A 72,089-nucleotide genomic window follows, 5' to 3' on the forward strand; every position below is an offset into this window, starting at 1 on the left:
TTGTATTGAATTGCTCGTTAGAATATCCGGGCATGGTCAGCCAACTGTAAGGCACCATTAGATATTATGTTGCGTGATATGATTAACGTTAGCAGGATAGGGCAACTGAAAGGTTACTGACGTGGAAAAGAACAATATTGCATCTGTGAATATTGTGCCTTATAGGAATCACATGTGCAGTGGATATGTGTCTGTAGTCTGCTTAGCATGGAGTCCAATATTAATAAACTGAAGATCAAACAAAACAAGATACGCCAATGATATTGTGCCTCATAGGAATCACATATGCAGTGCATATGTGTCTGTAGTCTGCTTAGCATGGAGTCCAATATTAATATACTGAAGATCAAACAAAACAAGATACGCCAATTGTTGTGTCTAGACAAGACAGCCTAGACACAATGAGAGGGAGCCGAAAGGCACGCGCTAAGTTAAAGCAGGAGGGCGTGAGATCTGAAACAGGATACGTAATGAAGGCTATAAAGAAAAGTACGTAGCTTCTGGAATACTTAACTTTAATCCATCCTTTTGGTACATCTGGAGATTGTGGCGATACAAATGAGACTCTTTAGATACATGCAATGTTACTAATGGCGCCTTGCTAGGTCGTAGCCATTGACTTAGCTGAAGGCTATTCTAACTATTGGCTCGGCAAAGGAGCGAGGCTTCGTCAGTGTAATCGCTAGCTACGTCGTCCGTACAACTGGGGCGAGTGCTAGTCCGTATCTCGAGACCTGCCTTGTGGTGGCGCTCGGTCTGCGATCACACAGTGTCGACATGCGGGTCCGACATGTACTAATGGACCGCGGCCGATTTAAAGCTACCACCTAGCAAGTGTGGTGTCTGGCGGTGACACCACACCAATGATAGCGAATTTTAATCATACAAACTGAACACTTCCAGGAGCCTGGCTATGTATTTATTCTAGTGTTCTGTTAGTCCACTCCTCCTCCACTTCTGTGTCCACTTTCTCTGCACCTATCTCCGTCCATCTCAGATTCCTCCCCCCCCCCTTTTTCTACGCACCTCCTCCTTTCCCCTCTTGCTGTCCACATTATTCACCCCCTCACTCATTCCGTTTCCTCCCGCTTCTCTTTTCACCCATCTCCCACGCCCTCAATCTCATCCTCTCCGTTTGTCTGCCCTTCTCGTCCTCTAACTATGTCCTGGTACTCCTTATCCCTCACTGTTTCTCCATCTCCTCATCCCCCATGCTTCTCTCCCCGTGAGCACTCCTCAAAATCGTAGGTGATTCCTAGGCCCACAATATTTTTTCCAGATAATACATAAGTAACATGTGTACCAAGTTTGGTTGACATTGGATTTAGGATCAGTTTTTACTTGCTGCTTGCGTCACATACATTTTAAATATATGTAACATATTTGATACAAATTGGTACCCGTATTTGACTTGTACCCCTAGTGAATTTCACCCCGCAGTTTCGTTTTCACGAAGTTCAATGTTTTGACGTCTTATCTTTTGAACAATGAGTCGTACTATGATATAATGTTCCAGATTCATTCAACGGTATTTTTGCGTACTGTCCGCAAAGTGTGTTGGGAGTGGAGTTGGTTCTGGAGTAGCAATAAATTAAAACTTCACGCATACTGAAGCAGCTTTTCACGGATGACGTCACATTTCCATAACTATGTGCCGTACATTGGTATATTTTGCAAGTGCAGTCGCTGGTATATGTGAATACTGTATGTGATATGCGTCACGAATAGAGTTTCTACCAAAAAAAGCCATAAATTGAAATGTAATTCCTGATGCGGCTGTTTTACTGCACTACACGAAAATGTAGTAAGGGATAAACATCGAAATTACGTATAGAGTTTGTTCCAAGTGATTAAGTGCTCTCACTCTTAAATATTGAATGAATAAGTTCCAGATATTTGTCAGTCGTGGGCTACGCTACTTTTTCACCTGCACCCCCACCTCTTTGATTGGTAGGTGGTTCTTACACACCACAGCGCTTCTTTCCACACAGTGCGAAGTTTGAATCAAATCGATCCAGTGGTTTAATAGCGGATGTGGAATATGGGCAACGATACAGTTATCCGTTTTTATAAAAATATGTGGATTAATTCGGCACACGAGGACAGGTTATTTCATTCTGTAACAAGGAAATGTACTGTATGTGGTCACTGGATGCGCTGCTCGTATAATTACACTGAGAACTTAAAATTGCATGTGATTAAATTACTTAGCTTCACAGCAACTAATGAATCACTTCTGGACAGAAATTTTCATTAAATTACATTACTGTATGAGGTCGTTGTGCCACCCACACACACACACACACACGCACACACATATGCATGCCCATAAGTGTGTGTACGTGTTCGTGTGTGTGTCGGTTTCCTTGCACCGAAAAGTGTCTACTCTAAGAAGCAAATGTCTAAACTTGACAACCAGCTCAGAACACTCGGAGTCACCTGGCGCCGAGTCATCAGATCGCCATGGAATACAGCAAGTGCTCACTCATTAACTACGATTTCATAATTTCCTCCTTTGCTCCGCACTCGGCATCAACAGTTTAGAGGAAACCCCACTTCGTCAAAGCGTAAACGCATCTTCGATCAAATTTGGCACGGTAGTTTAAATTATCAGCTTTTTTCGTTGGGTCTTGAAGTAGCTGAGTGTTGTTGAGTGTACGTAGGTTCGTTCCTGCGTTGGTGCCACCCGGATGTCACGTCGAAGGAACTGATACCTTCTGAATCAGCCTAGTGTGGTTCATGTCATTTCATAGGGGTTATTGGTGGATCTTGTAGCGCATCGTACGTGGAAGAGCAGGTTTACCTTAACTGCTTTCCTCCTTAGATATTTCGGAGCAATGTAAGATAGGACAGTTAATACGGAATGGAAGCAATAGGGTTATGGAAACATGTGATAACTGGTGAGCGAAGGAAACGGGAATAAAACCGATAGGAAAGCTATTCACATTGGGTAGAGGGCAGTTTTAGTTTCTCTTTATTTGACCCGGTACAGTTTACAAAGAATGGGAAGACCACCATTTGTATTTAGAAGGGAATACAGTGACTGATTATTTTTAGAGCAATTTAACTATCTGGCACAATCGCATTTGTTCCTAACGAAGTAACCGGTTTCGGCCGACATCGTCCTCCAGTGATACTAAAATATAGACTGTGCTTCCGTTCCACGACTGCGGAAACTATGTTGTCAGTGGTGGGACGTAACCACGCACGGTATTTTATGACCTGAGGATTGCAAATGTCAGCCGAAACAGGTTATTTTGTCAGATATAAATGTGATTGTGCAGATGATTTTATTATTCTAATTCTAAAAATAAGTCTAATGTGTATTTTAGACTGCATCCTGGTTCATATGAGCCGTCAATAAACTGACTGAATTCATCACGTGTGAAAGAAACGTCGGAAGCAGAATGAAGTTTACGCAGAAAATTTTAATAGTAATGTGTTCCCAACTTGCATGAGCACCATGCGACCCAATCGATTAAAGCAGCATGCTGACTTGCCTAGACGTTCGTCCGGTCACCTCCTAAATTTCACCGCAAGAGTTAGAAAGCAGAAATTGCATATTTCAATCACGTTTCGACCAAGGCCTGTTTTGTCACCACACCAAAAACCCTGAAAAAGTTGTATGTAGCCCAGCCACAGGTCAGCTCAGAGAGAACTGTGTGAGTTCTGCCATTGATCGACACGTGCACACATCTCTGGTCATTTTATTGCTTATAAGAACGGTAAGAAAGGAGTCCCAACAAAAGCAACTTTTCAGCAGTATTCAGATTCTGCTAGATGGGCTTCTACACACTTCCAGCTCAACGTTTCTTCCGTCGTTTACAGCATTACTTTCCACCTGCCGTCTTTCCGCTAACTTTCACACAGACCTGTTTGACCACCTGTTCGACATATGATGGCTGTCTAAACTGATAGACACGAAGCACATTGTGAATTTTCGATGTGCTAGCCATACCTCTCATAGTTATTTCCATACTCAGATGTCGTACATGAAGCTCACTCGAACATATTAAATTTCACACTCAGACGAGCTGAGGACCATGTTTAGAACATTAAATTTGCGTTAGGCTTTCTGTCTTCTCTCCTGCTCTGCATTATCTTAAATGTCTTTTTCGAACAGTTTTGTCTCAGAAATCTTGCCAGTTTTCAGTTTCGCGTGAGTATGGTGTGTATAGAAAACACGTTTGGATGGATTACTTGGAAGAGGTGTATGGTGTACAAGCTGATAACATCGGATTGAATTTGGAAGATGAAGGGTAAGAAAATGAAGAAAAACGAAGTCCTAACATATTGAAATGTGTATTGGAGAAAGTGAATCAGGAGCTCCGGGAAAAGAAACCGTTTGACTGTAGCAAAATTCCATCTGAGACGCCGAAAATCTTAGGTGTAAATTCGGTAGCCAGATTGACTGTGGTAGTAAACAGAATTTATGACATCGGAATCTAGTATTAAGATTTACTTAAGACTATTCTACTACATTTACCTAAAAAGTAGTGTACAAAGGAATACAAAGAATATAAGACAATTAGTTTTATCTGTTTAGTAACAAAGGCTATAACGAGAGTCATCCTACAGAGAATCGAAAGGAAAATTGAGGAAAATAATGGGGACAACCAGGTTTGGTTCAACAAGGGTAAATGAACAAGAGGTGCTGTAGGTTGTATGAGGATGATAAGAGAAAGAATGACAGAAATGGACAAGGTGATGTATATTTGCTTTGTCGACTGGAAGAAGACTTTCGGTATTGACAGCTGGAGTACACTGCTGATATTTTTAAAAGATGTGGAAGGTGGAACGGTGGAAGGTTAATATAGGAGACGAGTACAGAGCAAAAGGTGATAGTGTAGGCAATCTGGCGTCGGAATATATGTGCACTGAAAGAGCTGTAAGGCAAAGATGCTCATTGTCACCGAAGATAATCAACATATGCGGAGAAAAACTGTTAGGTAGGGCGATAGACGATACAAGAGGCATTGTAATTAGAAGAGAAAGGAGAATGACTATAAAATAAGCGAATGGGCCAGCGGTGCTGGCGGAATGAAAAGAGAAGCTACAGAAAATGTTGAAGACTATTGCAGGAAGGAGCAACGATGAAGATAAATACTGGAAAGAGGAAGTGTTGAGAACAGGCATGAAGGAAGCTCCAGTAAACGTATTCCCAGAGAGAAAAAAGAGAGAACAAGTAAGAGTCTTTCTACACGTGAAAGTTTTTTTTATCATGGAACTGAAGTTATACGGACGAAATGAGGAGGAATGTATCTATAGGAAAGAGAGCGTTTGTAAAAGTGAAGCAGTTAGTAACATCTAGAGGAATTCCAATGTAGTTGAGGAAAGGATTTGCTCAATTTTGTGTCTGGATTGTAGTGCATACAGCAGTGAATCATGGATGGTTAAAAAGAAAGAAAAATATTAGAAAGTTTCGAAATGTAGCTATGGAGAAGAATTCTGAAACCGACTTTAGAATGAGGAAGTTTTGAAGAATATAGGAGATGAAAGAAAATTTATCTCTGGAATCTGAAAAAAAAACGCTTAGGAGTTGCGTGCAACAAAGAATTACACAGGGAAAAGTGGAAGGAATTAGAGGAAGAGGTAGGAAGAGAACAGGAATGACAGATGACATTTGAAGATGACGGACGTAGAAACAGATGATGCTCAGAACAGTGCAGATTTGAAATCTGAAACATCACAGGCACTCTAAAGAAATCGAATAAGAAGCAGCACACGAGCTTGCTGCACAAGAAGCTGATCCAGACTCTAATCGAATTCGCGCGGCAGAGTAACGACCTTGAGCTGGTACACGGATCAGCCTGACGGTGTGTTTTAGGTGGTTTCCACGCTCGTTTAGGCGAATGATATGCTGGTCCCCAAATTCCGAATCACATGATGTAACACGAGCTGTTCACATACGACAACATACAGAACAAAGTTTACGCGATTCACAGACAAATGACGCTCATTGCTTTCCAGCCTTATGTTACCGTGACATTCCATGTTGGATGGTTGATGTCCATGTTTTATAAGGTGTTTAGCGAAGGTAGAATGGCTATTTTCATGTTTCCAACTTCTTATTTGTTCTTCATATCTAGCTTTGAAGTTCCTACTTGTCATCCCCAGATACACTGATTTACATTCTTGGGACTATAGCTGGTGTATACCTGATCCTTGGTATTTATCTGGTTTGTCTGTTGTTTGTAAATGTTACTGGAGTATGTTTCTTGTTCGGTAAGCTCTTTGTAATCCCTGTTTCCTTAGTATATTTGCTGTCTTGTGTGTTGCTTTTGTGGTTGTATGTAAGAGTGTACCATGTTTTTTATTTATGTCATGGGTGTTATTGTTTTGTCTTTCCATGTGTGATGTAGTGTACGTGGGTTTCTGTGCTCTCTGCATGTCTTGATTCTCTTTAGTTGTGTTTTAATACTTTGATTGCGTTACTGTATTATATGGGTGCTGTAATCATTATTTGTGGATATGAGTTTTACTGTTTGTAATTCTTTTTTCATAGTTTTCTTTGCTGAGTATGATGTTATTTAGTCTGTATAACATGTGTCGTAGGGCAGCTAATTTTTTATTTAGCCGATCGTTGGATGAAGCAGGTATAATGACGTCTGTGGCTGTTGGCTTTCTGAAGATGTCAAATGTGTGTTTATTATTCTCTCACTTTATTGTTATATCCAAATACATCTAAAGCAATAGTCTTTTGCTACTACGCCTTGGTTGGCGATTGGTGATTCGGATGGTGTTGTTTGGCTGGTTGAACTTTGAAACTGATTCTTCAAAACTGTTGTATAAGCACATAATATTAATTTTAGTTTTTATTATTTTATGCAATTTGTCTGCTGCTTGAGTTTATGCGGAACGCCACTTACCTCTCTCTTTGCGAACCTCTTCAGAGCAGAGGGGTACTTCCACCAAACGTCTTCAGTTATCTGTCGTATATATTCCTTGCTCTGTCTTCCCCTCTATAGATCCCTCTAGTGTCAAGAAAAGTATTTCCTGATGTCTCAACACACGTTCTATCACTGTGTCTCTTCTTATGGCCTCTGTTTTCTACATATTCCTGTCCGGACACCTTCTGCAGAGAAACTCCTCACCTCAGAATGAAATTTTCACTTTGCAGCGGAGTGTGCGCTGATATTAAACTTGCTGGCAGATTAAAACAGTGTGCCGGACCGAGATTCGAACTGGAGACCTTTGCGTTTCACGAGAAGTGCTCTACCATCTTTTTTTAATTATCAGATTCACTTGGTATTTTCATAAAAATGAGACAACCACAGTCTGCAAAAAGAAAATCAACAAATTAGTTCAAGCACAAACAATTATTAAATGCTAAAGGGGAAGACTAACCCATTATCCCACCCTTCTTGTCATTTTTGATATACATGTGGAAGAGAAGAAGTGACAAAACAAAGCTACAAGGGAGGGGACTCAAGCTCAGGGGAGAAACAGGGATCACAGGAGAGCTTAACCAACCACCGAAGGGTTAAACACAAGAAAAAGCATATTCGCAGAAAGCGTTCGGAATCGTGGCAACTGCTGTTGTCAGATAATGGTGAAAAACGCGGCGATCTGGGTCATTCCCACCTTCAACGACATAGTGAACTTAGTAACCCAAGAGCCAGACAATCGTGTTTGTTTTCGTCTGAGGGAAAGGAAGAAAGGATATGTCCGGATGTAGGAGAATGTCGTCTGGGAAAGCAGTTTGAGGCCCTCGAGTAAGGGAAAGCTAATTGATGGCGGATCCAGAACCAATGATTCCGTCCGCAAGCAACAAGCCTGTGAAGTAAGGTGGCAGTCTGATGACATTCCTCACACTGATCAGTCGGACGAAGGCCAATACCAAAAAGACGATCACCAGTATGTGTCAGACTGTGAATGACCTTATACCACGTTGAAGCCATCTCCATCGGAAATACAGGAAGACTAAGGTGAGACCAGACCGTTTCCCAACACGTTGATGGGGAAGCAAGTTCAACAAAAGGAAGGGGAAGTAGTGAACCCCAACGAGGTGACAGCATGGCCGTATTAATATGCGTCATAGAAAGTATGTCAGCACCTAGGATACCGATAATTAGGAAGTATTCACGAATGTTCCTCAATTTAGTATTAATCCGTCCAACACCAACAGGAAGGGTCAGACAGACCAGCCGGAGGCGCGAAAGTAAACGAGAGGTAACTAAATGCAAAGCCCCCCGCGTACAGGTTAAAACATTGCGGAAGGCAAATAAGATGGATGTCTTCATCTTGATATCGGAAAGAGCGAATCCTCCAAGCTTTTGAGGCCTGGCCACTACTTCGTACCGGACACGAAAAATACGGCGGCGCCACAGGAATCGACCAGAGACCTGTTTCAGTCTGCGGGCCATCATCGCGGGAAGCGGGAAGACCTGCGCAACTTAATATACTTTACTGAAGACATAGGTTTCTAAACCCTGTACCTTGTGAAGGAGGCTAAGCGAACGGCGTTCACGTTCAAGGATCGCCCCATGAACACGACTCGCAACCTCACGTCAATTCAGTGTCGCCATTTTGATGGGATTGCGATCCACTAAGATCCCTAACGTCTTGGCGATTGACGACTGTCGCCTAAGGAATGACGATATTATCGAAGCCTCTCAACGGTAGGAACGTGCATTTACGATCATTAATGCGAGCACCAGCAAGACGACAAAATGAATCCAGGGTATCCTTAAGCCTCGGTATGTCCTCGACATGAACTAAAACCATGACCCCATCGGCGTATGCACGGACCGAAAAAAGTTCCCCCAATATAGTCCAGCAACGTAATTGCATGGTGAGACGGCGAAGTAAGGGTTCTAAGAACAAGACAAAACGAAATATAGACAAGGGGCTTCCCTCGGGTAAAGCCCGTCTGATCGATATCAGGGTGGGTGGGGGGGTGGGGGGGGTATGGCGACCGTTCACAATCACAGAGTCCCTGATACCGGTAAAGAGGCGAGTTAAGACCTGTCGAGGATCATTATTAAAGCCGACAGTGGTGATCACTCTCGTTAGAAAATCATGGCTGACATGATCAAGCGCTTTTTGGAAATCAAGAAAAAGCAAAGCTTCTGGGATATTAGCGGCATGGGCCACCGAAATTACATCGCGACATTCGAGAACAGAAGTCAGTATCGTGCGTCCAGGCACACAGCTTTGGTGGTTGGCAATAATGGTATCGAGCAGGTTAGAGAGACGGATATTAATTGCTCGACCTACGATTTTATAATCGAAGTTAAGGAGAGTAATAGGACGGAGGGAATCAAAACCTGTGGTTTTCGGAGGAGGACCAGTTTACCTTCCAGAAATGGAGCAGGAAGTGAGATTCCCGGTATACTTCATTTACCATTGACGTTAAGGTGTCACCAATGAGTGGCCAAAATTAAACATAACACTCCTTAGGAATACTGCGTAATCCCGGCGAATTGCCGGACTGAGATCCTGTAACAACATCATATATATCGTCCTCGTGAAACGGACACATAATGGTGTCATTTAATTGAGGAGCGACGACGCGATGCTGCTAGGATGTAAAGTCGTCGAGAGAGTTTTCAGCCGCGACATGGGTCTCGTACAGATCAGTAAAATAGGTGTAAATAAAGTCGGAAATGTCACGGTGAGAGGTGAACATGCGGATGTCAGCGGTCGTGAGGGAGGCAAGGCACACACGTCTCCGGCGCGCCAGTAAACCTACTAGATGGTATAGTGGTGTCAATTCGTCTTGTAAAAGGGAACGTGGTTGAGTCCTCATCCGCAGTCCCTCCATTTGAATGCGTTTGAGCCGCAGCAATCTGGCTTTGATGCGCTGTATATCAGTAACCCGTAGTGGAGCATGCGTAGCACTATCGTATAGTTGACGTAAGACTGAGTAGTAAAACTCTTGCGTTCGTCAATCGTCTGCCACCTTCGCAGCTCCAAAACGCATCAGAGCCCTATGGATTTATGGTTTAACATGCAGTGTCCACCATGCCACAATAGACGAGTATCGGTCCATAGTATGAGAACAACGAACCATATGTCCTCCAGGACTACACCAAGAGAGTTATCCTGCAAATAGGCTATACTGAGCAGCCAGGGAGGACGAAACAATTTAACCGGTTGCCGCTCGTAATTAAACGTGACGGCTACAGCTCAGCGATCAGTAACACAGGCTGGTATCACATCAACATCCAGAAGTTGCCCACACAAGGAGTCGAAAAGGTAAAAGCGATCGAGGCGACTGCTACATTTGGGAGTAAACCCATCTGAGCTACCCAAGCATGACACACGACCCGTCTTCGCAGTATCTCGTCTCCTACGTTCCAAACTTCGGTCATACTTGGGTAGATCAGATGGTAGAGCACTTGCCCGCGCAAGGCAAAGGTCCCGAGTTAGAGTCTCGGTCCGGCACACAGGTTTAATCCGCCAGAAAGTTTCAACTCCTTATTACTTATCTCAACAGTCCAGGTAATTCTCAGCGCCATTCTGTAACAGCACATGACAAACGCTTCGATAATCATCTTATCCGGTTTCCCCACAATCCTTGATTACTTCCATACAATGCTGTATTCCAGACACATACTCAAAGAAATGTCTTCATTAGTTGTTAAGGCCAATGTGCGATACTACTGGGCTTCTTTTGACCAGGAAGGCCTTCATTCTTCTAATTCATGACCCCATTTTTATTTTGAGCTTATCGGTGTTCTCCTTTGTGCTGCTCCTATTTGCTTTCTAATCTCTCTGGTTTACTCTGTAACTGTGCTCTTTAGACTACAGATTCCATTCAACAGGTCTTGCAATTCTATCTAACTTTCAATGAGGGTAGCAATGTCATCAGTAAATCCTCTCATTGATATCTTCCACTTTGAATTCAAATCCAACTCATGAATTTCTCTTGTACACCCCTGATTGTTTCTAAGACGTACAGGTTGAATTGTAGGGTCCTGTCTAATTAGAGCACTCCGATCTTGGTTTTCATTTCCTTCGTTCCCTCTTGCTTAGTGTACATATATTATATTATCCGTATTTTCCTACAGGCTACACATTTCCTGTGAATTTTGAACATGTGGTACCATTTTACATTGCCGAACACTTAGTCTATTGTCTTTTGTCTTAATTTTCCATAAATCTTGCTTCAATTATCAATCACTATGACAGGACTGCTTGCTCGTGTCCATCTGCATCAAAGCCAAATACAGAAGCAGATCCAGATCATTCTCTCTCATTCTTCTGTGTATTATTCTTATCGCCAATGTGGATGCATGAGCTGTTAAGCTGATTGTGCGACAGTCGTGCATCATACTAGACTAGCATTTGTTTCACATACGTATGTACTTCAGTCGTGCGTAATAGGTGGAACATTGTGGACCTCTTGGCTACTTGCTTCCGTTGTGCCATAACAAGAGCCAGGTTTGTTGGGTCGTTCAACTTTAAACCGGTCCAAACTTAAGCTCCAGAGCTTCGTAGATTGTGACTGATTCCAGTGACGGATAACCAATCTCGTGATGAAAGCACCTCAAAGCTTTTCGCCCATTTAATGGCATTCATTATTTTTATTCTTTGTGGTCAGTCTTTGCTACATACGATCATCACCTACACTACCTGTGGATAAACACAGGTGTTCGAAAGCAACTGTCATATATTCCAAACTGACGCAGTACTGTCCAAATCAGCTAGGAAATTTCCCGTAGTCACAAGGGCGGCATGTGATTTTCTCGGATCATGACATCCTTCTCTGTTAAGCACACTCTCTTTCAAATACATCTGCCTCTGTCCGGATTGCGTTACATTCGTTGGTCACACGCTCCTGCTACGTTCGCACTTTGTAGATGGACTGGGCATACACCGATGACCTTAAATACCTCCTCAGCCAGAAATCCGGTACATCCGTCTCCGGTGAATGATGGGGACATGGTACTGGACCTACTAGGTGAGGATATCGCCTAAGAAACGATGCGGTATGGTGCCCCGCTGTACACAGTTCTGCAATACGACTGGTAATCGGCACTACAAAAAAATGTTCAAATGTGTGTGAAATCCTATGGAACTTAACTGCTAAAGTCATCAGTCCCTAAGCTTACACACTACTTAACCTAAATTATCTTACGGGCAAACACACACACCCATGCCCGAGGGAGGACTCGAACCTCCGCCGGGACCAGCCGCACAGTCCATGACTGCAGCGACCAAGACCGCTCGGCTAATCCCGCTCGGCAATGGTAGTACATAGCGCTTGTTAACCTGGTTGGATACGTGTCTCGCTCAGTGAGTCTGTCACCTGCGCATTAACTGATGCTGAAGCAATCATGAGCCCACAAAGCCACGTTTACAGCAGGAATGGCATCAGCCCTCACGACCGTACCGCCGTAATTTACTGTGCCATCACATGAGAATGCCGCCTTACTTGTAAATATAACGGAGACTGTGAACTGGGGATATTCAACGATCTATATTTCAATATGTTCTTGTTTCCGAACACGTAATTATTTTCTTCTTTCAGTTCTGAATAATACTAAATCCTGCAAGAATATCTGAAACATTTTAAAATAGCGTGCATCAGTTAACGCCTACATAGTGAGAAAAATCCCTATGGTTTATGATTACAGATTGAGTCAGCTTCCGAACTATCTGTTAAGTCGGTCAAGATCTTTGTCTGCAGAAGACTCTTTTACAGATTTTCTTTCTGCTGAAACTTCCAAATGAGTGAGCATAAAATTTGTTCCACAGATCTACAACAGACGGACGTTGTCAGTAGCGCCGTATTATCATGTGAATCTGCCCGGCGAATTCTCCTGAAAACTGGATTGACCTGCGCTTATTTTCCCATCGCTTGGTACCGTCAGTTGCTCCAGCTACCTAGTTGCTCGAGCAACCTACAATAAACTGGTAATCGAAGGGATGCAACTTCTTTGAGTGACCTCTGCAGAATGTCCCAGCTTCTCATCCGACCTTGATACGTTTTCTCTGGCAAGGGATTTCAGTTGATTTCCTATATCCTGAATACTTGTCTCAAAACTAACACTTCCACGTTTGTGCAATGGCTGAAAGTAGCATCCGAATTACGATCTGTTGTGATTTTCGGAAATCTGAACTCAGCAATGTGGTCTTCTCTTATCGTCTTGCATTTCTGTGCCAGTATGGCCAACGAAGTGACTGATAGATAATTCCGATTATTTAAGCAGAATCGCAATCAACTTACTCATCTTCAGTGGAGTACAACTTGCAGTAGTCACAGTATGAGCTCGTTGAGTTCTACCAAACTGCCAATGTGAGCAACGTATACTGTTTGTGCTAGTTCATGCGAAACTGTTTCCACAAAACCACAGTGCAGATACAGTAATCGAGAATGCACGTTGCTAAATTAGAACTCCATCTCATGTGTGTGCACGTTTCTGCAAACAGCATTAAAGATACATCCCAAGCAAATAAGTCAGTTAAATGTCTCATCCGGAACTTTCCCACCTAACGCCATCGTAGATAAGTTTTTCGCTTTACGTTCTATCCAAATAGATCACCTTACGTCCAATGTCTTTTTTTTTTTCTTTTTAAGGATCAGAATTGACCGAATTATGTCCAGTAATTATGGAATTGTTTTCAACGTAAATGTAAAACTGCAATAGCAAAACGAGCATCCAAATTAAATAAACAGTTTTCTCTGGATGTACGAACCAACTTGCCTTATTACCGTAAGTGATTGGGTTCATTCCACAATAACGTGGAAGAGAAGGCAAATACGTTGTCAGATGCATGTGAGAAGAATGCTAAGAATAAGTAAATAAAAAAACCACAGTTGTTGTATCATCATCACTATTCCCTGACAGTGTCAGTAGTTTGTTTTCCACTACTTACAACCATACGTAGTGGGAGGTAGAAGTGAAATAGTCCGTAGTAAGAACGTTCATACTGGCTGTGATTGTCGGCTTAGCATTATCATTAACGTGAAGTATTTCGGAACGTGTTATAGTGGTTTACAGGTTCAGGAAAATATGTCACATATGTTTTTCTAGGCGTTGGAATTCAAGACTTCAACATGTGTGGCCGAACTACATCGTCGTCGGCTCTATGTGATGATCCTCCACCCTTTCATAGCATTTTATCACTAACACCCAAAACTCCAGATGTGAAACAGTTAGATCAACACCAAACGTTGTGTGTCGATAGAGTGTCAACCTGCTGTGGTATTAATGAGAGAAAAGGAAAATAAATAAACTATGTTCGCTGCACCCCCTACGATTTCCCTGGTTCCTGGAGTGTAGTAATGGGATATGGTGGCCAGCAAAAATAACATTGCTACCAACTCCGAAACGTCCTTTTACATGTCAAGGATATGTTATCCCTTATAACAATATCACGCGTAAACTGTTTTTACAAAAATCGTCATCAGTGGGCTTCGAACTCGGGAAGTTTAAGACGAGGAGCTAACGCCTTAACCACTCACCTACCACAGCTCTCTGTGGCGTTTTATCACAGATACGCTTCTCCTAGACTCCATTGTGCTGGTGTTACTTTTAATTATCGTTTATGAATGTTCTATTCGACGACAGCACCCAGCACGAACTAAATCGGTGTTTTGGTTGATACTCTATTGACACACAACATTTGGTGCCGATCTGAGTGACTGACATCTGGAGGTTTGGGTGTAAGTACGAGCAATAACGACACAGATTAGATTTTCTAACTTTTATTTGCGTGTTGCCGAGTTTACAATCTTCAGTATTCTAATTTGGATGTAGTGATATATCAATAACAACAAAGGGGTAACTGAAATATAATTATGTAAACGTGCTTAAGTGTGATGTACATATAAATTACAAGATCTATGACTACACAAAAAGAGCTGAAAGACCACAGAATTTCCTCATTCTGCGAGGGGAGCAAATTGAGAACTGGTGTAACACAGATAAAGACATACAGTAAATGCAACTATAACTTATTTTTCGAGTCTCAAATGGTTGATCACGATGGATTCATAATTGAATTATTCAGTGAAACAAACTCATTAGGGTTACTGCTGCTAGGGTACGTCTAGTACCTCAGGGAAACATCATGAACTCAGGAAAATTGGATGGATATCAATGATAACCTTGGCAGTTTTACCCTACGAGGCAATAACTTTATTCTTTACTTTTCAACTCTAAATAAAATAGTGAAACTTTTTAGTAGGCTGAAGGAAGGAATTAAGATGACGCAAACTTGATCACTCTATATTCAAGCTATCGATTAAGGATCCAAAAAGTTGCCAACTGATTAAAGGGATTTCTATAACCGCGCTCAGACTTTATCCTACTTTGTGTACTAGATAAGTAGAACGAAAATTTGCGTTTGACGTCTCGTCGGCGTTCGGATCGGACAAAGGTGTACCAATAAACGGATCATAACCTTTTCAGGTGAACCATTTCGGCACCTGCTTCAAGTGGACTGACAAAATGAATAAAATTCAGGTGAAAACGTTGAATGAGGATCTCAGCAGCTCGATATGTATGAAACTCCAGCGCGTTAACCACTTGGCCAACACGGCCTTCTCTTCTTTCTCGCCCATAACTCAAAGAATACTTTGTATCTTATTAAGACATCAGATGTGGGCTGCTAGGCATTAGATACATTTGATGCACCGGTTTCCTTTCCCTCTTGGGGTCGTTAATCTAACGACATTCTTGTTAGTCCTCTCATATTAGCCCTCATGTCGACTTTAATCAACTGGGGAGCAGAGGAAGTAAATTATGGAGTTATATGAAGAAGGCGTAGATTAAAACTGAAGAAACTGCAAAAAGGTGGGAATTTAAGGAGATGGGACCTGGATAAACTGAAAGAACCAGAGGTTGTACAGAGTTTCAGGGAGAGCATAAGGGAACAATTGACAGGAATGGGGGAAAGAAATACAGTAGAAGAAGAATGGGTAGCTTTGAGGTATGAAGTAGTGAAGGTAGCAGAGGATCAAGTAGGTAAAAAGACGAGGGCTAGTAGAAATCCTTGCATAACAGAAGATATATTGAATTTAATTCATGAAAGGAGAAAATATAAAAATGCAGTAAATGAAGCAGGCAAAAAGGAATACAGACTTCTCAAAAATGAGATCGACAGGAAGTGCAAAATGGCTAAGCAGACATGGCTAGAGGACAAATGTAAGGATGTAGAGGCTTATCTCATGAGGGGTAAGATAGATACTGCCTACAGGAAGATTAAAGAGACCTTTGGAGATAAGAGAACCACTTGCATGAACATCAAGAGCTCAGATGGAAACCCAGTTCTAAGCAAAGAAGGGAAACCAGAAAGGTGGAAGGAGTATATAGAAGGTCTATACAAGGGCGATGTACTTGAGGACAATATTATGGAAATGGAAGAGGATGTAGATGAAGATGAAATTGGAGATACGATACTGCGTGAAGAGTTTGACAGATCACTGAAAGACCTGAGTCGAAACAAGGCCCCCGGAGTAGAGAACATTCCATTGGAACTACTGACGGCCGTGGGAGAGCCAGTCCTGACAAAACTCTACCATCTGTTGAGCAAGATGTATGAAACAGGCGAAATACCCTCAGACTTCAAGAAGAATACAATAATTCCAATCCCAAAGAAAGCAGGTGTTGACAGATGTGAAAATTACCGAACTATCAGTTTAATAAGTCACAGCTGCAAAATAATAACGCGAATTCTTTACAGAAGAATGGAAAAACTAGTAGAAGCCGACCTCGGGGAAGTTCAGTTTGGATTCCGTAGAAATGTTGGAACACGTGAGGCAATACTCGCCCTACGACTCATCTTAGAAGCTAGATTAAGGAAGGACAAGCCTATGTTTCTAGCATTTGTAGACTTAGAGAAAGCTTTTGACAATGTTGACTGGAATACTCTGTTTCAAATTCTGAAGGTGGCAGGGGTAAAATACAGGGAGCGAAAGGCTATTTACAATTTGTACAGAAACCAGATGGCAGTTATAAGAATCGAGGGGCATGACAGGGAAGCAGTTGTTGGGAAGGGAGTCAGACAGTTTTGTAGCCTCTCCCCGATGTTATTCAATCTGTATATTGAGCAAGCAGTAAAGGAAACAAAAGAAAGATTTGGAGTAGGTATTAAAATCCATGGAGAAGAAATAAAAACTTTGAGGTTCGCCGATGACATTGTAATTCTGTCAGAGACAGCAAAGGACTTGGAAGAGCAGTTGAATGGAATGGATAGCGTCTTGAAAGGAGGATATAAGATGAACATCAACAAAAGCAAAACGAGGATAATGGAATGTAGTCGAATTAAGTCGGGTGATGCTGAGGGAATTAGATTAGGAAATGAGACACTTAAAGTAGTAAAGGAGTTTTGCTATTTGGGGAGCAAAATAACTGATGATGGTCGAAGTAGAGAGGATATAAAATGTAGACTGGCAATGGCAAGGAAAGCGTTTCTGAAGAAGAGAAATTTGTTAACATCGAGTATGGAGTGTAGCCATGTATGGAAGTGAAACATGGACGATAACTAGTTCGGACAAGAAGAATGCTGAAGATTAGATGGGTAAATCACATAACTAATGAGGAAGTATTGAATAGGATTGGGGAGAAGAGGAGAGCTGCATCAAACCAGTCTCAGGACTGAAGACCACAACAACGACATGAAGAAGGCATAGGTAGGACAGCCAACACACACACACACACACACACACACACACACACACACACACACAGAGCCTTTACTTTGTTGCATTTTTATGAATTTTATTATTACTACATTATTTCGCTTGGGTTTACTGAGCCATACTGCAAACTGCGTGGTACAAATGTCAACTCATATATGCAGAGAAAGATAGTATAAATAATGTATACAATGGTTTTAAATTAATTTGCTGTTTCACATATGTTCAGTACTTAGAGCTAAGGAATCTTCACATATCAAACGTAGTCAGAAAACACGAAATAGTATGCAAGAGAGAATGAAATGCATACAGACAGAGATTAACAAGAGTATTCACTTATAAATAACAAACCATATTTCGAACAACCACACTATTATTTCGTGGAAAGCAAATAATAGCTTTCTTGATTGACACCTCAGGTTGGCTGCCTTCTTATAAAATCAATTTCATTCAGTATTTCTGCGATCCAGCTGTTCTCCATCCTTATCAGAACCCCTGTTGCTGAGTCCTGTTGGAAACTGATGCCAAGGTTGCAGGTCTTCGTAATATACAGACCTCTGAGGAGACTTTCGATTCTGATTACTCCGAGAAAACCTAAAATTTCCAACAGGAGCTTTATTTATTCTCCACGGTTATGAGCTTGGGTTTTGCGAACGAAAATTTTGTAATGGTTGTCAATTAAATGTTCTGGAACCCAATAAGACTGAAATAACAAATTCTTAAAAATTCTTGTGAATCATAAAAGTATTAGGGCAAGTAGACTCATATATGCTACATCATTCATCAAACTCGTTTTACATCCTCATAATGACATATTTTCACGGATTATCTTTAGATATTTTATTTGTAATCTGACAACTGAAATTCGCTCACTTTCTCGACTGTAGAAACCCGCTCCTGCCCACGCAGCCATTGTATAACAGCTGTGTAAATGTCTTCATCGTCGGAAAATTTGTGACTGGTGTGAATCAGTTCCTCGATACCTTCACATTGCCGTCTACGGTAGACGTACAAGTCGATGGCCTCCACTGGCCATCAGCATGACCCTCACCTGTCCGGCTTTGGTCAAACTGTTGGCAGAATTTCACTGTTGCTGAACGCGATATTGAATGTACTCCATACAGCGTCAGAATTCACGGCTAACCTGTGTGTCAGACGTTATGCCCACAATGATCGTACTGTCCCGCGTAATTCAAACTTGGAGTACGTGTCCAGGTGCCGCGAGATTTCACTCTCACTTGTTATCTGTATCACTGGAGAACTATGTCTGCAAGATACCCAGAGCATGTACTGTCTTCTGACAACGCGTCACACTTGTTGCACAAGCATGGGCTGACATGTGACACTTACTTTTTCAAGTCCCCAGGTATATGGTCCTTTATACTGTTTCTTCTATTTGCTATCTCTCGCTCTCTCTCTCTCTCTCCATCCGAACATGCTATGAAGGCCCAACGGTACCGACCGGCCACCGTGCCATCCTAAGACCACAGGCGTCATCCTGGATGTGGATATGGAGGGGCATGTGGTCAGCACATCGCTCTCCCGGCCGTGTGTCAGTATACAAGACCGGAGCCGCTACTTCTCAAACAAGTAGCTCTACAAGTAGCCAACAGTGCACGGCAGACCGTATGGTCGCCCATCCAAGTGCTAGCCAAACCCGACAGCGCTTGACTTCGGTGACCTGACGCGAACCGGTGTCTTCATTGCGGCAAGGTCGTTGACTCTATTTGTTATGGAACTGAAAAAATAGTTCCTTCTTGCTCTTTCTCTGAAACGATAACGTATTTTGCGTTTAGTGCTCTACACAAATGTGATATGAAGAACATCATTACACCAGAGGTTACAACTCTCCAGTATGCAGATGATTATGCCTTTTCTACACTTAAAGGCCAAATCTCTATGCCTGACTTCAGACCGGTATCCTTAAAACCAGGCAACGCAATTATAATCAACTTTTACAAGTTTTATTCAACATCTCAGGTAGATGTACTATATGAAACATCCTTAATGTTCCGTTGGCATAGGCTTGGGTGTTCTGGTGCGTTACCTCATTGGAAATGCGTAATCTTTGTCATCATATTCCGCCTTCTCTTCTTCGCTCTCTTCTACGTCTAGTATTCTCTGCTGTTAATGTGCCGAATGGAGACATAGCGCCACACCTATAAACGGCATTGCTGTGTTGTTTTTAGGAAATAAATGATCTCTTTCTCTATAGCGCAGGGTATATTAACATTTTGAAGCATTTTCTATAGTCAATCCAGTCCAAAAGTACACAAATTACCTCTATTTCTTAAAACCATGCTAACGGTGCAATAAACATGTTTCTTCAGTCAACCTACTGGGAGCTTGCAGAAACGAAAGTACGTGATGAACAGAAAGCACGTGGTGCCACAATCGAGGACAGCGAATTTACTTACTTTTCTGAGCTAGAAGAAAGTAAAATTAGTATGTAGCATAAACGCATCAGAAGGGGTGGGGAAGATATTTGAGGATCCCTATGATATAACAAAACATGAGCACTTGTTGGAATGGGAATCATCAATATCACAAGGTTTTGCACTAAAGAGTTTTGATGAATTTCCAAGTACTTGTAGGTAAAGAGATGGTTACTTGCGTCTCCTTCTTTCTTGTGTGTCCTGACACTCGCAGAAACGGACATCGCTGATATCTACCAAATGTAAGTAGTTAGGATGAACTTATGGTTCATACGAATAAGTACCAAGATAGTTTTCAGCTTCCTGCTAGGCTGAAAGTCTCGAAGACAGAAGACGCTTCTAATTACTGGCTGGATCGCAGTGTCGCCCACAGCTGGAAATCTGAGGATGGTAGAACGACGTTCGTCGCACATCCAGAACCATTGGATTTCTTCGCCAGCTTTGCGACTAAGTCTCCTAAACCAGCCATACATGATCTGGGGCCCCATTGGAATGAAATTCTCATGCCTTTTCGTTTATTTCTCAATGCTTATCGTAAAATTTCAAATACCTGAATATTCATCTTACTGTTACACTCTAGTCTGTATAAAATGCAACACGCTTTTTGATTGCTAGACTACAGCAGGTTCTGGAGCCTCACATAAATACCTAATGTCAGAGCCTCTCGAATCGCTGCCGCTTCTGCAGTAAAATATGAACAAGGTGGCGGCAGACCAAGTTCTTAGGAAGACTTCAGCTCCGGGAGAAGTAATACGCATCTTTCTTGCTTAAGTCTCTTGAAATTAAAAGCAACCAATATAAAGGTGAACAAAGTCCGTCAGTAAAGTTTAAAGTAGGCAATGAAACGGGAACTCATTGTGCCAAAGCAATTTTTCATCGTACTGTAAATAGTGACTACCGAGATTTCACATCTGATACCGGAATGGATTTCTAAGTTGGTCTATGGATGTATCTGTTTGAACCTATCTGTAGATACTGTGCACTGAGCCTAATGCTTTCACTAGCAGAGGGCAAACACTCCTCATTTCCAATGCAGACCTTGTGTGTGGAAGACACCCTCATTTGTCGCAGGAGCGTGATTAATCTGTATTGGGCTGCTGCCCTACTTGGATATTAAAATATCTTTCGAAGTACTGACATCGACATGCAGCAGGGCTTCAACAACTTCTCCTAGTAAGACATTCTTGTAAGTTGATCGCATTTTTCCAATCCCCACAAGCCTGCACCCGAATTCTACTAAGTTAAACTGATGAAGTGCGCCTTTCGCAACGGTGTGGTACAACGATCATTCTAATCGATGATGCAGCGGACGAAGAGAGAGTTACAGTGGTCACACAGTCAAGTTCCCGCTGAAGGTCTCATTGCGTTAATGCTGCTTCTTTTCGTGGTTACAGAGTGGGCTGATGACAACTGTAGAAAATTTCTTAGTCAAACTGTTAGGTCGTTGGCAGTCATACAGTCATTGAAGGTGTAAATGGCTCTGCCTGACACTAGGCATAGAGATTTGGTCTTTAAGTGTAGAAGAAAAGCGATAAATCATTTGCGTACTGGAGAGATTTAACCTCTGGTGTTCTTCATATCCCGTGTGTATATTAAAATAGAGTAGTGCGCTGATCTGAGCGTTTAGGGAGTCCTCTTGAGTTTGTATGAGTAATTTTTTTTTATTCTTACACAGTTGGTACTGCACTTTGGAAAGATCTGAACACAAAACAAAATAAGTCTTTCAAGAGCTCTTTTAGTAAACGCCGACAAGTCGACAACGGGATAGGTATGTAGGAAGTTGAACTTCCAGGCACCGATTTAGATTAGGAAACTGTAACCATTATTTGAACTGTGCAGGGGGTAGCAGACTCTAATTCAGAAGTCGATAAAGTTCGTAGAAAAATCGTGAAGGGACGATTTGTCACGAGAGAGAGCACGAGACAGTGAGCATAATGATCTCTTTCATCTGAGACGGGGGTCTTAGGAAATTATCATATGCGATGACTGCTGCCCGGGGGGGGGGGGGGGGGGGGGGGGGTGAATTTATCCGGTTAAGAGGTTTTCACAATTTTTAAAACATGTTAGTTCGAGCATTTACATCCCAGTTTCACGGGTAATCTTCCACAGTTGAGAAGATGTTACCCTTCTTACGTTCTAGACGACGTTCGGCAGTCACTGGTGAGTATACCGTATTCCACCGTACCACGGAGTCCTTAACGTGTAACAAAGTTAAATGTCGCTTTTGATACTAGAAGTCTTTCGCGTTTAATCCTCTAAACAATGTCTAGTAAGATACTTACACTGAGCCGTTCTCTGGTAAACTTACTTCAGCAACTCTATTATTACTTTTTGAAAAGTGCCAGTTTTTGTTATTTATGTTCCAATCGCTTTTAGGAAAGAATTGCACGTCTCTTGTTGTCGCTTCCATCGTCCAAATAACAGGAAAAGTTACCTTATCCTGATTTTTGATGAAATATCGACCGAGTACAAATATTCACTTTTGATGGCAGGAATTACGTGAGCCACTATCGTGGCGAGAGACTCCAGGACAGGAGAGCCGTCGTTGAGGACTGTGTGGTGGCTGTCTTCCATTACATCAGGTGAGCTCTGTCCTGGGTCTCTTGTACACGAATTTCCCTATATAGAGGTGAGAGCGCTGGAATTCCCGCAGAGCACCAGTGGTTGCTCAAGTTGGGGCAACACTACTTTCCACTCGTACTTCACGTATCTCACTTCTCGGGTATCAAAAACCGGCTAACGGGGTGGATAGTACAGAACGTATTTTAATTCGTGCTACCGATATCTGCAGTCCTGCGGTCGGGGAACTAATGTGTATATCCGAGAAAGTAACTCCTGTCGCAGCAGGACAGCGGCACCCCCTTTAGAGTCGAATCTACCTGACCTAATAACAAAGTACCTTCTACGGGTGATATGCCTGTCTAGTTTGGATTGCGTCTCGGAAATCGAAGCAGCACACACATTTTTTAGATGGATTTCTTGTAGCAGGCTGTCTCCATTGTCTACGGCTAACCGAATATGATGCCACTGAAGGACCATGAAAATTATGATTGGAAATAATGCTTAGAGTTAAAATTCTTACGTCTCTCGTGTCTAACTCTTCTCGGATAAGGAAATATACCTCACTTGTTAATATGAAACTCCAGATATTATCTCGGAGTTAACTGCAGCTGCCATTCGTCGTGGACGTCCTGAACACCGACACTGTGTTACGGCTTGGTAATGTGGAATTCCAGTTCGTCTGGGATAAATGAAGCAGGAGGATGCTGAGTGAGCCTCCATTGTATCTCATAACTCTGCACGTGATGTAACGTAAAACTAATTCGAAAACATATGCATACCCGCACTGTTAGATATTGCACTTCACCACAGTCCCACTGAACGTGAAGCATTGATCGAAGTATACAATTTATTTTTGTCAGCGTTTGGAATAAATACGTCTATTAACGCAGATTTTACAGTTTCAAGAGATTATTCCAACAAACTGAGGCAAGGGTCAAATCCTTGTCAGAGGCAGTCCACAAAAAAAACCTCAACTTTCTGATCGCTATATAGTCCACGTTTGAGGCATCGTCTTGGTTCTCTTTATGTATAGGCACTGGTTTACGCGTATAGTGATTTTGTTTTGGCTTCTCAGGTGCTACGCGGCATATTGTGCTGTTCGTGTCTTCCCTGCAGGAAGAAAACGAAGAAAACGCAGAAAACGAAGGAAGCGACACCTTATGTGGAGCGCTACACAAATAGAAAAGAGTGGAAGAAAGACCTTGATGCTGGAATAATGGATCTGAACATGGTGAGCAACTCCAAGACGTATCAAAAACGACACAGTGATGTTCAAGCATTGCTGAAATTAGTAACAATGCTAACTCTAGTAGCAAAATCTGTTCTTTTAACTTCCCAGTTTTTTTCAATATTCCAACTATTTGTTATAGTTTTGTGGTTTATATTAAATCTTAAACTAGACCTTACAAACATACACTCAGTTTCGGTGTCTACGTCTGATTCTGGAGAACTGTTGTTAGACTTTATCATCTTTACGCCCTCAACGTTAATATAAAATCAATGAGATGGCTGTCATTATCACATTGACTTTCCAGGTGCAGTTTTTTATCTTACGCACTTCAAAGATTATGATTGTTGTATCACGTTATGTTCATCTGAACACTCAAGGAGACGCTCTCCTTTATCGTTGGTGGTTCACTGTCCAAATCTCTTTGCTCTCAGCCATCCACGATCACTTCCCATGAAGAGTGTCGGATCTCACCTTAAGTTAATTTTACGTATAAATCAAATAGTGGGTGTATTATTAATAACTGCAAATGATATAATGTCTTTTCCCTTTCATTATTAATTTCTACAGCAGTATTATCATAAACATACGTCTTAAACGGATTTTGTTTTGAATATATTTGGCTTCAACTGCCCATGAACTTTGCTCCATACAGGCTTTACACATACACGGATCAGACAGAACATACGACGACCTACCTAATAGCCGGTGTGTCTACCTTTGGCACGGATAACAGCGCTGTCACGTCGTGGCAAGGAAGCAGTGACACCTTGATAGGTCGCTGGAGTTCATCTGCACCCACGAGTCACCCAGTTCCCGTAAATTCGGGGAAGGGGAGCGATGAGCTCTGAAGCCACGTTCGGTCACATCCCACGTGTGTTCGGTAGGGTACAGATCTGGCGGTATGAGTTGTTTGTCAAACCACTCTATCGCACTCCTGGTCTTGTGACATGGTGCATTATCTTGTTGAAAATCCCACAGCTGTCAGGAAATGTAATCGTCATAATGGGATGTACTTGGTCTGCAAACAGTTCATTATGAAGAAGGTATTGGGATTCATCGGACCATGAAACGCTCTGCCACTGTGCCGACTCCGGAGATAGATCGCGCGCCTTCCCTATTCTACAAACGAACAACATTGTCACTGGCACAAGCGTGTGTCAGACTAGCAGTCATTCCTTGCCATGTGACGCCACTATTACTTGGACGTGTTTATATGTATAGTAGGTCTGTGGTCATAATGTTCTGTCTGATCAGTGTATGTGACTTCTGCTGTGGTAAGATCTATATAAAACCGTCACCTACGCAATACCATAACTCCATGATATTTTTAGGTCATCAGACTCTCTGCTTTTTCATATTGCTTCCTTCGGTAATATTCTCATGACTGTGAACGTATTATACTCATCATAGGTTATTGTCCGCTTATTTTATTGTATTCTTTACATACATCCACACTTTTCCACTCCAGGTGCCTTTTAAAGATTGAACTACACAATTTTCTTTAGGCAACAATGGAGTCATACTAACTCATCACAATTTCTGGTCACTCTGCGCCACGTAAATCTATTATAACCTTTTCATTCTATGTCTACCCGTTTATCTATTTTCATTGCTCTCTTAAAACTAACTGTTAAAGAACAACATATTTTACCTGTGCGAATTATGATTTGCTTATTTTAGTGCGATATTAGTTTAGTTTTGAGAACCAGTTGCCGTTTCTTATATATTTATTTGCTGAGTTCACGGGGGCGCCCGGATATTTATTTCTCCCAATTTACTATTAGAAAGGAAGAAATACACACGTTTTCTGTCTCCTCTCTTCCATCTGCTAACTCACACACTCTCCCTCTCCAACTGACCACTACGTCACCATCTCCCTCATGCACACTTCCCAAACGCCCCTTCCCTCTGTCTGTCTACTTCTACCACTTCTCTCTGCCCATCTCCTCTTTCCACCTATCTTTGGCCATCTACTAGCCCGGTCTAGCTCCGTTCACTTCCTCCTCCCACACTATGTTCATGTACTCCTCCCCCTTTCTCTCTGTTCATCTTTTTCTCACAATATCTCCTGTCCAGTGCGCCTGTCTCTCTTCTCTCACTTCCATCTCTTCTTCCCCTCACTCTCTCCGTCTCCTCTGCCATATCTCGATGTCCATGTCTTTCTTTCCCTCTCTGACTGTCTCTCTCCTCGTCGCTCCTCTCTCTTATACCCCCTGGGACACATTCTGACACACACAGAAAAACAGCAGTGTAACTCACAACACGCAAATAACCGTACTCAGTGTCTTGCAAATTTCTCTCATTGACAACTCCAGAAAATGAAGAAAGGAAATTAGTTTGCTGTTCCTACATTTTCACTGTTCGCACAGCATCAAGTTTTAATTTATTACTTCTGTACTACTGTGTACGAGACACCTCTTTGCAGGCTGTATTCACAATACCACAGAGTCTACCATCGTTGTACCACATATAACTGAGGAGGCATGATATCAAAGACTAAGAATCGTGAAAGAGGGAGGGGGTACGAGGAAGTGGAAGTAGAGGGGGGAGCAGGAGATCGACATAAGGGAAAGGAGTGCATAGATAGAGGGGGAGAACAGAGGAAGGATGAGCAGATGGAAGGAGAGAATGGTTGACATGGTTCTGAGCACTGTGGGACATCACATCTGAAGTCATCAGTCCCCTAAATGTAGAACAACTTAAACCTAACTAACTTAAGGACATCACACACATGCATGCCCGAGGCAGGATTCGAACCCTGCGACCGCAGCAGTCGGGCGGTTCCAGACTGAAGCGCCTAGAACCGCTCGGCCACAGCGGCTGGTGGAAGGAGAGACTAGTGAGAAGTAGAAAGATGGAGAGAGTGGTGGGAGGAGACAGACAGAGTGAAGGGAAAAAGGAGATGGACAGAGAGTTGTGAGTACACAACGTCCAACGAATAATGCGTTCAAGAAAGCGACCGCTAGACGAACGTTGATGGTAAATGGAACAAGTGTGCTTCCGCGATTCCATATGCTTGGTTACAACTCCTCTATATTCTTTCTCTCGAAACCGTTATGGAGGGTAATTCCGATTACCTTAATAATAATAGCCCAAGTGACCCGCTGAGACAAGTGTGATCCTGTAAGCAGATTGTTTATTTGCACAGTTTGTATGAAAACGTAGCGAACATGAACTGTATAGGATACGTCGTGAAAAATATTGCTGCGCTTCATTAGAGAGGACCAGAGGTGGCGAATGTTTCACGGTACATTTTCTTGTCAAGATATTGTGTGGATCAAACGGAATCCTACGTAACCACGTAATCAGAAACTGAATCTAAGTAAGGCACCATGATATGAACACGTTAGTGTCTGATGGCAAACTGTAACCAGAATTGTGGAATTTTGTTTTTCGGCTCACGACAGCAGTAAGCTCCTTCGAGGGTGAATTCTTTAATGAACGAATGGGACACTGGGTGAGTTACTTTCCGTCTCAGGTTAAGCCAGACCTCATTGACGACCCTGAAATCTGCTGAAGGCGTTGCTTGCAGTAGTAGTTATTTTATCACTGTTTGAGCTGAGCTTAACGATAGAAATGTGATTCAAGAATGGAGGCAGACAGGAAATGTTTTAGACCATATGCTCTTTCCTAGCCACACTTATCACATAGTGTATTGGAAATCTCGACCCACGACGTCTGAAGATAGCGAACCAGTACAATAAAATGTTTGCCGGCTTATTCCCCTGATGAAAGCCTTAGCTATGTCTCAGACATGCATTCTGAGTTACCAGTTTCAACATCAAAAGCGTAAACCGTGCAGAAGAGTCACTATTTCGGGATTGTCATGCTCTACTCAAAGGCAATAGACAGGATATTTCGTCACAAAAAGAACACTGACTTTGTCAGTCAATACGTATCCCCAAATAGTCTCTGTGCTTTAACCATAGTATCATCGTCAATGTGTCAGCATAAGTGCTGTTAAGCAGCCGTAGCACGAGTGACAGTTAAGATTACTCCCTTAAAGAATACCATTGGTGCATGGTAGAACACTCATTATTGGAAACCCTGTGGAAATCGAAAGTATTACGGAATGATGGCCCCAGGGTCCAATCTAATGGCTAATTGTTCGTCTGGTTTGCATTAGAACGCGCCTTGCATTTATTAGTAGGGAAAATTTGATTGAAAGCATTGGCGCTTACGAATACTTGCTTGTTTTTCCATTTGATAACACTGCTACATTATTCGATGGAGAAATACTGCCTTTGTTGCATCAAAGCGGAGGTTCTGGAACTTTAAACATACAAGAACAATTGCCAATGAAACTTAGATGTTACCAAAAAACTGGAAACCATTTAGGCCATGAAAGATATTCTGTAACGGTAGATCAAGTATGTTTACTAAGGGAGGTACCTAAACGAAACAATTGCCCTATAATAAAACAATAATTAAAAAGAATAACGATGTACTTAGGGAGTAATATAATGGGTGTGAATCATCAAAGAAAAAAAAAGATATAGTAACTTTAGAGCAACTATACAATTTCAGAAACTATTACACCGTGCGATGAATCTGAATTATTATGTGGCTAAATTTATTAAATCTAATAATTTATCAGGACACCTAATTTATATGATATTAACAAGGTATTAAATTAATTAATTTAATTCAGCAGTCGAACTAGGGTAGTATTATTAGTATAACTTCATATTTTCGTTTCCAAGTTTCATGCTTATATTTGCATGCAAAATTTACTATGTACTTAGTGTTCACACCTATGCATACACATGTACTGCTGTAATTAGTAAACAAAACGTCATCATAGACTTTATACACATCTTGGGCCAAAGTTAATCAATTATAGTTATGGAACATGAGTCTCTAATCTTTTTGTATCAGTATGTTTACCACACTGCATTGGCAAATCTGCTTAATATCTCCCACAGTTAACACCTACACAAATGTTTTGGTTTCAAGTGACCGTTAACTAGTTCAGGATTTCTTAGCAGCAGTCTCATTAACCTGAGTCAAATCCTGTTGAGCATGTTCCATTAAAGGCTTACCTCACCTTTTCACTCTTGTACCTCTCATTTCTCTACTTTATTTGATTTCTTAATTTATAACCGCTCCCTATAACATTATGTAACACGTTCATCAGACTTTACACTTACGAACTGCCTATGTGATATAAAATCCATTCTAGTGTGGTAAGTCGAATCTCTAGAGTATTGCTATGTGTTAGATATATGCAATACTACATGAGTCAGTAATAGCAAAACCAAAACACCCACAGTTTATGGAGTACGGACGCTTCAGAGAGAGAAGGGAGCCAGAATATCCGTCCATCTTCGAGATCTTTCCCTGTCAACCGACTCCAGGACCTGCCCCTCGCATCAAGAAAGAAGAGAATAGTAAGGACGATACTCGGAAGGACGGCCGTGCAGAGGTGAGTAAACATCAGTTCTACCGGGTATACATCGCAGAATCATTCACTCTCCCAGACAGCTCTCTCATTTTTACACGTGGGAACTCACTTTGTTGTAATCCATTAATACAAAATAGCAGTGGTTACAATATCCTAAAATAAATGTGACATACAACGGAATGATATTGCTGTTGAAAGTAAACTTCCGTTGTAAAATTACAAGGATACGGAATATACCACTCGTTTGAAACACAAGCTAAAAACGCATGTTAACAGTCGATTCAGTCTTACATGGTTTCCCATGTGCATTCGACATGCTACCTCAAGTGTCCAGTACACGATGTACGATCATACGGAGTGTTAGCTTCAATACCTGTTCATGAAACTAAGTGCCGCTATGAACTGCAGTGGGCATATGCTGTCGGTAATAAGAGGCACAAATCCGACTTCAACTTCTATTCAGTAGATGCAGGAGAAACAGACACGATACTAATGCGACGTAATATGGTTTACGGTTCCAGTGCTTGTGGCCCCCATCAATGCGACATGCAGAATAAGGTTCTGAAACATGAAGAATAGTTAATAAGAATATAAGTGACCAAACCAAACCACACGAAGATATAACAGAGAGTTGTATAGTGTGAGGGGCTCTTAAACAAAAGGTAAAGATGTTGTCGTAATCTCTTTGTGTAGTCTTCCAGAATGTGGATTCGGGGTAGACTAGGCGGCCTCATAGAGCTTTACACGTATATTCACGTGACGGTCAGAGGTGTTAACAGAGAGTATTATAAAAATAAATGTAGGTTCCCGCTGGCAAATTTTCTTGTTTACAATTGCCTGCGTATTTTACTATGTTCTTGCTGTACGTATACTTCTGCTCTACTGTCGCAATTAGTGAACAATGATGCATTACAAACGTTATACACAAAACGGATCACAGACAATGTCTATGTTTTTCGAGTCATATGTCTATTGAGTTGTTTCAGCTTTGTTCATATGTTGTGTACTACACAGTGCGCGGACAACAGCCTGGTGTTTATACACTTTGCACACCTTCACATTCTTCCCCTTTCAGGTGCGGGGTTCATTATTCTTGGATGCCTCATCATTATTCGTGTCAACCAACCTTTATTTTGTTAAGTGTGCCCCATTAAAAAAAACATTCTGTACCCTTTTCATTCGCGTGCCTCTCAGTTCCCTATCTCTATTTGATATATTATTTTTTGACAAACGCCTATAGCATCACATTTCATATTCGTTATTAGACACAATTATGGTCTGCTAACTTAATATACCATCTGTTAACGAAGCTAAGTCAGATGTCTAAAGTTTCCTTCTGTTAGACATATGGCATCCTAGCTGAATAAGCGATACTAAAACCAAACCATCTACAGGGCCATGCTGTTGGGCGCGTCAAGAAGAGAAAGGCAGCCGAAGAAATACCACCGTCTGATGACCGCGAGCGCAAACACACTGAACAGCGTCGCCGCCGCCGCAAGAGACGTGAGAATAAACTGGTCGCCGCGCCGCTGGAGGGCCCTGCTGGGGTAAGTCAGCGTCATTACTGCCGTGGAGGGAAGGCAGGGAGAGGCGGACAGACAGGTTGAGAGCTGAGAAACAACACGTACTTCATAAACTGCACTCATTGCAGAATCAGCCACTGCCAGATCATGTCTATCGAGAATTTCTGATGCTCCAGACATGCCTCCTCGACTATAAATTCCGGAAGGATAGTTTAAGGGATTCACTTTATTACAATCAAATGATAGATTGGTTACAAGATAAAGATGTAAATCTTGGGTCGTACGGATAGTTATTATTGTGGGGCAGTAAGGCCCGGTGTAAAATATTCACGGGTTACGATTATAACACTTGTGTGAAACACAGCAGCTTCAAACAGCTTCATGTGCACAAATTATAGATCTGCAGCTGTGCGAGTCACAACTGGCCAGTGACTACTGCCAGTCGGAGACACATCTGTCCATCAGTATCGCAGATTTGAGGTAATAATGTAGGACTGGCGAACGGCATCCGGTGTCGACGAATTCATTATAGACGTAGTTCGGAGTGTGGAATGACGGGGAATGAAACCGTTTGACGCATTTTAAACGCAAGTATGCCGATAACCGTTTTATGTGATTTATGTAAGCACGGAGAACCGCCATCCGATTGGCCGACTTGGATTTAACTGAGCACAAATACTGGCGCCAGGACCTATCACATCAAAGAGAAAACTGTCATGTACGTTAAGATAAAGGTATAAGTGATATTAGCCCAGACTGTTAACGGAACTGAACACTTCAGTAGGATACCCTCGTACGAAACCACAAGCTGAACACCAATACCATCAGTGGCACTTATGAGACAGTAGGGAACCAATAAAGCACTCGGAGTCAATTACAACAGTTCGGCGATTTATGCCTGCAAGAAAGTGATGACTCATCTAACGTACATGGTACAAGCGAAGTGACTGCCTTAACATAGCAGAAAACTTGGTAAGAATTAGTCGAAGTTAATCAGACTCGAATACATTCCAACTGTATTAATGAAGTCCTCTGTGACAGACACAAATGGCATACGGAGAACAACTTAAATTTCTCAAAACAGACCTGACACATGAAGAGCATCAGTGCAGTCTTTTCTGGTTTATTATAATTCAATCCCCCCCAGGGGCCCAGCATTCATTTCCTGAGTACGGGCTTGGCGACCCCGGGGTCCTGAGCTGGGGACTGGTCAGCGCCACCAGTCTCCTGTCACCGTAACCCCCGGACATGCTTCAGCGACCACCGCATGGCGCGGCGGTGGAACGTTGTGTGCTGCGGGGAATGGTAATCTTGGCTTGACCGCCTGGATTGCGAGGAAGGTAAACCTCTATAAAAACCCCTCAATCTTACGGTGTGCTGCGCGCCTATAAGATGCATGGCTGTTGGGGTGGAACAGTCGCAAGCGGGCAACCTCTGGGGCACCTGCCGCGCCCCAGTTGTATAAGGCTTACCTAGGCACGCGGGGCTCTGTCTAGGTGGACTTCTAGTTCCCTAGCTGCTCGTGGGACCGAGATGGAACCCTCGAACTTTTATTCTTCTCCTGCCAGCGGAAAGGGTGGATCGCTGGTGGGTTCTAACACCCAATCCAACAAGAGGGCTTGTGTAGCCAGTCCTCCTGATTCAGGTAGTAGTAACAGAACGCATGCTGCTTCGCAGAATGTGTTTTTCATAATTAAAAGAAAAGATGGGAGTTTTGAAAAAGTTTCGCCATTTTATATACAAAAGGGCTTAGAAGGTATTGCTGGCACATTAAAATCTGTAAAGCGCTTGCGAAATGGAACCTTGTTGGTTGAAACATCTAGCTTCCAGCAAGTCCAGAACCTTCAGAAGGCACAATTTCTTGGGGAGTTTGCGATAGAGAATGAATTTCACAACACCTTGAACTACAGCAAGGGTGTTGTGACTTGCAGAGATCTCGTTGACATTCCCCAAGATGAACTGAGGGCTGAATGGTCCCGGGAAGGAATTGTGGACGTGCAACACATTATGAAACGGGTGGATGGTGCTCTCATAAAGACTGACTCGTTTATCCTTACATTTAACACCACCAAATTGCCAGAGCATGTGAAGGCAGGTTTCCTACGTCTCAGTGTACGGCCTTATTACCCAAACCCCATGCGGTGTTTCAAATGCCAACACTTTGGACACACTACTCTCGGCCGTAGAGGGGAAGCCACTTGCGGGAATTGTGGTAAAGCCGCCCATGAGGGAGTTGGTTGCTCCTCTCCTCCCAAGTGTGTCAACTGCTCTGGGGATCACCCTGTGTGGAGTAGGGAATGCAGAGTTTTCCTTGAGGAACGGAAGATCCAGGAACTAAAAACTACAAAACGCATCCCGTATGGTGAGGCGAAGAAAATCTACAAGTCCATGCAGCCGCCCACGTTCGCTGCTTCCTTTTCTTCCGTTCTCAAACAACCAGTCTTGAAAACCGATGCCGCTACACAAACGGAGGTTGCTACTGTCTGCACTAGCACCTGCGCTTGTCAATGTACGTGTGCTGCTGCCGTTCCTGTGAAGCCTGCTGCTCCCCCCCGGCCATCTGACCAGGCTGTGGTAGCTGACATCATGGAACTTCCTGCCCCTTCCCGGGTCCAGTCTAGTGCACTGCCCAGCACTGCTACACCCGCTACTGCTTCTGAGGTTTTGGCTCCAATGCCACCTCAAGCCAGAACATCGAAGCCAAAGACAAAGGTGAAGACTCGCCCACTAAAGGAGACTGCAGTTATACAGTCTCCTGATGTGGATGTCATTCTCCCTGACGTCTCTCTCGACTCCTCTTCTGCGGCGATGGAGGTTGATGTCAGACTGGGGCAATCATCTCGCCCCAAAACTGAGCCTCCACCTGTTGTGGGCTCTCCTCCCCAACAGAAAGTGAGAATGAAGGTACTCCCACCCTGATAGATGGCTCCCATTATGCAGTGGAACATGAATGGATTCCGGGCACATGTGACGGAACTGAACCTCCTAGCACGGCAACGCCCCCTGTGCTTGTGTTTACAGGAAACGCATTTAAAACCATCTGATGCTCCTGTACTAAGGGGCTATACGTCATATCGCAAAGATGACCTGACTGGAGAAAGGGCCAAAGGCGGAGTCGTTGTGTTTGTCAATAATGACCACCACTCCTCTGCCCTCCCCCTGGATACTGACCTGCAAGCAGTTGCAGTTGAAATTTATTCACCTCGGAGGCTTACCGTTTGCTCCCTTTATTTACCCCCTCTGGATGCAATGACCTTAGACGCTCTCACAGATCTTATCGACCAACTCCCCCGCCCATTTCTTCTCCTGGGAGACTTCAATGCCCATCATGTCCTGTGGGGCTCCACTTCTCTTTGCGCTCGAGGTCGAATTTTGGAGAGCCTCCTAACATCTCAAGTGTTGTGCATCCTCAACACAGGTACTCCGACTCATTTCTCTACTGCGACAGGGTCATTCTCAGCCATTGACCTATCTTTCTGCTCTCCAACCCTCACCGACTCTGTTCACTGGGAGGTCATTGACGACCTTCATTCCAGCGATCACTTCCCTATCCGCATTCATCTCCTGAATGGTGTATTGCTGGAGCCGCGGCCACCATCGTGGATGATTGGCAGGGCTAACTGGCCACTGTTCACTCGGTTGGCTGTCTTTGACCGCCACAATAACGTACAGGAATGGGTGGATCACATCACGCTTGTGGTCCATCATGCTGCTGACCTGTCCATACCACAGTCTTCTGGCACTCCTAAGCGGCGCCTTGTGCCTTGGTGGACAGAAGAGTGCCGTTCAGCAATCCGGGACAGGCGTGCGGCTCTTCGCCGATTTAAATGCCGCCCAACAGCGGTCAATCTTACCGCCTTTCGAATCGCGAGAGCCAGGGCACGGCGTGTCTTTAAAGAGAGCAAGAAAAGGTCATGGCAGGAGTTCCTGGACTCCATCAACCGTTCCACTTGTTCCACAAGAGTATGGGAAGCCATCCGGAGGATTTCCGGTAAACATAGCCGTTTACCAATAGCTGCTGTCCTGAACCAGGGATGCCTCCAAACGACACCCAGAGCCATTGCTCAGACGCTGGCAGAGCATTTTGCACAAAGTACTGCCACTACAAATCAGGATCCAGCGTTTCGTCGCTACCGTGCGACTGTCGAAAGAGCGACCTTGGACTTTCGGTCGAACAGTTCTGAGGCCTACAATTCCCCTTTCTCCATGTGGGAACTTGAATCGGCACTTACTGAGACTTCTGACACTGCACCAGGTTACGACCGCATCCGGTACTCCATGCTTCGACATCTGCCAGCGGCGTCAAAGGAAATCCTCCTCGATTGTTTTAATCTCATATGGCAGACAGGAGTGTTCCCCACCTCGTGGAGGGAGGCAATTCTCATTCCTCTCCTCAAACCAGGAAAGGACCGCACATGTCCCGGTAGTTATCGTAGTATCGCCTTGACAAGCTGTGTCGGAAAGACCATGGAACGGATGGTTAACCGGCGTCTTGTCTGGCTGTTAGAGAACAGACAGCTCCTTAGCCGCTTTCAGTGTGGATTCCGAAAATTTCGGTCCACGGTCGACAACCTGACCCTCCTGGAGGCAGCTATTCAGCAGGCTTTTCTCCGTCAGCATCACTGTATCGGTATCTTCTTTGATATCAGTAAGGCATATGATACTACTTGGAGACACTGTATTCTTGCACAAATGTATCAATGGGGCTTTCGTGGCCGCCTCCCCATTTTCATTCGGTCTTTCCTGTCTCAGCGGTTTTTTCGGACCCGCGTTGGTAACACACTGTCTGATCGCTTTGAGCAAGAGAACGGTGTCCCCCAGGGCAGTGTTTTAAGCGTTACCCTCTTTGCCATAGCCATCAACAGTATAACGTCTACAGTGAGGAGTCCAGTACAGTGCTCCTTATTTGTGGACGACTTTGCTGTTTTCTGTTCCTCCTCCAGTGTTGCAACCGTGAGCCGTCAGTTGCAGCTAACAGTGCGGCGGTTAGAGGAGTGGGCTGCAAAGACGGGTTTTCGGTTTTCTGCCGAAAAGTGTGTTTGTGTTCATTTTAATCGTTCTCGTCATCTTTCTACTTTGCCTGCCTTGCATATGGGGGATACTGTACTACATTTTAGAGACACAGTGCGGTTTCTGGGCCTAATTTTTGACTCCAGGTTGTCATGGCTGCCACACCTACGTGATTTGAAAGCCAGAACCCTGAAGGCACTGAACATCCTCAAGTGCCTCAGCCACAGGTCTTGGGGCGCGGACAGGGCGCGTCTCCTACAGTTTTATGGAGCTTTTGTGCGTTCACGGCTGGACTAAGGGTGCACAGTATATGGGTCAGCGAGGCCATCTTATTTGCGGATCCTTGACGCTGTTCACCATGCTGGGATCCGACTGGCCACGGGTGCTTATCGGAGCAGTCCCGTACCCAGCCTCTGTGCTGAATCTGGCGAACCCCCACTTACCATCCGCCGACAGCTCCTGCTGGTGCGCCAGGCTTGTAAGTTTCTTGCAGCTCCCAGATCGCCTGCTCACCATCTTGTTGCCCATCCACCTCTGTACCGCCTTTTTTCCCACCGTCCCCGGGCTACGTTGCCGTTTGGGATCCGAGTGCAACGTGTACTAGAGTCCCTCGGTGTGGAGTCTGTACAACCCCAAATCCAAGGTTTTAACCGCCTGCCACCCTGGTTACTGAAGAGGCCCGGAGTGATTTTAGATTTATTGCAGTACAAGAGAGATTGCACTCCTGCCACCGTTTTTAATGCAGCATTTTCTGCCATTTTATCTGAGCACCACGACTATGTAGCTGTTTTTACGGATGGGTCGAAACAAGGGGATTCTGTTGGTTGCTCAGTTGTTTTTCCATATCGTGTCCTTAAGGTCCGACTGCCTCAGACTTTTACTGTCTTTGATGCAGAATTGTTTGCGATCTTGCGGGCACTGGAGCACATCAGACATTCTTCCTCTCCTAAATTTCTTGTCTGTTCCGATTCACTCAGTGCCCTTCTCTCATTGCAACGTTTGTATCCGGCAGACAAAATTGTCCAGACCATCCAGGATGCCCTCCTCCGACTACAGCGACTGGGGAAGGTTGTAACTTTCTGCTGGGTTCCAGGGCATGTCGGCATTGCTGGGAATGAAAGGGCAGATCTCGCAGCCAAGGAGGCGTGTCTCGATCCACACGTATCTCAGTGTGCTATCCCCTTGCACGCACTCACCTCGCTGTTGAGCTCACGGGTCATGCGTCGGTGGGAGGATGAGTGGCTGGAAGTGACTGACAATAAGCTCCGTATAGTCAAGCCCACAACGCGTGTGTGGTGTACTTCCTTTCAGCCCCGTCGACGGGACGAGGTTCTCCTCACTCGGCTTCGAATAGGCCACAGCCCTATGACGCATGGCTTCCTGCTCCGGCGAGAGGACCCTCCAATGTGTGGTGCTTGCGGCGTCCAGGTCACTGTGCGCCACGTTTTATTAGATTGCGTTTTATTTTCTGACCAGCGGGTCGCGGCTGACTTGCCACCAGACCTGCCGTCTCTTTTAGGCAACACTCGGACGAATGTGGTTAAAGTTTTAAAGTTCTGTGCCATGTCAAATGTTTTTACAAAGATTTTAGGGAGAGGATTTTAATTTGCTCACTGTGTGACAAGCTCGCCCATATTCTATGTAAGTAGCCCGCCAGTGACAATTTCAGTGGCATTCTTGTTGCTATGTTTCCCCTTTCCTTAGGTTTTACTTTCTTAGGTAGCATTTTCCTTCTTTTCCTGCTTTGTTTGTGTGTGTTTTAGTTTTCTTAGGTCTGTCCACATTTGTTTCTTTTAAATGTGTGTCAGGGCGCTGATGACCTCGATGTTGAGCGCCCAAAAGCCCCAACACACCACCACACCACCACCATATAATTCCATCAACAATTGATCACGTGATGAGATAAGCGTGAGTTTGCAACTACTTAACCTAGCCAGACTACTTGTGTGAAATAGTAGTAATAACAGCACACACGACGTCAGTGGCACAACTCGCAAACATGTGTTACTGCCTCTCACTGGAGCGAATCAGAGGTGGCCCAGGAGCCTTGGTGCAGCTTCTGATAGGATTACTCCGAAGACGAAACCAGATGTCATCCCATCTCTATGCCCACTTCGTCTGCGATCAGCTTAATGACTGAAGTTTTTGCACGTAAAGATAGTAATTAAGAGCAAGGAAATGTACACAGATGTAAAGGGCTCTAATATGACAGGTGTGAAGAGATAAAATTGTGCTGCGTTAATAATCTTACAGCAGATATAGGGGCCCTGATACTATACAGTAACAGCGCGAAAATCTGCTACGTGTCACTAAATACTTTCAGTATAACGAGTAATGTTTTATCAGGTCAACTGACATATGGGTAATTAATAACTCCACGTGATTCACTTTTAATTGAAAGTAACACTTTTCTTCGGCACAAGTTTCTGCATAATAATGTAAAAATAAATTACGTTTTCGTTAGGAAGCTCCCTTTGTGAGGCTACGACGAAGCCATCGACATACCTCTGTGAAAGTCAGAAGTATCTGTACCGGGTGACCTTACCGATTAACAAATCGCTTCCTATACGATCACAGGAGTTTAGTTAAAGGTATTGGGCAAGGCCAAAATTAATAAACTGAATTTATTTAACAAATTTTTGTCTTAGCGGCGTTATAAGAATAAAAATAGGGGGTTTATGATACTACTGAATGAAACAGTGGTTTCTAAAGGGCTGTATGTATTACACTTCACTACATAAGAGCACACGAACAGAAAACTATTATGTTCATTAAGCACACTACTGGCCATTAAAATTGCTACACCGCCAAGATGACGTGCTACAGACGCGAAATTTAACCGACAGGAAGAAGATGCTGTGATGTGTGAAAGATTAGCTTTTCAGAGCATTCACACAAGGTGGCGACACCTACAATCTGCTGACATGAAAGTTTCCAACCGATTTCTCATACACAGACAGCAGTTGACCGGCGTTACCTGGTGAAACGTTGTTGTGATTGCTCGTGTAACGAGGAGAAATGCGTACCATCACGTTTCCGACTTTGATAAAGGTCGGATTGTTGCCTATCGCGATTGCGGTTTATCGTATCACGACATTGCTGCTCGCGTTGGTCGAGATCCAATGAATGTAAGCAGAATATGGAATCGGTGGGTTCAGGAGGGTAATACGGAGCGCCGAGCTGGATCCAAACGGCCTCGTATCACTATCAGTCGAGATGACAGGCATCTTATCCGCATGGCTGTAACGGATAGTGCAGCCACGTCTCGATCCCTGAGTCAACAGATGGGGACGTTTGCATGACAACAACCATGTGCACGAACAGTTCGACGACTTTTGCAGCAGCATGGACTATCAGCTCGGGGACCATGGCTGCGGTTACCCTTGACGCTGCGTCACAGACAGCAGCGCCTGCGATGGTGTACTCAACGACGAACCTCGGTGCACGAAAAGCAAAACGTCATTTTTTCGGATGAATCCAGTTTCTGTTTACAGCATCATAACGGTGGCATCATGTTCGCATTGACGGCACTTTGAACAGTGGACGTTACATTTCAGATGTGTTACGACACGTGACTCTACCTTTCATTCGATCCCTGCGAAACCCTACATTTCAGCAGGATAATGCACGACCGCATGGTGCATGTCCTTTACGGGCCTTTCTGGATACAGAAAATGTTCGACTGCTGCCCTGGCCAGCACATTCTCCAGATCTCTCACCAATTGAAAACGTCTGGTCAGTGGTGGCCTAGCAACTGGCTCGTCACAATACGCCAGTCACTACTTTTGATGAACTGTGGTATCGTGTTGAAGCTGCATGGGCAACTGTACCTGTACACGCCATCCAAGCTTTGTTTGACTCAATGTACAGGCGTATCAAGGCCGTTATTACGGCCAGAGGTGGTTGTTCTGGGTACTGATCTCTCAGGATCTATGCACCCAAATTGCGTGAAAATGTAATCACATGTCAGTTGAAGTATAATATATTTGTCCAATGAATACCCGTTTATCATCTGCATATGTTCTTGGTGTAGCAATTTTAATGGCCAGTAGTGTATTAACTTACTTTATACTGTAAGTAAAATACCCATACCTTGGCAAAGACTGGTTAATTAGTTTGGGAAAACAACCACGCTCGCAATAGTTCCACAGTGTTTCCCTAATATTAATCATGTATGAAAGAAGTACAGAAATACTCGTGCCTGCAGCCATTGTCTTGACTGAGTACATGTTGTGTTCGAGATTACCAGTAAACTCAACTGAACGGTGGAAGTCGTAATGTCAGTCGGAAATCGTTACATACACCCTGCAGCTTAGCAAGCGAACGCCGCTGTCGCTCACCATACTTAGCGTTGCCTGTGGCCGCGGGCGGCTGCCGTAGTGGCTGCTGCACTCTCAGTCATCTGACCTGTACTGAAGACTGCTCTCCTGAGAGCCGAAACTCTGTGTGCCTCTCTCAGCTGATGTGTCCGCTGGTGAGTCAATGATGGAAGTTTGCTCTACAGAGCGCTCCCAATAAGTATCAGAAATTTTATTTACATTTCGGAGTGTGCGTGGTGTCGGATAATCAATGACTTACTCTCCTGAGCATCAGCCAATCAGATGCCTTGTAACAGTACAAAAATCTCCCTTCCCTATTTAGTTTAACATAATATACCAGTCATAGGTTCATTGTGCTGGAGCTGAGAATTCTGTCTCCCACCAACTGTCCTATGTCACGTACAGCCAATCAGGCGTTCTCCATGTAGACACATGTGAGTTCTGTTCTTCCACTCCAGAATTTGTTTGCATTGTCCTATGTCAGTGCTCGCACGTTTCTTAGCAGAGTCAACAAAATTTCAGTTAGCTTCGCAGCAGCCTGTCATCTCAGGGAGCCGTGCTGTTAAGCACATAAGATCCAGATGGTCTTTCGTCCCACTCCAGGCTTACCTTTTCACCGTTGTGGACCTAGCAGTTCCCATAACATGGGAACACAACCTGCAGCTGCTAACTCACGACATGCCCCCTCTGCGCCAGTGGACACGCCAAGTTAAAACGTACACATCAGCTTTCCATCGTTTAGGATGCAGGCACGGACAGTGCCTCTGCCGTGGAGCTCACGCCACGTGCTCTGTACTGTGGCCTGACACCGACACACGCTCCCTTCTTCTGGTGGTCTGCATTCAACAAGCAGTCTGTAGGATTCCCCGCTACTCATTTAAACAATCGCCCAGATTCAGCAAATAATATGGAAATCTAGTGTCAGATACGAAAATCGCTGACGTCAGTTTCAACAAAAACTCTTATTTCTTTCTGGGAATTGATTTAGATTCGTTGGGTTAGTGAAGTTAACGGAGTTTGACTATGGCACCAGACAGGGTTTACGAAAACGTTTGCACAACACCCTGGTTTGAGATACATGCTTACTTTACTGTGTATTTGACATTCATAAATTTGTGCTGTACTGTGGCAAGTAGTAAAGAAAAAACCTTCACGAACGTTACCTACAAAAGAGGCCACGAAAAATGTCTCATGTGCTTACATATATCAGTTAAGAGGCTGGTTTCATTCTTCCTTGTGAGCTAAACTCATTATGTGAAATGGTTCAAATGGCTCTGAGCACTATGAGACTTATCATCTGAGGTCATCAGTCCCCTAGAACTTAGAGTTACTTAAACCTAACTAACCTAAGGACCGCACAGTTCTCTATCTTAGTTTTTAACTGACGTCTTTTTATAGCCTACATTCAAGGGCTACTAATTTATTATATAATCTGTTTAAGAATGCTACGTGAAGTATCTAAAGCTTTATCTATGACTGATATATGCCATCCTAGCTGAGTAAGTAGCTATAAGATCAAATCACCCACAGGTCCACGTTATTGGGCGCTTCAAAGTGAATAAAGTCGCAGAAGATAACCCACCATTTAAGGATCAAGACAGCGACCTGACTACGCAAAGAGAGATTTGCCCCAAGGAACGAGAATTAATACTGGTCGATGCGCCGCAGGAGGGCCCCACTGAGGTAAGTCGACATTGTTACTAACATTAAGAGTAAGCGTGTGAGAGCGATGAGGAAACAGCTGCAGAATTAGCCACTTAGACAGGTGATATCAATCGAGATAATATCATGATTTGCACACATCTCCATGACTGTAAAACGCAGTTGTCCCTCATCTTTACATGAAGTATTAACAGACTGATTCACGATATTAGAATCCAATAATGTAGCAACCGTTGGTTCGAAGTCCCAAATGTAAATATAAAGTACTACTCAGGGAATGCAAGATTCCGTTGTAAAACTGTCACGGGTTCGGCAAATATTACTCGTGTTACAGACGCTAGCCTACACCGATTGTGAGTCCGCCAACTGTAGAACTCCGTCATGACGGGTCTCCAACAGTCTGAAGGCTGCTACCAGTCGGAGACACATCCGTTTAGGAGCACTGCACGTACCAGGCAATGCTGTAAGATCAGCAGCTGAATTTCAGTTTGCGACAGAGTCGTAATCGAGTTAGTGCAACTTATGGAATTTTCTGTGGAATACCATTTATGATTGGCTTGTCTCTTACAGAGATGTAAGACTTCGGAAAATATGCTACTACATCATAGCTGAAAAATTATACGGTTACTAGTGAGGGTACGAACGTCTGGCTACAGTGCGATTGCTGCCGTTGTCATTTGCTATCAAGGATAGCGGAAGTTCTTTAGATGCTGCTGTGTAATGCAAATCTCGACCACAGTAGCATACACTCGTCTGGTCAGTCACACCTTCAACAGTCACATTAGCGTCAAGAAATATCACAATAAAAAGCCAAACTTCCTATGTACTTATATACAAATAAGTACAAGTAGGCAAACCTCTTAGTGGAGCAGAGCAATTCTGCGTGTTACGCAAGAGTCAGTGGATGTGAAACTAGCAGCTGGGAATAATTGACGATACAAATAAGTAAAAGTAGGCAAACCTCTTAGTGGAGCAGAGCACTTCTGCGTGTTACGCAAGAGTCAGTGGATGTGAAACTAGCAGCTGGGAATAATTGACGATACAAATAAGTACAAGTAGGCAAACCTCTTAGTGGAGCAGAGCACTTCTGCGTGTTACGCAAGAGCCAGTGGATGTGAAACTAGCAGCTCGGAATAATTGACGCCAGGAATACCACCAAACGGTAGAGGACGGATAATGCTATCACAACAGTTACAACACTTCAACGATTGTTGCCTAGAAAAGGGTTATTAAATCCCATCTAACAGGGATGTTTGAAATGAGATAATTACTATATCTATTACGTTCGCTTGATAATGGTACTTTGGTATGATCTCTTGAAACAACTGAGTAGGATATATTCGGCCTCATAAACATTCCGTCTGTGGAAATAAATGATCGTCTCACCTAAAGAACGTAGTCATCTCTCTTCCAACACTGCTCACACAGTGAGAGCACAGTTCGATGCAATTTCGTGGGGTTTACTCTGTTACGACACTCCTTCGAACATTGAATTAAACGTGATCTTTTAAAAGGATTGTCAGTCCATACTATCAATTTAACTTGATAAGAAGTGCAGTGGCCCAGGTTTTGAGAAAGTATTACTGTCTCTCATTGTGGCGAGTAATAGGTTTTCCACGTGTATCCATGTAGGTTCTGCTAGAGATACTACGCCCACATTAGTTTTCAACACCATAATACTTAGGTTTTGGAACCAAAAAGATAATTAACCACATCCTTAATGGATGTTTGTCTATAAAGTGGAATTACCTTGTTTTCTACAGATATAGGCTGCTTTAGAATTAAGCTGATTAAGTTACAGCTAGAACAATAGTGAACGATTATAATCTGTTCCAGACTGAGCAAAAAGTTTAAGGTAAAGCGTACAAATTACGATTTAATGAACTAAAAAAAATAACTTTGACACAGATGTCGCGGATTGACAAAAAATTTACTCATAGTAGGAGGTTAACAGAGCAGCGTGTGCGAGATACACAATGTGATCAGAAGTATCCCAACATCTTGCTGAAAATGATGGCGCCCTCCATCGGTAATGCTGCAATTCAATATGGTGGCTTGATGACAGCTTCCACTCTCGCAGGCATATGTTCAATCAGGTGCTGGTAGGTATCTTGGGGAATGGCAGCCCAATCTTAACGGAGTGTTGCACTGTGGAGAGGTATCGATGTCGTTGGGTGAGGGCTGCCACGAAGTCGGCGTTGGAAAACATCCCAAAGCTGTCCTATGGCATTCAGGTCAGGACTCTGTGCAGGCTACAGGGATGTTACTGTCGTGTAACCACACCGCGATAGGCCATGCATTATGAACAGGTGCTTGATCGTGTTGAAAGATGCAATCGCCATCCTCGAATTGCTCTTCAACAGTGGGAAGCAAGAAGGTGCTTAAAACATCAATGTAGGCCTGTGCTGTGATAGTGCCACGCAAAACAACAAGGAGTGCAAGGCCTCTCCATGAGAAAACCGACCACACCCTAACACCTCCGCCTCCGAATTTTACGCTGGCAGATGACGTTCACCAGGCATTCGCCATACCCACACCCTGCCATCGAATGGCCACATTGTGTACCGAGATTCGTCACTCCACACAACGTTTTTCCATTGTTAAATCGTCCATTGTTTACTCTCCTGGAATTCCTGTGTGATGGTGTGGATAGTGTCAGCCTATTACACATTACGACCCTCTTCAACTGTCGGCGGTCTCTGTCAAACAGACGAGGCCACCCTGTACCCTTTTGTGCTGTACGTGTCCCTTCACATTTTCACTTCCCTGTCGCACCGGAAATAGTGGACGTAGGAATGTTTAGGAGTGTGGAAATGTCTCGTACACGTATGACACAAGTGACACCCAATCACCTGACCATCTTTGATATTCGCGAGTTCTGCGGAGCGCCCCATTCTACTCTCTCACGATGTCTGATGACTACTGAGGTCGCTGACATGGAGTGCCTGGCAGTAGGTGGCAGCACAATACACCTAAAATGGAAAACGTATGTTTTTGGGGGTGTCCGGATGCTTCTGATCACACAGTGTAGGTACATTTCTCTCTGTAGCACAGGCTAATTACTCAAATATGTACCCATTTCCGAACATTTGAAGCGTCTTGCCATTAATTATTCAACTTTCAAAACTTATCATGATCTCCTTCTTTTTCTTTGGTCTTTAGCTATCAGGTTGGCCATCAGCAGCTTGCCAAGCATTTCTGTCTCCGGCCTTTTTCTTGAGTGCAGTATAGGTGGTGGAACTTGCGTCGTCCATGATACGGTTGATGTATACTAGACTAGGTTTGTCTCTTGTGTTCTTCCTTTCTGCTGTCCTTTCAGCGACACCTTTAATGACACCATAATATCTCAGCATATGGCTGACACATGTGGCGTTCAATAAGCTTTAGGAGACATAGCTGCACGTTATCTACCCTGCAGTGCTTCAGTTCGCTTAATACGTTCTTTTCACAGAAAATCTTGGGATTGCTGCGATAGAACCACATCTCGAAGCCTATCAGTTTTTTTCCGCCTCCTCGATTGTCCGTATTTCGCATCTGTACAGTGGCACACTCCACACAATATTTTCATGAGGTCTTTCCTCAGGTATTGGGCTATGAAACGAGATGTGTAAGGTTCCTGCTCTTGTTAAAAGCAGCTGTTGCCTCCTTTATTTGGCTTGCAATATCCTTCCTTGATCTGCCTGAGGGTGGTTTTACTCCATAGGGAGCAAAAGAATTCTACGGTCTCCAGTCCCTCATTGTTAAGTGAGCACTGGGAAAAGGTATTTTGCCTACTCATCAAGATTTTTGTCTTAACTTTATTAATTTGCATGTTAGGAAGAAATGGGGCTTTCATCTGCATCTCGCTTCTGTAGTTCCGCACATTCACTTAACACTGTAGTATCATCAGAAATTCTCAACATGTCTGTTATCTTACCTTCAATTTTAATTCCTACTACAAGTCCTAGTGTGTCCCTAAATTCATTTAGAGTCCTCTGAATGTATCCGCTGAATAAGATAGCAGAAAGTGAACAGCCCGGTCGTACAACTTATTTAACAGTGGCTTGCTCTTGATGTTATCCGCTTCTTATCACAGCCACCTTTTCTCTGTAAAGTTACTGCAGTACGCCTCTGTTCTGATACATTACGGCATTCCCTCTCTCAGCATCTCGAAAATCTATCGCTAGACTACACCGTCTAATACTTTCTATTTGTCGACGTAGGCAATATACAGTGTCCTGTGAGGTATGACCAGTATTCAGAGATGCGACAGGAACGGTCATTCGAAGCAAAAGAGACTAGCAAACACGAACTCTACTCGTAGCTTAAGATCTGTAAGCACATGTTTTGTGAAAGAGACGTGTTTCACAACAGTGAAGCTGCACAAGTGCCCAAGTCTGAAGGTGAGCACTTTACAGTCCATTTTTACAGGAAATTATGTTCGTGATTTGGGCCATACTTACGCCCCTCAAAATATAGAAGGCCAAGACGAGATTTTCTTACACTATCGAAGAAGAAGTGCTCATTGCTGCATTTTAGACCCCATGTTTAGTAGACGGTTAAGCTTCGAATGATCGTTCCTGTCATACACCTGAATACTGACCATTCCTCCTACGACACTCTGCTGCATTCTTGGCACTTGCTTAGTCTTGTCTCAGGTATTAGCCGTAACCAGAGTACTGCTTCTCGTGTGCCTACAGCTCCTCTAAAGCCAAATTGATCTTCGGTATCTTATACATCCATCCTTTCTTCAGTCCGCGTTACAATGACAGAGATCAAGATCTGGGAGGCGTGTGTTATTAAACTGAGGGTGCAAAATTGTTCACATTCGTTTGCACATACTTTCTTTTGTGTTGGCGCTGTAACTATTCTTCGAAGTCTGTTCGGTGTTCCCTGGTTTCGTATGTAATTTATATGAAATGGAAAAGTTCTTCATGTAGCTGTTGTCAAGCAGCCTTGACGAGTTTTGCTGGTTTATCACCATCTTCAGCGGCTTTCCCATGTTTTAGCTGCTTGACTACGAGATAAAATTGATCACACGGGATACAAACTCCCTCCTCTTCCGGATTACTTGCCTCAGCGTTCTCCAGTTCCTTATCTTCACTATTTCTTGCATACGGCTTTTCAAGGCATTGTTTCCACCATTCTAGTACATCTTTATGATCATAGAACAAGAACCAGATGAGGGCGTAGCAGGTAGCTTGAAATACATTAAATGGTTACGAAAATATGATGATAAAACACGTTCACGTAGTGGCAGAGTGAAAATATCCCGAAGTTACACCAAACATCGTGCGCAACATAAAACAAAAAAAAATTACAATAGACGTGTTATCAAATGCCATGACAATAACAGTCTAGAATAATCAATTACAGAAGGTTAGGAAAAGAAAGTGTGCTGAATGTTAGAAGGGTAATGAAGCTATTGAATGTGGAGTTGTAAGAACTGCTGTTTTATTACAACTGCCACCAGAATGCACCACGACAGAATATTTTTCGCGTGAGGGTATATCCATGGAGTCTAGGCCCCTCTTCTACAATGAATAACATCAATACGGCCATTTCCCCTTAGTAAGTAAGGGCCAAGCAACCGTTAGAAAATGTTCACGTGGTGGTGTTGTTGATGATGCGGTCTCCCGTTTGAAGTATGACGAGATGCAGGTTCCCACGGTAGTCTATCCTGTGAGAGTCTCTTTGCTTTTCCATAAGTGCAGCAGCCGACATTCATTTCAATCTGCTTACTGTGTTCAAGTCTTCCTCTACCTGTACAAATCTTACAACCCTTCCACCTTCTCTCCCCACTCACCCTCCCGCATCACCCTGTTAACAACATTAGATCCTACGTATCAGCACGATGCATACTAGGAACTGATCCCAGCTCTCAGCGAATTGTGTGATAAAAGACTTTTTCTTCCATTTTGATTCATTTCTTCCTCGCAAGTTGCAAGCTGTACCCAGTTTATCTTCAGTATTCTCCTGCAGAAATATATCAAAACTATATATTCCATTCTTTCTTAACTGTCTATCTTCACGCGTTCCGTTCATCTACATGGCTACATTATAGACAAATACCTCGAGAAGACTACCTATAAGTGAAATTTATATTATAGGTTAACTAATTTCTGCTTTTCAGAAACGTCTTTTTTGCAATTAACGTCCTGACGTTTACATGTCCTCTACTTTGCTAATAATCTGTAACTTTTGCCCAAACAACAAAGCTCAGTTTACTTCTCTCAATGTCATTTGTTAACATTTTTCCACCTTCAGCTCCTAATTCAATTCTACCGCATTTTACTATCCTACTTTTACTTTTGCTAGTATTCATTGATAATTTCTTTTCAAGACATTACTGATTTTGTTCAACTGATAATCAAAGGAAATTGGTGTATCTTACAGAACTGTAATGTCATGAACTCAATTAAAAGTTTTATTTTTTCTCCCTGAGCTTCAATCCCCATACCTAATTTTCTGTACTGCTTGCTGAACAGCTAGGTTACAAACGTATCTCACTCCCGTCCTAGCTGCGAGATTCTGAGACCTTTATTTTTATTTATTATTTTGAGCTTTTCCTCATTATAGAGGCTTATGTCCAACATAATAATTTACTTGGAAATTACAATACAAACAATAAACGTTCTTAAACTATAATCTCAAAATATTTCTCCAGGTTTTTCGATCTTGTGTGTCCTCTTCCTCTGCGCCCATTCTCCTCATTGTGTGCTGTACATTTTGGAGCCAGGTTGTCATAGGTCGTCCTCTTCTTCTTCTCCCCTCCGGTTCCCACTCCAGTATCAATTTTGGTATTCTGGTTTTCTCCATTCGTCGTACTTGCCCATACCACTGTAATTTATTCCTATCCATTACGTCATATATTCTTTCTTTTATTTCTATTCTCCTTGTTACTTCGGTGTTCCTTATCTTTTCTTTCCTGGAGATTCTTGCCGATCTTCTCCAAAAGTCCATCTCTAGAGCTTGTAATTTTTTAATGTGCTTCATGTTAATTGTCCAGGTCTCCGTTCCATACAGAACCACACTCTCTAATATGGATTTCTATATTAGTTTTTTAGTTCTGCTCATTACATTCCTGCTCCATAAGACTGAGTTAAGCATCCCAATGACCCTCCGTCCGCTACTAATTCTTTTATTGTTTTCTGACTCTGATTTTCCCTCGATTTCTAAAATGGATCCTAAATAACAGAAAGTGTTTATCTTTTTGATTTTCTTTCCTTCAATGTATAGCTCATCTGAATCATTAGTCAAGTATTCTGTTTTTTTGGTAATTAATCTTCAAACCCCAAGTTTTGTATGCTACTGCTGGTTGATTGCACATATAGTTAGCATCCTCTCCATCTTGTGCTACGACTACTTGATCATCAGCAAATAATAAATGATGTAGGTAAACTCCATCTCTTATTTCTAATCCCATACTATTACATTTACGAGACCATGTTCTAAGGCTAAATCTCTATAGAGATTTAAAATAATGATGGTGACATGGGACAGGGCCTTTTCTTGTTCTAAATTTCTGTGAAAGTTTATTACCAACTTTCACTTGGCAAATGTTATCTTTATACATCTGTTGTATTATTTTAATCAAGGGAGGGTTTATGTTTGCCATATGTAGTGCTCCCCAAAGTAGTTTTCTTGGAACAGTATCATATGCTTTTTCTAGATCTATGAAAATTAATCCTGTATTTTTTGATTTTTCCCTATGTTTCCCCTAAATCTGTCGTAATGTTAAAATATGGTCTACACATGATCTCCCAACCGTGAATCCACATTGTTCTTCTTGGGTTCTAAAATTTTTTTCCAGTTTCTTTTTAATTACTTTCGCAAAAATTCTCATTAATGTGTTTGTAACACAAATTCCTCGATAGTTTGAACAAATTTTGCGATCCCCTTTCTTAAATATTGTATTAATGTAACGTAACTTCATCTCGTTGGGTATTGAATCGCCATGTATCATTTTGTTGAAGAGCTGTGTTATCAGTTTCACAATTTTGTCACCACCATATTTCAGACACTCCAGATTGATATTGCCTGGTCCCGGTGATTTATCATTCATTCCTGTTCTCAACGCCTGAAGTACTTAACTTTCTAAAATCTGGATCTCATCATCTTCATGTCCTTTATCTTCCCCTGTTCCTTCTTCTAGATATTCTTCTCTGTCCTCATTTAATAATTTTTGGAAATACTCTTCCCATTCCTTTTTTGTTATCAGTTGGAGATTAGTTTTGCTTTTTGTATCCTGTCGAACCCCTTTCAATACTGACCATGCTTCTTTTGCTCTCCCAAATCCTAATTTACTATTCACCTTGGCACATGTTCTTTCCCATGCTTCATTTTTTGCCATCCTTATTTTCTTCATCACTTCATTCTTCTTTTCCTTGTATATTGATCTTGTTTCTTCTGATTTATCATTCAACCACTGAAGGAACGCATTTCGTTTTTCTCTAACGAGGACCTCTAGTTCCTGTGACCACCACTCTGCTGCACGGTTGTGATTGCTATATTTTTTTCCCAACACCTCCGTTGCTATGATTTTCACATTAGCTTTTATATAGTCATATATTTCCTCTGTACTTCCTTCAAATGATTCAACCAGTTTCCTTTCCATCCTGGCCGCAAAGAGTGTTCTGATACTTTCGTCTTGTAGGCTGTCAACATTAAAAGGTAAATTTTGATCTTTCTCAGTCTGGTTTGTTTTATTTATGTTACTTATATCACTCCTTGCATTCTTCCATGGCCAGAAAGAATTCATTTTAACTAGATAGTGGTCTGATCCACACTGGGCTCCTCTATAAGATCTGACGTCTACTGCTTTGAAACTACTTGTTTGCCTAATGATAATATAATCTATTATAGAACGAAGTTCTTTGGTGTTGTGTTGCCAAGTATATTTATGAATGTCCTTATGTTTGAAAAATGTGTTGCTAATTTTTAGATCAAATTGTTCACAAATTGCAATCAATCGTTCCCCATTGTTATTATATTCGTCCTCTCCATTTTTTCCTACTATTCTACAAGATTCTCTAATTCCTACCCTTCCATTCAGATTTCCCTTGACAATCAGTTCCTTTCTTCTTGGGATTTTTTCAATAGTCTCCCTGAGGGTGTCCCAAAATGTATCTTTCTCCTTAGCTTTTGTGTCGTTCGTGGGTGCATATACGCCAATAATCACAACTTCCCTAGCAAATAATGTCATTTCAAAAGTTATAATACGTTGATTGATGAATGTCCAATTTGTGATTCTGTCTTTCCATGATTTCTTTATCATAACGGAGACTCCTCCTTTGGCTCTTACTGCTTTTGATACCCCACTCCAGATATGTACATAATTATCCAGTTCTTCTTCTACTTGGCCTTTCTTCTTTGTTTCAGAGAGCACGACAACATCCATGTTGAACATGTCAAGTTCTGCAGGTAGTAAATTTATTTTAGTGGAAATACCTTGCACATTCCAGCATCCAAACATAATTTTCCGTTTCGCATCGCCAGTTCGTCGTCCAAAGTTCCATTTTCTCCGAGACATATTATTAGGTTTCTTAGCATTTTTATGTTTTTATGTGAGTGAGGAGCTGGCCCACTGCACAACCCCCAACCAGGAGGACCAGGTAATTTTTACTCAAGGTTTTCTTCCTTTAGCCTTTGATAAGCCAATATCATACTACAAGGCAGCAGTTGCTAGATTTGGTCCACCCCAGGTATTTTATTTCCCCGGTACCCACCATATCTGGTGAGCATTCCCCTATGCGCCACCTGGGGAGGCGCCCAATGGGAGACCAGCAAACTCCACACGGGTGAGACCTTTATAATTGCACTTTGTTTTAGGCACAAGTTTTCGACCACATCACTCCCTGTATTTTATCCCTGTGACCCTCAGAAATGGAGTTCCTACCGATTTACTTTTGCCTTGCAGCAGTCTGTCTTTAGAGTCCTAAGGTCGGAAATGACTTATACTTCCGCGAAACCTCCGCTACCAATGTCTTCATTAATTCGTATTAAATTTTTCGTGACTACTCCGTTAACTTTGAAACTTGTGAGCATTTGGTCTGTCTGGGAATGGGATTATTACATTTTTTTTGAAAGTCTGAGTGTATTTTGCCTGCTTAGGATGTTTTACATGTCACGTGGAGCACATTTTTCAGGTTCCCTACCAGTGATCTGAACAATTCTGAGACACTGTAGTGTACGCCATGAGTCTTTCTTCAAATTGTTGCTTTACTGCTGTGTGAAACTCTTTTTAGTGTACCATATTTCACTTCGAATCTTCATCCACTTCCTTTTTTAAGTTGGTTTACTTTGTAGGACCCATTCGTACGTTAAATGCAGCTTTCAGACCTCTGTCCTTTCGTTCGTAACGGCTTTCCAGGTAAGTGTTTGATATTTATGCATCTGAATCTCTCTCCTCTAACGGTTTCCATAATTTTCCCATATATGGTATCTAATTTCCGATTGTTACACAGGCTTCTATTGGTTCGCATTTGTTCTGCATCCAGACTTGTTTTCCCGTTTTCATATTATTGCAAAACTTATTTTTATGTGTGTGTATTCACATTTGAGGCTTCATTTCCTGTTTTTCTTTTCTAATTTTCTTCTTTAAACAGTTAAAAGCAGCAGCTGGTGAATTAGGCAAGAATTCTATTGAAAATAATATTTTTGCCCATTTGATTCTCTAGTGCCCTCTCTATTTTAGGTGTCCAAGTTTTCCTTTCGTCTTGTAATGCAATGATTCCCATTTCTCAGTGGGTTTTGGACTTACCTCGGACCATTTTTCCAGATTTCAGTCTATCTGCAGCTTCTTAAATTTCAATTAGCCGTTGATATCCAACAAAGTATGGATGTACGCCATAACTGCTCCTGGAAAGAAAAACGAGTTTAAAATCTGGTTTTCAAATCTTTGTCTTGTTTATGCACAATCTGAGAGGCTTTGAAAAGGTAGGGAATAAGAGCAAATGGGGAATTCTGCGTCATTTGCGAATCCCCAAACCACATAACGCTTGTAATTGACACAGTTCTTCGTCGGGTGGTAGTATCATTTTCTGAGTCTATACTAGCACTACTGAAGGCGAAAAGGCAGAAATACGTAAAATTTGTATTCCGTACTTCAGTTGACGTATACAGGTCAACTGAAGTACCGGATACTGGTGCTAGCTAGACGAAAACAGCGACATGTGTAATATTGATGTGATTTACCGACATTGGTCAGTTGAAGTACAGAATACACATGTTATAATTGTCGTTATTTCCCATTCGCTAATACTAATTAGTATCATATACTTCAGTTGACCTATATAGCTCAACTGAAGAATGGGTTACAATTTTGACTGCCATTGGTTTTCTTGACGACGATGGCCAAACTATGATAAGTTTCAGTCGATACTATTAGTATCGAAACCAAAAAGAGTTGTATCCCATACTTCATTTGACCTACATCGGTCAACAGGTAGCCAATTTTACGTACGTAGATTTCCTCGTTTTCATTAGAAGAAATCGTCGTACATAAAATTCGTGACCCATACTGCCATTAATCTATACATATAGACTGAATTTCGAGATACAACTTATATATACTAAGGTATTCTGTGCTACCACTACTTCTATCCTTTTTTGCCTTTACTTTTTTACAGAAGTACGGGGACTTAAACAAGCGATATCTATAACATTATGGTCGAAATATTTCTGGACGTTATATATGTGTACCACCTGTTTCTCTCTCCTGCATTCCTCAGTTTCTGAACACTTGTCTCAGCTGTTAAATCTCTTTAGTATATCATCTCTGGATAATTCTGACATAATTGGTCAGAGCAGATGGGTTGTATCCCGTCCTTCAGTTGCCCGAGACTTTTTAGATACAGACATGCTGCCAGTATGAAGACCTAAGCGCTACATTATTGTGAAATCAGTGTTAATGGAAGACTCTCTTTCCCATACCATACACTAAGTCATCAGCTTCTAATGCCTGTGCAGTAATAATATTCCAATATCTTACTTACTACCTTTTAAACATTATTACTACTATTCAAATTCTGAAGTTCTTTTGACTCTGAAGTAAAACAGTGCTCCATATAAACCTCCTGTTCACTGCAATGTCTGAAAATTCTTACCAATTATTATTATTTCATAATGTAAGTTCTAGTGTATAATGTTGTTTCTAGTTTAACCAAGCACCTAACACTATCTTGGTTGCCTAGGTGGACGGTGCCAAGATGGATCAAGAGGAGGAGAGAGTAGCTGAGGGTCTCCTGGATGCTGTCAAGATGGAACACGCCTGTCAAGATTTAGAGGAGAAGAAACCCAAAAGTCTCATGTGTGCTGCCAAGATAGGTGAAGTGCGTGGAGAGATTGAGGAAGGGGCAGATGATGGTCTCGTGGATGCTGCTGAGCCAGTATGTGGAGATGAGGACGAAGGGGCAGCTGAGAGTCTCGTGAATGATGCCAAGATGAAACAAGCCCATCAAGATTTAGAGGAGGAGGCATCTGAAAGTGTCATGGGTGCTGCCAAGATGGGCAAAGCATGTAGTGACACTGAGGAAGGGGCAAATGAGGGTGTCGTGGACGTTTCTGATATTGACCCAGCATTTGGAGATGAGGAGGAAGGGGCAGCTGAAAGTGTAGTGAATGCTGCCAGGATGGAACAAACCCATCAAGATTTAGAGGAGGAGACAGCTGAGAGTCCCATGGGTGCTGCCAAGATGGGTGAAGCTTGTGGAGAGATTAAGGAAGGGGAAGATGAGGGTCTCGTGTATGCTGCTGAGATTGGTGCAGCATGTGGAGATGAGGACGAAGAGGCAGCTAAGGGCCTCGTGAATGTTGCCAAAATGGAACAAGCCCATCAATATATAGAGGAGGAGGCAGCCGAGAGTCTCATGGGTGCTGCCGAGATGGAGGAAGTCCATGTAGAGGTGGTTGAGAGGGCAGCTGAGAGACCCTGTAGCCAACCCTCGGGTGCCGCTTGCACCCACTGAAAAAAATGTTCGTTTGTTCCTAAAGTTCTTGTTTGTGTTCGATTTTGTTCTATTTGTTTTTTTTTCTTTTGTCGTTCCGAGTTTACTTTTTTTCTGTGTTCATTTAATGTTGTTTGTGTTAATTCATTTTTCAACTTTCATTTACAATCCTTGGTTTACTTAAAGGAAAAAAAATAAATTTTTCGTATTTCACCAACTGTTCTCTTGTTTTTTAGTGTACATCTGCAACAATAATAGTTGCCGAATTGAGAGTACGTTTCATTTTCAGTTTATTCTATAGGTGACTCTCTCCCTGTCGTTACAATGATATCATCAATAGACTAAACCCAGGGCTCAGGTTAAGGCATTTATGAAGCTCATTTCAGTGACATTCACTTCTGTATTGGAAACATCGCATAATGTCTATTTACGTAATATGATTTTATAGTTGTTAGAGAAGGTTAGGTAACAAGCCGTAATACGTTGGTCCGATGTATCTAATGACTCTGGGTAGGATCATGGCCTAGACAATTGTCCGCACTTGTGACCAATCTCTGTGAGTGTATTTCATGGCTGCAACACGTGTGGGAGTGCGTTGGATGAAAAATGCCGAAAGAATATGGCAGAGATTGCTGTAATCTGTTCTCCCCTATGTAGCTAACTTCTTTTTCGTAGAAGCGTACATCCTTCAATCTGAGAGTTGACAGATTTGCAACATTTTGTTTGTGATCCCCCCTGCTTCTCCACTGAGTTTCTTTGTAGCTTGTTTAAAAATACTGCCATGACATGCCGGAATACACAAACTGTAGTCGAGCTGCCATAGCCTCATTATTTTCTGGTATGATTCTGCGCTAATCATAAATGCGCAATAAATTGGATTGTTTCAGTTTTCCTCTCGTTTTAACTCGGGAAAATCCCTAGAGAGGAGAAATAGAGTAGTAGTGGTGCTGTGGGGAAAGTCCAAATTAGAGCACGTATCCGTCTCTGACCAGCTTCTCATCTGCGTAGCACGGTAATATGATACGCTGTAACGTGAAAGAAATGTGTCGTATGCCACTCAGCTTGATTATGCCACTCATTCCTGACCTCAGTGAGTATTCTTGCACTATGTGCTCATCGGTAGTTTGTAAAAGGACCCAGTTATTTAAGGTTTTAATGGGCTACGAGAGTACTTGCGTGAGCAACAGAGATTTTTTCCGTATGCTACACCAACGTGTATTATTGGAAAGCAAGTGTGTGGTGGGAAAACAAAGCATACAACTTTGTAAGTACGTACAGTAGGTGCAGGGCGTGGTGTACAATCTCAGTATGCTAAATTGTCTCATCATTATTTAATTTAGTGCAATGGATATGGAAGGGAAGTGTCCTCAGTAACTAACTGGTCGGGTTTATAGTTGGGCCGTAATACAATCACTTTAAAAGTCTTAAGAAATCAATTCAGGCACCATACGCCAACCAGAAATTGTGGGCAATCAGAACGGAGACTGAATATTTACAAACGGTACACAGAGGGAGCGCACCTACCCACTGATTGTAGAAGTTAAGCAAGTAAGCGTAATAACTAACAGAAGGTGAGCTCATCGATTTATCAGCGTAACAAAAAGCACATCGCACAGGCCAAGAAAGAAGAAACCTCATCGTCTATGTAGTTGTGACCACGTGCGAGCGTAGTAAAGATATTTCATATACCTTACTCACAGCTACATCGTCCACGCATCGACTACAACGCACACAAAAGATTTATGTCAAATTCACATTAACATACGCACACTGCTTTATCTGAAAGCTATGCAAAAGGAGCGGTTCCCATTGTCTGTTCAGTCATGTTGAGATATTCGCTATTTTTGACTTCATTAAAACAGCAAATACGAGTAGTTAATACTTTCAGCCAGAAGGCAAATACTTGTTTGTAAATAATGATTAATGTATAATGAGGCGTCGCATAGCGACGGTGGAATTTTCTAAATAATGTAATTTGTCGTCTTTGGGCGGCAATATAAACAGAAAAGTACGGATGGATATGCGATCCTTCACTATTTTGTTCGCTGGAGAACAAATGAAGCCTTGAGCGCTAAAAAGACTTTTACTGTTTTTCTCGAGTAAGACGGACGCAGATTTGTGGCGGTCTGATCTAATTATTTTCACTAAATAAATAAAAACGTGTTCCGTCTAAGTTTTGAGTGAAGTGTAGGAAGAAGAACTGTTGTAACTTACCGTGACGAAGCACGAGCGACTCAAGAGGACAATGGCTATATAAAAGAGCGCTCAATGGACATGATACGGACATAAAAAATCTACCGTCATTGTTGTATTAAGCTTAAGGTACGATATATGTTTTAGTTATAATAAATATTTGTTCTGGGAATACTGAATCATTTAGCAGTGCTCATTTCTATTATCTCCTCAGTATTATTTTCATTTTAATTATGCATTTTGCTAATATTACAGACTCCAAGATCAGCAGTCCAATGTGCGTGTTACATTGATAAAAAGAAAACTGTTTTATCGTCTTCTTGCATCAGCTTTAATATTGAATTTCCCTTTTGTGTGATGTTACAGTTGTTTTTGCGCCCTTAAGAACTTTCTGGTCCCTTAGGAAATTTTTTTTGTCATAACAATAACTTCACAACCGGGTATGATCGTATCTACGATCATGAAGTAATTAGAAAGACGATAACGCAACTTCTTAATCAATAGCACGCTAGTTGTGACTGCCTCAAGCCACGCGAAACCGCAAGTAAAAACTATTCACATCTCATAATGCAATATTTTATGACAATGGTCAATCCATGATTCTTACGCCAATTGTGATTGATAAAACAGTTAGTTAAATCTCAATTTCCAACTTTCCATTGAATAGCAACATCACTTCTATTTTGTAACATCACACTTGGCGCCCGAACAGGGACGTGACCAAAAATTAGTTCAAATTCTTGGAAAATTTTCTATGTGCTTGTGTTAATAAATGTTCTGTCGTTTCATGTACACATCGTCTCTCTGTGAGAAAAACGGAATATTTGCTGGTTGATAACGCAGTTTAATTACGGAGAGATAAGAAAAGAGACGCGAATTTGCTGAGACAACATAGCGGTAACCAAGCCATCAAAAAGTAAGTCAGAATTTTGCATACGCAGTGTAGTGCTTCAGTAGCAACGTTGCTTTTCCAAGTCGATCCACATCCTTTCTATCTCCTTCCCGCTATAGAAAATCTGCTTTATTTTATCTTTCAAAGTAAAATTATTCGTAGTCTGATAATAGAAATTATTTTTCCCCCATTGTTAGTATAGCTGTATTACATTTTCAACATGGTGGATAGTGTGCGCAATTTGCAGTGAAGAGCATCTTCATTCATTTGTCTGAAACGGTTAGGTTCCATCTTGTCTTCTTGCCAGATAGAATTTCATTTGTTGCTCACGCGAGAGTGGTGCTCTTAGCGGACTCACCACGTCACTGACAAACGACGAAAGCCTTACGTAGCACGTGATTTACTAACGAAAATGGCAGATAGTAAACAGAGACAGGTGACAACAGGAGACGGGAGTGAAGACGTTAATAGTATTCCATACCCTTTACGATCGCGAACGGTAGGTTCCCGTGTGGAAACTGAACTAACCATGTCTGTAACAGGGGAAAGTGACCCTAAAGTCCAAATTCTTCCCGCTGCAGCTACAAATGACCTCGGTGCGTTAATGGAAATGCTGAAACAACAGTTTGACGCAGTAAATGAGACTATAAAAACACAAAATGAGACTGTTAACGCCCGATTAGATGCTGTAAGCGAATCAGTAAAAACACAAAATGAGACTGTTAACGCCCGATTAGATGCTGTAAGCGAATCAGTAAAAACACAAAATGAGACTATAAAAACACAAAATGAGACTGTTAACGCCCGATTAGATGCTGTAAGCGAATCATTAAAAACACAGCTAGGCACAATCAAAACAGATCTGCATAAAGAAATTACGGCTGAATTAAATACCCATTTGGGTGAGGTGCAAACTAAGATCAGTGATCAAATTCAGAAAATGCAGAAACAGGTGAAAAGTGAAATAGCTGAAGTATCTGGAACATTAAACACAAAAATTCAGGCAGCTACCAAAGAAATAAACTCAGTTAGAAATGCAGTATCTGACATTGAAGGTGTAGTGGAGGATCTGTCGAGGCAGATAGACTCAATCAATATTGAAGAACAGGTTAAGAGCCCCGTGAAAGCACACGCGGAGGCATTGTCGGAACACTACAGTGAATGGATAAAGGGTAAAGATATTTTTATCGAAAAGAAGGTCAGGGAGGAGCTTAGGGAGGCTGTCAAGGATGTAACTTATGAAATCTTAGCTGCTCCTGGTAAGTCTGGAGACACAGTGGTTTCTGAATTGGGACAGATTCGGAGGACACTTACACGGGATCTTCCCGAGTGGAAGCAGCAAGTAGTGGACGAAGTCAGAATGCTGAGAAACTGTGTAGAAAATCCGCACACGCATACGCAAACTATAGGGAACAACTCTTTAGACGGTGACGAATGTCAGTCAACTCCTTATTGTTCACCGCCTGATTACATGCAAAACAACAGTCCTGTTGAGTCCCGAGTAGGGAAAATAAATGATCCGCCCACAATCGTGAGTTTAATGCAAGAGGAAAGTGTGATTAAGCATCGCACTTTTCCTGTTTTTCATCCGCAGAAGCGAGAAATACACCCCATCGTGTTCCTAAAGAATTTTTCCGGCATATTTCCCAGGAGCTGGACAGACAGACAGCGTATTCAGTTCGTCACTGGCTTTATTTCTGGTGATGCAGCATTATGGGGAACGGAAATGGTAGACACGTGTAGGAATTATGAAGAGTTTGAGAAAATGTTCTTGGCAAAATTTTGGAGTAATGGGGTACAGCAAAGATTAAGGAAGGAGGTGTATGGTGCGGAAATTTTCAATGAGAAGCATGGAAGTCTCCGGCGATACTTTGAGAAGTATCTAGCAAAAATTAAATTCTGGGATTCTCCGATTTCTTCCAAGGACGTAATTATGATTCTCAAAAGCAAACTCCCTGTGTCTATTAGAGAGAAATTAGTAAATGTGTCCGAAGAAGACACGGATGTATTCCTTTCTGTGCTGGATTCCTTAGATTTAATTAGCGAGGATGTGCGCTCCAAGGTTGGCAGCGGCAAATTCTTCCCTGGCAGCCAGCAGAATGCATCGCACGCGGACAACAATGCGCCCAAGGAGAGAGCGAGCTACTGCGACCGCTGTTGCCAACCTGCCAGCGGTTATCAAAACGCAAACGGCAATAACTTTAAACGGAAGCAGAAAACCAATTACAGTAATCAGCAGAGATACCACCCAATTTACAACCACCAGGTACAACATCAGTACGGAAACCCACCCTTTAATTCTGCGCCTGAGCAGTATGGAAATTCTCCACAAACGATTGGTAATTTTTCAAATGGACCAGTGTACAATCAAAGTTATAGGTCGAAATATAGCAAGTGGCATGGGCAAGGCGGAGGCCACCCAGCACAACATAAGAACAACTATTCACAGGATAGAGGACCACGGAACAATTTTCAAATGGCACCAAATGCGAACTTTCCTTCACAAGGAAATGGTTCTGCCGGCAACCAAAAGATCGGGCGACAGCCGCCGTCTCAAGTATTTTATTCACAAGTGAATGCACCCAGTGGATTTTACCTCTCTACACCGGCATTTGTACCACATAACCAGCACCAATATGAAACGGAACAAACACTTAAGGCCATGAATGACAAACAGGTTAAACATCCTGCGGAAAATTAGAGGCAGCGCCTTTCAGCCTCCAAGAGGTCGCTGCGGATTTTGAGTGGGGGTACTAACGAATACTCTGATTCTGAGTATGTTAATGCGATACGGTATGACCATGAGACCGACTTACGAGATGACCTTGCACCTGACCTAGAAGCTCAAGACATTAACAACATTTATGATGAACAGGTCCAGGCTTCGATTAAGATTTCTATTGCCAACATTCCTTTCACAGCCGTTGTTGATACAGGAGCAAACATCAATGTGATGTCATCATGTCTCTTCAGACAGGTGTCTTCTGTTTCAAAAGTTTTACCATTGCCGATTCAGGGCTGCTCCATATCGGGAGCGATTGGTCCATTGAAACAAAGAGTTAGTTTACAGACACAGCCTCAACTGCAGATAGAATATGTTTTGGTTTCCTGCCTCTTGCGTACTGGAAATTTCCTTGTGTGAACTGTTAATGATAAGTATTGTGTTGAACAGCGCACGGACTTCATGGTAACAGCTACTACATGTAAACTTTAAGTATTAAATGTTAAGTATGAAAAAATTGTTTATAGTGATGGACATGAACTGATATTTCTTCAACAAGCTGAAGCAGGAAATTGAGGTTGCACCAAGAATTTCAATTTAATTTTAAGTTAGTAATAAGAAAAAAAGTGCTTGCGAGGTGATTGCCCGGAGCTAAATAAAATATGTAAAGGTGAGAAATGGAGGAGGATGCGTAAATAAGCACTTCTCTCAAGGTACAAGAATATTTATATATTTATTTTTAGTAATGTAAGTACTTGAAGTTCTGTAGTAAAAGCCCAAATTACCTGCTTAAAAAAAAGGGTACATGTTCAAACAGTCCAGACAGTGGACAGGAGTAGAAGAAATAGCTTAAAGTTCAGTTAAAGCGTGCTGTTAAATGGAAAAAACAAGTGGTAACCCGCATGTGTTCACGCAAGGAGACAAAAAGCTGTAGTAAACTAAGTAAGGTGAAATACAGTACAAATGGAGGCAAACCATGAAGCATCAATAATGTAGCGTAAGTACTCCACGAGGCCATTAATTGCTATGAAAGTAAACTATTTCCCTGTGATCGGAGCCCAAGGTAAAGAGTATATGAGGAATGTTAGCTGACGAATTGATTTCAATAGAATCGAGGTACTAAATAACCACACAGCAAGCCACCCGTATCATAAATAAGTCCAAGTAAAGATCTTCAGAAGATCTGTAGTGTAATCTAGCGACCATTCAATACCCTAATTGAAGGCTAATCTAAAGAACAAGCAATGCAGTGATATTTAAACTTAATATTGTCTATAACCTGAGTAAGACGTAGAAGTAGCAAAGCATGCTGTAAGGAAGGAGGTTGAAGTTTATATATGTGCCTATGTTTATTAAGATAATTTTATTTACATGCAGATTTTATTGCAAAAATGTCTCCTAAGACACTCCTCTTATGAAATCCATTTTCCTTCTGCCCGTTCCTTTTGATCCTGGTTCATTAACCCAGACCAAGGGTCGACTTGTAAAAGGCACGTGTGCTTCGAAGCAAAGCAGTGCTTATGAGAAATGAGACACGTAGCGTGATGAACTTCGCTAGCTTTGGTAATGTTTGTTATGGACCGGTTGCGTAAACCCAGTGAACTGTCGGTAATTCCATTCATGCAAAAAAAAAAAAGTAGACACGTGTTACCCTATTTTTTTTTTTAACAGAGAACGATTGCTGAGTACATGAAGCGAAGAGGGAGACCTATTGTTATCCAGTCTGCCCTCAAATATAAAAACAAATTTGGCAAGCAAAAAAAAAAAAAAAAAAAAAAAGATTCAGCGTTAAATGCGTACTCGTTATGTAGTAGATATGCTGCGTGGCAGTAGAAAATGATCTTGGGTGCACTAAAGAATAAATGCAACGAGTGTTGCGAAACCTGTAGTTTTCATAATGAGGAGATGAGCATTTAAAAGAAAGTTTGAAAGAATATTTTTAGGTTCACTAGTGAAAGCAAATCTTGAGATATAAAGAGTCCATTCATAAAGCAGTTGTTCACTGGACTTAACAAAAGGAGTGACCATTAATTGTAAATATTAGCTCGTAAGTCATCTTTTGTAAATAGTAGAATTAAGTCTTTCTGTACCAATGGAGGAAACCTGCAAAATTAATTGTTTTGTAAATGAACTCCATCGGCGAAGGAACTAAGCACGAATGCTGTGTGAAGATGCACACTAAAGTGCGACGTGCATAATAAAAATAACTGTTCACTGTATACTAGTGGTAGTGTTGTACTGCAAGTGTAAAAAAAAGAAGTCAAGGCTACGACAACAGGTGCAACGCAAAGTTCAGTGTTGTTCTAAGTGCAGCGACAGCTAAAACATTCGTCGTCACTTGCCTGTGAGCCTCATGGGAGGCAGTTGACAGAGAAGTATGGAGGCAGCTTCAGTGTCTGGCTCCTCCGATGGAAAACGCGCGCGAGGTGTTTGTATCGATGCACTCGTGTGATACGAAGTTCACAAAAAAAAAGGAGCAATCTACGACCAGCAGCTCCGTTACAGCCTGAGTGCGAACGGATACTGAGTGTTGGAGCTCACGCAACACTGTGCAGCCGCTGTGAGTGGCTGACGTGTGGGTGACGAAACAATCCAAACTTTAAACTGCTAACCGCCATGACTTCAATCGTACATACTGGAGGAAAGACATTTGTACACTTGTGTGACTACATTTTCATATGTAAATTAAGCAATTTTCTTGAGTTGAAGTTAAGATGAGTGAGAAGTAGATTGATAGATTACTCAGGCCTTAAAGCCATTAATACCGGCACTCCTGAACACTGCTAAAATGAATTATAACCCTGTCTCTTGATGGACAAAGAAAATGAATGTGCACTATAGGAAGACCCTAAACTCCAGACCAGTCCCGATCCTTAATAAATGTATCCAGTAGCTTGTAAGTCATACTAATAATTTTCCACTTCTTCTGTTTCATATTGTAAATAAAAACCCGGGAAGCCACTTGAATTCCTGGCACCACAGTGGAAAGGACAGATGTACTGCATGATGAACGCCGTAGACAGCTAACACAGAAAGTGAAAGCATCACGAAGTGTAGTGCTACGTTATTAAACTGTAATTGAACCACAAGGAGTCAACAGATGCTCGAACATTGTCCACTCTAGTTTAGTGAAAATAAGCACTCACTGTACTCATGTATTAGTTGTTAAGCTCAAGAGAAAGTAATTCCTGAATTCTATCCCCTGAAGTGCGAAATGAACGTTCACTTATTGTTATAAGCAAATATGGACCAAACTTAAAAATGCACATAAATGTTAGTCTTGGTATTATGGAATGAAGTGACTGATGAACAAAGAATGAAAAACTTTATTTTGAAAAATGATAAATATCTGATATATGTTTATAAATGTAATTTCAATTTAAGTACATAGTACGCCAGTAAAATTATGTAAATGTCACACCAAAAATCACGAATATCTCATGAGGACATGAGGATCGAGGTAATCCTTCGGCATTCCCTCTCTCCTCATGGGAGGCAATGAGATATTCGCTATTTTTGACTTCATTAAAACAGCAAATACGAGTAGTTAATACTTTCAGCCAGAAGGCAAATACTTGTTTGTAAATAATGATTAATGTATAATGAGGCGTCGCATAGCGACGGTGGAATTTTCTAAATAATGTAATTTGTCGTCTTTGGGCGGCAATATAAACAGAAAAGTACGGATGGATATGCGATCCTTCACTATTTTGTTCGCTGGAGAACAAATGAAGCCTTGAGCGCTAAAAAGACTTTTACTGTTTTTCTCGAGTAAGACGGACGCAGATTTGTGGCGGTCTGATCTAATTATTTTCACTAAATAAATAAAAACGTGTTCCGTCTAAGTTTTGAGTGAAGTGTAGGAAGAAGAACTGTTGTAACTTACCGTGACGAAGCACGAGCGACTCAAGAGGACAATGGCTATATAAAAGAGCGCTCAATGGACATGATACGGACATAAAAAATCTACCGTCATTGTTGTATTAAGCTTAAGGTACGATATATGTTTTAGTTATAATAAATATTTGTTCTGGGAATACTGAATCATTTAGCAGTGCTCATTTCTATTATCTCCTCAGTATTATTTTCATTTTAATTATGCATTTTGCTAATATTACAGACTCCAAGATCAGCAGTCCAATGTGCGTGTTACATTGATAAAAAGAAAACTGTTTTATCGTCTTCTTGCATCAGCTTTAATATTGAATTTCCCTTTTGTGTGATGTTACAGTTGTTTTTGCGCCCTTAAGAACTTTCTGGTCCCTTAGGAAATTTTTTTTGTCATAACAATAACTTCACAACCGGGTATGATCGTATCTACGATCATGAAGTAATTAGAAAGACGATAACGCAACTTCTTAATCAATAGCACGCTAGTTGTGACTGCCTCAAGCCACGCGAAACCGCAAGTAAAAACTATTCACATCTCATAATGCAATATTTTATGACAATGGTCAATCCATGATTCTTACGCCAATTGTGATTGATAAAACAGTTAGTTAAATCTCAATTTCCAACTTTCCATTGAATAGCAACATCACTTCTATTTTGTAACATCACAATGTGCACATGGCTTTTTTAAGACGATGGTATACACATTACGCACCATTTAATAGGTCTTGATTCCGATAAAATTCACACAATAATATTCTTTCTCAATGTATGTTTTCACACGCATGCTGCCTTAAATGAGAGCCATTGATAAACGATGAGAGCTCATTTTATGTGTAGCCATGGCCACGTGGTACATGGAGAACAGTGGCATACAGTTTACTGAGGGTGAGATCATTCTTCATTGGAAGAACGTTCACACGATAATACTTTTATACTGTACGCACGAAAACACGCAACTTACTCGGTATGAAATGTCCGAGTTAAAGTGCAAGCTAATTGTCTGTGCGGCCATCAACGACACCCATGGAAGGCAATGACTGATACGTTTCACACAAAGAAATCATCAGTTGATCCTATACAAATTGCTAGAAATATAAGAAAGGAGCACCTGTAATTAAATAATGATAACATCAGCAGTCCTCAAGCTAAAGGCTAAAGGCTGATGAATCAATGATTGCACGATGGAAATTCCATCATACTTTGCTCTCCGTATTGAATTTACCAGAAATATAAAAATTAATGTGCAATATAACACTTCTCTACTATTAACAGACTTACAAGAAAAGTGATTAATCAGTTACTTTTGTAAAGAACTCATTCTCGTGTCTTAGACAGCAACCTGAAGGTGACGCTCTGACGGAGCGACCGTTCACTTAAAAGACGAAGATACGATGCCCATCGTGGCATACAGATGAGGCAGTATCGACTTTCTGTTCCACGGTAGAATAAATTGAATCATTTCCGTGACCAACCATGGCACAACACATTTCAGACTACTGTATATCTCCGTCATACCTATTTTGTTTGCATTCTTTTCCAGAAACATAGGTAGTTAACAACTTGACATTACACATGCATTTATGGATGCATCAGCAAACATTCATGCTCTTGACTCACTCCACGCTATCTACATGGTAATAAAATGCGGACACATAATGGAAAAAGGGTATATGTGCACTAATTAATAACTAAACCTTTTATCCACTATCTTCCTCAAGAGTCTACTGGTACACTGGATAGGTAAAGTTATAAAAAATATAGTAGTACTGCTACAATTAAAAATGAAGAAGCACTTGTATAATGCAAGTAATACCAAAAGCCGTAGTAATGTAACGGTACATGTGGTAGCCTGTCAGCATTAATGTAATATTGTAACTATCATCTTATACAGATCTCAAATGATTGAGTTAATTAATGTTTTGATTAAATGAACCTCCCCCTTCCATGATCATGGCCAAATGGTGATTTTTATCCGCTGCATACAAACTCAGTGTTACCGAGATACAGAATTGAATCGGAGTTCGATACAGACTGATGTATCGAGATATTATGGTTCTGCTACATCTTATTTATTCGTTGAGTATACCAACTGTGCTGATCTCGCCTTGCTAATCGTTTAAAATTAGAGTGAGGTTGCCTGCGTACGCCTAACCTGCACTCCTCATCAGTAGGAATGTAAGGAGTTTATGGGTCAAGTGTGCACACCATTCCTTCCTCTGAAGACGGTAGGTAGAGACTCCGAATGTGGCAGGTGGAGGTCATGCCCCCGCCTAAGCCGCGCCTATTTCTGTCATTTCATAATGTCTCAGCGCTCCAGTCTCACGCAAGTGATTTACCAGCCATGAAAACTGAAACAGCCAGTCAGGGTACAGTATTAAACTTGCCTTAAAAACGCAACTGCCAGTCGCTCTCCTTGTTCTCTGCACCTTCTAATTGCCAACAATTCTCCAAATTAAGTATTACCTGTATTTTTTAATGGACTGTGTTAAGATATTGATAATATTGGTGTACCTTACAGTACTTCAGTCTCTAAAATTTATTTATTATCTATCGAAATGCACATTTCACTATAGCTGATTAAATAGCAAAATTCGTAATTGTACACATCTCCTAATTGTCTGTGGTAATTAACAAATTACGAAAGGATATTGGCATTGCTATTTTAGATCTACCTGAGGCAATGAACTCTCTGTACAAAGATAGAATGTTCATACCCTGACATATTGTTAAGCACTTTGTGATATTATTGGATTTCAGACATTTTGCATATGAGAAAAGGACAGCCATCGAGCTGTAGTTTGTAATGATACTAAGCATGACAACGCGAGAGTAAAGAAACGAAATCTGTTTATAACGTGCGCCTATACCAAGACGCGCGGCCAGCGTTTAAAAGGTACTTTTAAACACTATGACTCGCTGAGAGCAGATATTTAAAATCATTGCCGCAGCGCTTGATAGCAAGAAGCTGCGAAACAGAAGAAAAAACAATTTATCATTTGTTAGGAAAATTCTAGAGTCTTTATAGTTAGTTGTACTTCTGGTCGCCGATATGTTAACATGTACTTCATTACCTTTGATGTTTGGTCGCCGACTTGTTAAGACGTGTTGTGTAGCACCGCTACAAGTTATATTTCATTTAGTGTGAAAAACCACGTTATCATCAAGAAAGAAAACGCTTTTGTAAACGTTGTGACGATAAAAAATAGTTACGCGCACGCCAGGACATTTAATTTTTACAAAATATCACACATACAAAAGCAGCGATTGCTGGAGTGCTCCATGTATGAGAAAAACATATAAAAGTAAGTTTTGTATTCATTGTAAATTTGTTGATTTTTATAGTTTAACGCCTTTGTTCTTTGAGAATATATTGATACTTTACTGTACAGAAAATCTATGCTTATTCTTTTCTTTAAATTAACCACAAATAATGTTTATGTTTAAATGAACTTTGTTACAGGTTCGCTCTTTATCGCGGTGTCTCGATTGTATTTGGGAGACCATTAATGTGTTCAGTTTCCGATCTGACAACTTTTTTTACAAAATTTCACTGTTTTGCATCTTTTTTATTATTCAAATAGGTCCCTTAGGTAATTTCATTGAAGAGTCTGATTGTGTCAAAGCAATCCGGGTTAAGAGGTCATTTGAGAAACTAGTTTCACGCAATCAGTCTGTACGTCTCTTGAACAAGTCGTACAAAAAAAAAAAAAAAAAAAAAAAAAAAAAAAAAAACGGCCAAGGAGAACTGTTATATTTGGATAAATGAGAAAAGCAAAAACCTTTTAACGCTAGATGTGGCGCCCGAACAGGGACCTAACTAAAAAACTAATTTGTTCCTTTTATTTTCATGCTACCATCTGGAGAAAATTGGAAGCCAAAACCAGTGACAAAAAAAAGGACGCATATGCAGAAAATCGCAGTAAGAATCCACAACAGCAATAAATAGCAGCGCGGAAGACAACCAATGTGAGTGCGATTTTTCATTACGTTTGAAGCTTTGCGTACCGAGCATTCAGTCGGCTCGTGACATTCACTCTCTACGCTTTTTTCCTTTTCCTCAAGCAATTTAATTTCCAAATTTCTGTTTCCTTTTGCTATTACATCAGCCTCTATCTCATCATTTCGCTTACAATAGTTAGAAATAGTTAGCAAGAATTTCCATTGTTGTCCATTTTAGTAAATCACAATGGCCGCTATCTGTGCCAGTTTCAGTGCTCTATAAGTGTTTTTCATTTATTTTATCACTCCCGTTGCCATATTGGCATTTTCGTGTGTCAGAGTTTCAATTGTTTATAACGCGCAAGCTATATCTGAGAAATCAGGACGCGAAATCCTTGGCGCACCTGACAAGTGAAAATAATAATAAAAAAATATCTTTTCTAGCTCGTGCAGTGTAACTACTTTAAATTTACGATGGCTGATGAGCAACCAAGGCAACTTAGACCGCGCGCGGGTGTAAACAAACCGGAATCTCGTGAGGGAACAACAGACGACGAAGCGACACGTGAGCTGTCGGCGCCACAGACCGCGTCGCAGTCACGTGAATGCTCGCTGTCAGATATACTAAAATTGTTTGCTGATATGAAAACCAGTTTTGAAGCAAACATGGCACAGCTTACAAAGCTTACAAACCAAAGTGACAATCTTGGAACGCAAATCAGTCAGTTAGCAAATCAAAGTGACAGCAGGTTCAACAGTTTAGAATCAAGGATAGAGGACATCCAAGCACAAATCAAAAATTCGAATGACACCATGGAGGAAAAAATTAAAGCCATTACCACTGCTTACGCAAGCGAGCTAATCGCAAGCGTACACGCAAAAATTGATAGTGTTCTTTCGATGGTGGAATCCGCCGAGACCAATATTGGTAGCAAGTTCATAGATATGCAGGCCCAAATAGATGTGTGTAAATCAACTGCAAGTGACTCTTTGAAACATTACAGTGATGTTTCAAAGAGAGTAAGCCAATTGACAGAAAGTGTCAACCACGTTGGCGAGCGAGTCGAAGACCTTGCTCAGCAAATATCCGATGTCAATATTGACAAAAAGATCGCAGATGTCAACACCGGTATAAGCAATACACTTAATAGGGAATTTGAAGAGTGGATGCAATCCAAAGAACAGTACATTGTCAGCAAGGTACACGCTGAACTAAAGGGTACGGTTAAATCTGCTACAGCAGAAATCTTAACCGCTCCCGGTACTCCTAGTGACACTTTAACCAGTGAATCAGGTGAAATCAGACGAGCATTTAGCCACGATCTTCCGGAATGGAAACGTCAGCTAAGCAATGATATAGATCAACTGAAACGACAAGTTACGGAATTGCAAGGTGACAATCAAAGTGAGTATTCGCTACCGCCAGAACACGATAATCGTCAATATCCCGAGTGTCAGGTACAATTCTCACCAACAGTAAATAACACGCGTGACGAAACTTCCACGTCACGTAGTCATGCCGATCAACTAACACTCGTTGAACTAATGCGAGACGAGAGTGTGCTAAAACACAGAGTTTTTCAGCCTTTTATACCTGAAAAACGAAATATACATCCAATGGTATTTCTAAAATCATTGACAGGCGCTTTTCCAGAATCATGGAACGACAGGCAGCGGATACAGTTCATCTTAGGCTATGTACACGGTGAAGGATCAATTTGGGGTACAGAAATAATAGACAAATGTCACACCTATCCAGATTTTGAAAAGCATTTTTTGAATAAATTCTGGAGTTCAGGTATACAACAAACACTCCGAAAGGAGGTTTACAACGCCAAACCTTTCAACACCAAAGGAGGAGGTTTGAGACGTTATTTTGAAAAATATCTACGTGAAATTCAGTATTGGGACACGCCCATTTCAACCAAAGATGTAATCATGATCTTAAAGTCAAAACTTCCTGTGTCAATAACAGAAAAACTAGTTAATGTGAGTGAAGAAGACCTAGAAGCCTTTCTTTCTGTTCTTGACAATTTGCATATGATCTATGAGGATGTACGTGCGAGCGCGCGGATTAATTATAATAATGGACCGCCCGCTCCGCAGCAGCACATAAGAAATTGCGTTAATGGAATGTCGTACCAACATAACACGGGACAACCAAACGCTCAGCCTTACGGCAATCATAACAGTTTCAACCGCCGTAATGGAAAATAATATAACAAATATCCACACCAGAATAGATGCAATCCGATTTATCAAAACACACAGCAACAATACGGTAATTCACCGATAAATCACAACGGTAATTACCAGTACCAGAACAACAAGACGAATAATGGAGATCGTCACAAGGGAAAGAAATGGAACAATTATAACGGACCACAACAGTACAGTCAGCCGAGTCACTTCACTCCCTCTCACCAAATGAATTTTTCACAGCTGAAAAATGCGACATTTTCTCACCAACCCAACCAACAGTTCAGGAACAATAGTCAGGACAATTCGTCGCATGCTTTTCATGACACCGCCGGTCATAATAGCCAAGGAAATCCGACCATTTTCTACACACAGGCGAACCAAGCACCAAACGCGTTGTCAAATAACACGCAATCAAGAGATGCAAAAGTCATATGGGATACGAACGCAAATTTTCGACCTCGTATGTCGCAAAATACTAGTCAAGTAAAAATAACTGACATTTCAGCTCCATCCCAGTCGGAAAACCATTAGTAGCTTCTTTATGCCCCCACGGGGAAGCTGCGGACCGAAATTACAACACCCTGAAGTAACATTAGACGACAAGTTAAGACAAGCTCTCATATCTTTAACCACTCATGCCAACCTAACAATAAGACAAAAGGCGCATGACAAACACATTAGCAAAGTCTTATCGTATCGTATAAATGAACGAGTGCTATTAAAGACCCACTTCAAACCATCTTTGATTCATCATAAGAATCGCAAGTGGCAGCACTTGTATGAAGGACCATATATTATCTTAAAAAAGCAGCACATTGGTTGCTATCTATTAGCTGAGCCTGTATCTGGACGAATAAAAGGCTTGTTTCATCACGCAGACTTGAAGAAATACAGAGTCAACCATTGAAAATATCTGTTAAGTTAAGCTGCTAAAATAAAATATACACACACTAGAAGTTGTCATACTATGTGTGAAGTACCAACGTATGTAAGAGTAATGCACAGGACTAACACCCTGTTGACCTGCCACAGCAAGATAAGTAATTTATAGGAGCACCTTAAGTAAAACACATTTATTGTAGGAGAGCAAGATTTGCCTTAGATGTAAGTTAGTTTTAAGTTAATTGAGCCATGAACGGCCACAGCCGAAAGAGCTGACAAATATTATAGTAGGGACTGCTAAGTGCCACCTGCTATCACTAGTTTTAAGTATAGCAAAGCTCTCTCCTCTTGAATGAAATAAATTAAAATGATCATTCAGGAAACAAAAATTTGATTAAGGTCGCTTACTCTAATGAGGTAAATGTTATGTTATGCATAAGGAGTATGTGACAACAAATTTTATGAGACCACCTATGAAACGCAGCAGGCAAAAAGCAGCAGCTTAGCATATAAGAACCAAGTAAGTCAATAACGATCCAGGTAGCAGGAAAGAATTGCGCAACTCAATTATTTTATTATAATACGGAGAAAACCGTATACGCTCATAACAATTTTACGGCACAGTGCAGCTGAAATACTTACAAAGATCATTTATAAATAAACTAATTTAGTACTAGAAATATCTATTTCAGGTCCTCGA

This window comes from Schistocerca serialis, chromosome 8, assembly GCF_023864345.2.
Source record: "Schistocerca serialis cubense isolate TAMUIC-IGC-003099 chromosome 8, iqSchSeri2.2, whole genome shotgun sequence".
Classification (NCBI taxonomy): domain Eukaryota; kingdom Metazoa; phylum Arthropoda; class Insecta; order Orthoptera; family Acrididae; genus Schistocerca; species Schistocerca serialis.